The sequence below is a fragment of the Mugil cephalus genome, chromosome 3 (genome assembly GCF_022458985.1).
Source record: "Mugil cephalus isolate CIBA_MC_2020 chromosome 3, CIBA_Mcephalus_1.1, whole genome shotgun sequence".
Classification (NCBI taxonomy): domain Eukaryota; kingdom Metazoa; phylum Chordata; class Actinopteri; order Mugiliformes; family Mugilidae; genus Mugil; species Mugil cephalus.
Window position 1 is genome coordinate 27619666 of NC_061772.1, and position 60210 is coordinate 27679875.

Consider the following 60210-nt stretch of genomic DNA (forward strand, 5'->3'; position numbering starts at 1 on the left):
AACATCAGCTGTTTTCATTTGAGATTATCCTTGGGTTCAATTTGTGATAAGAGACTAATTTTCCTTATTTTACACGTGTCATGGAGGAGGGGAAAACAATATTCTCATGCAAACTTTCTCACACCGTGGCCATGAAGTGTGTATGTGTGACCCACTGAACTCGCGCCTGATGAAGTAGAACTGATATTTTCCCGCACTGCAGAGGCCGGGGTTTTTCCCACAAGGACGCTGGCAGCTCATGCAAACATATAAAACACATAAAAGCTGGACAATTTGGGATGTGGATAAAAAAAAGATTTTCAAGATACACTATAAAATCGAAAAAATTGAAAGTTTGACCTGATGGTGGCGCTAGAGGGAAAGGTCATATCATCACTAAAACCAATGAGGTCCACACTCCTTGTGGTCAATAATGTTGTCAGTAAATTTGAGAAGATTTGTATGAAAACGTCACAAAATGCATTGGTTCTAATTTAAAGGTTCTACCTGATGGTGGCGCTAGAGGGAAGGTTTTATTAAAGTGCCTGACACAAAAACGTAGTTAACAACATATTATAAATCATTTTCTGGAGGCAAATATAATGATGTGTTTCGTCCTTTCTCCTGCTTTGTGAACTGTTACTGTGTCGCTGACCGAAAAATAAAGTCTGGGATCATGTAAAACACGAAATGGGGGAAGAAATCCGCGGATTGGAGGCGGGCAGCCCCTCCTCCCCCCTTTTACCGCGGAGATCGGTGAAGTTTTAACGTCAAAACACCCCCGGGCGGCCCGTCGTGTGCTCTGCCCCGTGAACCTGTGACACGTACGAGTCTCGTTTGGATCCGTTGCGGCTGCAGCGCTGAGAGGGCACAGGGAAATATTTACATTGGAGGCATCAAAGGAATAACTGTGGAGGGATGTTAAAAGGAGATCACAGCATCCATGTGTCCCTCCGCTTTAGCGCCGCTCGTCCTCTGAGGCTAAAGGACATCCCGGCTATTCCAGCCCTTCACACATGCACACGCCCATGTGTGCACATTACACGCATGCCTCACACTTGTGGCTTTAGCGCGGCTTTGTTAGAATAAAGCTAAGCTCTCGACAAGTCTCGTCCTCTCCGCTGGACTCCTGAGTATCAGTGGCATGCTTTTTACATTTTCTGTATGCCACCACCAGGCCGCTGCAGATCTCCACCCTGAGCGCCGCGCTGTAAAATAACACCGACTGCATTTAAATGACAAACAAACACAGTTTTTTAAATTTTTAATCAGGTTTTCATGCACACAAAACAAAGCAAACAGTTCAATCTTCCCTCTGAAACAAATGTGGACGAGTCATAAATTATCATAAATACTGCTGTTATTCACATTCACCAAATAAACATCATCGTTTACGTATCGTTTCTTCAAATGAACATGTACGTTACTATGCAGATGATGAACAGCAGGTTCACGTTTAGTTATTCCCGGTGGTGGCGGCGGCTAAATAGCATGAAAGCAGCATCTGTGGCAGTTGTGCAATTAAAAAGCTTTTATTTAAACGTGGCTGTCGCTTAAAATCGTGCCGACGTGTTTCAGCTGAGATGAATGAGCCTCCTTCAGGGCAGAAAGTGAGGAAAAATAAAAAAAGCATCCTAGGTGAAAGCGACTGCAGGCGGAGAGACAGTCGGCTTCTCTTTGTCTTCGGCCCCAACGTCTCACTTCTTGGCGTCTTTCTTGTCGTCTTTTACAACTTGAGCTGCAGCCGGGAAAGTTTCACACGTTAGAACAGGGACCGAACAAATACGAGTCAGGTGTGTTTTTTTACTATGTTCCTGTTTAAACTGAAGAAAAGCTACACACAACACATGTGTTTTCTTTGAATTTTGACTTTCCAGGAAGTACTGTACTACTGCTGACAACTTTAATTAAATGTTAAATATATATATTGTTAGTAAAAAGTCACAAGGCAACAACTTCATGTAGCACAAAAAAACAACTTCTATAGCATTGATCTGAGTTACTGCAGGGTCAGGGAGCACAAAAGCTTTGGTTGATTAGACAGTTTTTTATATATATTTTTTTCTGCCACAATTTTCCCAGACAAGTTTAAATTTCTTTAAATCATACATTTATTTATTCAGTTTTCCTGTGATAATGAGTGAATTTCCTCCATCTTCCGAAACTTAATTGTTATCTAGCTTTAATCTAACACTAAGGCACAAAACAAGCAGTCGGCCTAGTGCACTGGGCTATTATTAATTTTATTACTATACATATGATGGATGTCCTTTGAAATAAATATATCGAGATCTTGAGAGAAGTAGCCAACTCACTATCTTTGGAAAACAAAGTTTCGTTTTTGAAAACGGAGCTCGTTTTGCTGAGATAACGAGATAAATAACTTTGTTTTCCCAACATAGCGAGTTGGCTGGTTTTCTCGAGACCTCGATATATTTAATTCGAGAGAGTTCCATCATACGTGACCTTCCTGAATGATACTGTGCAGGGCCGGCTCTCTGCTCGCTCTGTGTGTTTTCTGTAATGAAAATGCAGCTCCATGTGCTCACAGCTACTACGTGGGCATTAGACACATGAATATAAATACCTCTGAACACTGTCCCGATGAGAAAGGCAGGAGGATGAAAGCTGCACCTGCACAGCCGCCTCTTGTGACCCTCATTCTGTAATTAGCCGATGCTGAGCGCGCCGGTCTCCTTAACACTAATAACGTAGCAATAACAACAGTAACAGCCCAATGTACCAGGCCTACTCTAAGGTGAGCTGTTTGTTTTTGTGCTTTAATGTTTAGTTAAAATTAGGTAACAGTTAAGTTTAGGAAGATTTTGAGACAACAGAGGAAATTAACTTGTTGTCACAGGAAGATGGAGGAAATAAAATATACGATGCACGGCCGCTTAGCGTTTACGTAATTCTCCATCATCGTCTTCGTTAACTGACTCTGGAAACGTCTTCAAGAAACTCTACAAGTCCAGTTTCTCTTTCCCTGAACATGTTTTGATGTCAACATGTTATCACTGTTGGCAAAGACTTTTTGAGAAAAAATGACTTTTAGCTCCATTTTTGGTCTCCACCCTGTTTTTTTCCCGCCTCTAAATGCTCCACCATGTTCACCAGCTCATCTCTATAAGGCTATGAACTCTCTACCAGGTAAGATTCTCTTTTAAAATTCATTACTGTATCCGTTGTTTCTCTGGAGGCTGTGATTTATTGCGCATAATTTTTCTGCGACACTTTTATTTTTAAAGGATGAAAAGCTGAGGAGTGTAAGTGGGTCGTGGTGAATGAGGCCAGAGGCGTCAGTCAGTCAGTCGGTCAGTCAGTGGGGATACTCACGGCGAACCTCCAGCTTACACTCCACCACGTCTTCGCCGCTGTCGTTCACCGCCTTGCACATGTACACCCCCCCGTCGAACGGACAGGGCTTCCGGATCTCCAGCGTCAGGACGCCCTGCTTACTGAGCATCCGGTACTTGGCCTCGTTGCTGATGTCCATCTTGTTCTTGTACCAGGTGACTTTGGGCTAACGAGGCAGCAGATATGTTAGGTGATATTTTAAAGGCTGCCGCGGTAATAACTGGTGCAACCGCCGGATTAATCAGGTGGATAATGTTTCCCTGAGGACGAAGTGTTTATGACTTGTTGCTAATCCCCAAATGTCTGCATGAATATGTGCAGTATGTGTGGGAGAGTCTATCCATCTATCCATCTATTACCTTAGGGATTCCTCTCACGGAGCAGCTCAGCGTCGCGTTGTATCCTGCTATGATGGACCGGTTCACCAGAGGATGTGTGAACTTGGGAGCCTCGGAGAAGTCGTGTTCCTTATAGGACGGAGACTTGTACGCTATTCCTGAGTGGATCAAATGTAAAGGATTGAATAAAATGAATAAATAAAAAGAAATAACATTTAGTGGGTGCGCGCTGACCTGTTTTCTGGATGTAGGCGCTGTCTTTGGTGCAGCAGGGATCCGGGCTGAGGCCCACCAGGTTGATGGCGTAGACCCGGAAGACGTACTCGTTCCCCATGATGAGGTCGGACACGACGCAGTGGGTTCGCCGGTACTGTTCGAACACCGTGAACCACTCCTTCACGGGAATCAGACAGAAATGATTCACGTTTAAAGGCAGGGCAGCTTTATTTATGCAGCACATCTCATGCACAGGGCTGCACGTGAAAAACAAAAGAGCGCTAGAAGAGAAAGATTTTAATTTATTTTATTTAGTTAAGTTATTTCCATTGACTGTTTATACTACGGACGAACCCATCGTGACGTCACACATTGAATTCTGAACCCCAAAAATGAAGCCCAAAGTGGGCGGAGCCTGCGGTCGCCATGTTGGATGAGCTTTATTCCGCCCACACTCCAAATACAGATGGAGTCGTGTCAGGTGTTGAGAACTGCCCACCTGTCACTCAAAGCGATAACGCCCTTAATTATGCAGAATTTATTAAACCTTAATAAAAAGGGGATTCGCTCCCTTTTGGAGCCTCTAGTGGCCACTTGATGAACTGCAGCTTTTTGCACTTTTCGCATGATCTTCTTTGCTCAGACCCGGTGGTTGTTGCCTGGTTTTTCAGTTCTGTTTCTTGTCTTGTTTTACTTCCTGTGTTTTCCCCTCTACGATTTCTTTGATTGGTTGTGACTCCGCCCTCATTACCTTCACCTGTGTCTCGTTAGCTTCTCTGCCCAGGTATATATAACCCTACTTTTCCTTAGTTGACTATTTAGCTGTCTAAATGTTTCCCTAGTTTCCCTATACCTGAGTTTGGTTGAGTTGACCTTTGGTTAAAACAGTTACATCAAAGTAGCTTCCTCAGTTTTAAAAGTACTGGTGGCACACGCTATTCATACACACTGACCAGCCACAACATTATGACCACTGGTGCTGACTGTCAGTGTTCTGATGGGAACTTTAAGAAAAAAAAAAACAAAAACATGAAGAACAGCACAAGGTGTTGACCTGGCCTCCAAATTCACAAGATCCCAAACCGATCAAGTCTCCCTGGGGGTGAACAACATTGTGTTACCAGACACCACAGGACCCCCTCAGAAGGCCCATGTCCATTCTCTGATGAGTCACAACTGTTTTAGAGGAACAAGAGAGACCAACACAACATTAGGATTAGGTTTCTGATGAGTAACACCCACAGATGTTCCCATTTAAACCCCAACTCTCCACCAGTCTTTGATATGTCTTCAAGAGAAACTCCACAAGTCCTACAGTTGTTGTTGTTGCTCTTTTTGTTCTAACCGTGACCTGGACGACTGAGAACCTTCACAGACACGTCTCCACATTTTGTCCGTCCCTTCGTCCTTTATTGAGCCCGGGTCGTGACATTGTGTACGTATTTATATTCAGTTAATCACACTCATCGTTTGTTTACTCTGATTAAAACCTTCCTAATGCACCCGATACTGAAGGATGTGTGTAATTGCTCATTTAGTTGCAGGCATGAAACAGGATCTGGGCAGATTTAAAGTGCTCAGCGCCCCCCCTCCCGCTTTTATCTCTGACATGTAACAGGTACACCGTTATTGGTAACACGATGACCAGCAGCATCCCCGAGCTCACTATGTTTCGAGTAAATTTAATTTGATCTAATAATGACTACGGTGAAACCTGAACCATCAGCTGCAGCCGGCAGAACAATGTCCCTGCGTCACTGCACAGACTGGTCCACGCCGGGTCAAGGCTGCGAGGACGAGATTAGGACATTCCTGGCCGACATTGTTCCTGGCAGGGGCGGACGGTGGCAGCCGGAGCCCGTTGCCAACGGGCCCATAATGCATCAGCGCTGACCCACAGAGGAGACCGGCGCGCTCAGCATCGGCTAATTACAGAATGAGGGTCACAAGAGGCGGCTGTGCAGGTGCAGCTTTCATCCTCCTGCCTTTCTCATCGGGACAGTGTTCAGAGGTATTTATATTCATGTGTCTAATGCCCACGTAGTAGCTGTGAGCACATGGAGCTGCATTTTCATTACACAAAACACACAGAGCAAAGAGCCAGGCCTACACAGTATCATATACATATGATAGAAATCTCTAACACGGGTCAACACTACAACAATATATGACTTCTATAGGAGTCTGCTCGCACTAAAGCCTCTTGTGTGCCTGTTTATAGGTCACATCGTTATGACGAGGGACATGTGATTTATCAACCGTGCGTCAAGTGCAAGGAAAACACAAGGGTGTCAGCCTCATTTTAGTTCACGGGCCACAAACAGCCCAATTTGATCCGAGGGAGCCGTAACCAGTAACATGATAGCGTGTTAGCCTATAAATAACGACAATAACTGGGTTCACAAGGAGACAAATATTCCAATTAGAATATATACACATATATATAACAAAGGGCTCCATATAAACACACATCAATCGGAATAAACAGACTAGAAGGGTAGAATTAGCTAGTTAGTTTTCCCAAACCGATCTGAAGTCATGTTAACAGCGAATCTGAATGAAGTCAGGCTCCGTTCTGTCTGAGCATGCTCAGTCTGGACGTGCATGTGCGCTTAGGCGGCAGAAAAAATATAAATATGTTTAAAAAGATCCAAAAATTTATTGAAGCCAGGAGAGATTGAAGCGTGGAATAAATTCAGAACCGCTGGATAATGTTGAAGACCGGCTACTATAAAGCTAAACAATAGTGGAAATGACCTCACAAACTTTCCGAATCAAGCTGTTGTTTTAATGATAAAAGCGTAAAAATAAATATCAGCTACTACTGATTAGACGAGAGACGTCCATCTTTGATCAGTCAAAGTCTTTGATCAAAGTCTAAACTAATCTAATCTAGCCTAGCCTAGCCTAACCTAGTCTAATCTAGTCTACTCCGGTCCTGTCTAATCTAATCCAGCCTACCCTAGCCTAGCCTAATCTAATCTAATCTAATCTAATCTAATCTAATCTAATCTAATCTAATCTAACCTTGCCTAGCCTAGCCTAGCCTAGCCTAGCCTAGTCTAGTCTACTCAAGTCTAATCTAGTCTAGTCTAATCTAATCTAATCTAATCTAATCTAATCTAATCTAATCTAATCTAATCTAATCTAATCTAATCTAATTTAACCTTGCCTAGCCTAGCCTAGCCTAGCCTAACTAGTCTAGTCTAGTCTAATCTAATCTAGCCTAACCTAACCTATTCTAGTCTAGTCTAGTCTAGTCTAGTGTAGTCTAATCGAATCTAATCTAGCCTAGCCTATCCTGGTCTAGCCTAGTCTAGTCTAGTCTGGTCTGGTCTGGTCTAGTCTAGTCTAGTTTAGTCTCATCTAATCTAATCTAACCTAATCTAATCAAATGTAATGTAATCTAATCTAGCCAAGCCTAGCCTAGCCTAGTCTACTCTAGTTTGCTCTGGTCTAGTTTAGTCTAGTCTAATCTGATCTAATCTAATCAGGGAGTCTCACCATGGTCTTCTTGTCGGCTTTCTGAATGGTATAACCGGATATTTCACAGTTGCCGTTGTCTTTTGGCGGCTTCCACTCCAGCGCCACATTGAAACCCCAGACATCCATGATCTTCAGGCCCTGGGGGGGCCCCGGGAGATCTACAGAGGAGACACAGAGGTCAGCTGTCGTCAGGTGTCCACTGGACACTAACAGATTGATTGTGTTTTATTCGTGTCAATTCTCGGACTGATCGCCTTCACTCCCGCTCACCGACGATCTGCAGCGTGACCTTCGCGCTGTCTTCCACGTTCTCGATCTGCACCTGGAGGTCGTACACCCCCGAGTGTTTTCGCTCCGTCCTGCGGATGAAGAGGATCGTGTCTACTTCGCTGTTCCTCACGCTGGCGAACGTGGGGTCTAGGGGCTCCCCGTCTTTGCTCCATTTGACTATCGGCCTGGGTTTACCCTGCGCCACAGGACGAGACAAAGGAAGAATTAAAGAGTGAGAAAAGAAACAGCGAGGTGGAGGTATGTCGGCCTGTCAACAATTTTTGGATAAACTGTCACAAGATTTGCCTAAAAAAAGACTTTAATTTGTGTCTTGACTGCTGGCCTGCATGCTAGCACAAGACTTAGCATGCTAGGTCTTTTTTAGTCATCGTAGAGATGCAGGTCCTGAGAGTCAGAACTGATCTGGGCAAAAAAGGCTTTTAACTTTTCTGGAGTGATGATGCAGGACTTGAAATAGACAGATCTCGTATCTTTGGGGGAATTTAAGACAATTGTAAAAGACAGGGAAATACATTAGTAGGATCTTGTGATTGCACTGTGTAATCATGTAATCCCACTCTTGATTTTCTGTGGTGTGTGTCCCTAATTTATTTGAGTTTTGCGCGTTTTCTGTGCTGCTGTCTTGGTCAGGCCATGAAAACATCGAAACAAGTAGAATTTTTATTTTTTTTCAAAATCATGCCAGTAACTTGTATTCGTTTTATCCTGTTATCATTTTGTTTCATCGTAATTAATTTTGAAGTAATTAAATATGAACACTAATTCTAATCCTGGTGTTATCATCTTGTCATACAAAGTAAAACTCAAACTCGCTGATTAATATTGGGACTCCTGTTTCATTCTTTTATAACACTTGATTTAAATTCCACGACACCTGAAATGGAATCACAATGTTGACGGTGTCTCCGACTTTCTTGATGAGCGTCTGCCGGAGGTTTCTCGGGATCCAGATTTTGGGACGTTCTGCGAAGAAAATGAATGAATGCATCAATCAATCAATAAATGTGCCACATCTGAACACTACAAAGTTAAAGAAGTCATAAATCATACAAACATAAGGTTTAAGGATTGCACAAAATTATAAATGAGCAGCATTCACACTTCGGATGGTCCAGGAGTAAAAGATAAAGTTTTTGCGTCCATTAGCAGACTCCTGTGTCTCCTCCCAGAGGGCAGGAGGGCAAACAGTTGTAGTCCAGGGTGCGAAGTGTCCTTTAAAGTGTTCCTGGCTCTGCTGGGACATCTGGAGCTGACAGTGTCCTCCAGAGAAGGCAAAGGGACATCTGATGATTTTCTTAGCATGAAGCACTTCTTATCAATCTTTTTTTCTTTGGTCTTCTTTGCGTTACTCTCATCCCATTGGTAGACGAACTCAATTACTGACTGCTCGAATCTGACAATATCCTGCATAAATATTTTTAACAGCGGTTCTGAACCCAGGTTGGGAACCTGCTCTCTCACAGCATTTTGATCTCTCGTCTCGAGTGGGGTGCGGGTGTTGCCCTTGACTGGTTCCCGTCATACTTAACTGACAGAAACTTCTGTGTAAAACTTGACAACTTTGTGTCTTCAAAAGCCCCTCTTCCACATGGGATCCCTCAGGGCTCAATCCTCGGCCCTCTTTTATTCGCTCTTTACTTACTCCCCCTCGGTTCTGTTTTTAGGAAACAAAATATTTCATTTCATTTTTATGCCGATGACTGCCAGATCTATCTTCCATTGGTGCAAAACAATGCCCACTCAGTCCAACCACTCATAGACTGTTTTAACGGCATTAAAGTTTGGCTCTCATTAAATTTTCTTAGTCTTAATGAGAACAAAACTGAAGTAATGATGTCATTCTCCCCCCCCCCAATGTTGACCTTGGCTCTCTGTCATCGTATCTCAAAACTTTTGTTATTTGTTTGTAAATGCTTGAACAACCTTGCTCCACCATATTTATCTGATTTGGTTCAGGCTTACTGCCAATCCCGATCCCTAAGATCAGCCGACCAGATGTTGCTGACAATCCCTAAAACAAGGCTGAAGTTCAGAGGTGACAGAGCATTTGCTGTTGCTGCACCCAAGCTTTGGAATGACCTCCCTTTAAATGTCAGATAGGCCTCCTCGCTTTCTGTTCTTAAATCTCTTCTAAAAACGCACTTTTACTGCCTCGCCTTTAACTTACCTTAATGTTTGTCTGTCATTGGCTAAAAAGCACTTGCAGGGAGCTTGAATGTTCTTTTATTCTGTTTTCTTTGCTTGTTTTGTTTGTCTGTTTTTGAAATGATTCAATCTTAAACCTATTTTATGCCCCAATGTAAAGCACTTTGGCTTCCCCTGTGGTTTTTAAATGTGCTATATAAATAAAGTTGATTGATTGATTGATTGATCAAGTGCCAACAGAGCAGCCAAACCGAAAAGATTCCTCCTGAGGGCGAAACCTGTAAATACTCACGCATGATCTCTCTGATGGTGACGGGCTGAGCCAGAGTGGTGGGGGCACTGGGCCCCGCCATGTTGTAGGCCCGCACCCGGAACTGCAGTTTGTCTCCGGTGGTGAGGTCTTTGATAATTACCGACGTCCTGTCGGTCAGACCCTCGATGGCCGGTATCCACTCATCAGCTGTGCAGAAAACAAACTCAAATGAGCCCATTCACATAAAACATACAACTCTCTGCATTTTGTCGAATAACTTATCCACTGGTTGATGTGTATGAAGTGTTCTATAAAAAGATTTTTTTTTTTTTTTTCATCCAAAGCATGCGGGCGTCTGGCTCCAGCACTTACTGCCCTCCTTGCAGTACTCGATCCCATAACCCTCGAGTTCAGACGAGCCGACCCTCTCAGGCCGCCGCCACTTCAGCGAGATGGAAGTGTCGCTGACGTCGTCCACGCACAGTCCGATGGGGGCGCTGGTCGGGGCTGGCGAAGAGGCAGAGGTCGCGTTAGTACCCCCCCTTTTTTAGTCAGATAATCAGCGCAGTAGATTTAGAAAGGAAAAACACCTAATTTTATCTAACCTGCTTCCTCGCCAGGGTTCACCTCAAGGTGTCATTCAGAGCAAACAGTGATTCCCCCGCAACGCGCCGCCGTTTTATTTCTGCACGCTTTTTAAATATAGGCTCGTGTAGATTTACTGGCATGTCACATGGGTTTCAGCTGCGAGCAGCCAGTGCATACTACAGTGCAACGCATACTTCACACGGGACGCCCTGCAAAGTGTGCTGCTGGCAGGAAAAAAAGTATTCTTGGATTTACAAGGATGCTCTTGTTGAAAATAGACCGTAAGAAGTGCAGCATTGTCAGCCAGTTCGGCCCGAAACATGCACGAGCAACGACTTGCAGCAGTTTTGCAGTCAAACTGTATCAACACCTCTTGACTTTCAAGAGGCAGCACTTCCTGTTGCTTCTGTTTTAGACATTAAAAACCTATATTTAATCACGAGCAAAAAGTGTCCAGTTACACAACCAGAGACAATGACTGACGTCTCCACGGGTTCAAAACTGTCCAGCAGGGTGACTCTTAAACATGCTTCGATGTGTCTTCCATTTATAAATCACTCGTGTCCTCATGTATCCTCGCTCGTGTACGGTCGGGTGTGATGATTCTGAAATGTGAGGATATGAGAACAAAAGACGATACTGATTTCAGCATTAAATATTTGCGGATGTGTTACCAGACAATCTAAGAAGCCCGTGTGTTTTTACATCCAAGGAAATATGAGCTGTGTGGTCTAAAGTCTGAAGTGCCTGCTGTATAGTCTGAAATGGCACAATTTACATCCCATCGCTGCAGAAGCACCAAAAGGAAACCGATGTTACAACAAATATTAGATGCACCGATTAAAAAGGCCTCGTTTTCATATAAAGTTTCGAATGGGATTTAATTGAAAAATGATGGATGTCAGGCGGAATTAAAGACGAGAAAAGATTTATGACCGATACTGAATAATGCTTCTGTAGCTTCTGTCTGCTAAATATTAATATATGCAGATCATATACTGTGCAAGCTAATTTAACTTTGAGGTTCATTTTGAGACAGAAGTAGATCAGCAGAGCCGCGCGTATGCATTCGTTGTCGAGCGTTTAGTGTGGACACATATTCTTTGTCCTGCAGACTCATCCTCACAGTCATAATATCAAATTTGGAATAATTTTTAGCCAAATCCAAAATTCACCAACAAAACAATCAAAGTGTACAACGTCGGCTACCAATACTGAAAGAATCGTGCACATCTGGACCCTAAAACCAAAGTGTTTTTTTCTTGCATCTCATTTTCCTGAGGGGAATAATTTACGGCGTTGCAAAGACTTGTTGAAAGGCATCAGATTTTAGCTGTGGCCTCGCTGTTACTGAGGGTCGACCTCCCTGTCAGAGGACAGAGGCTAAGTACATGGTGCGAGTAAATGATGGGAGCACCGGTTAAAGGTCAAGGGTTTCCATATGTGAGGAAAGTCCCCGCAGCGGGGATTGTTTACGGGGGTAGCTCAGGGTGGTCTGGACTAAAGATGTCACCCAGTTATGTCTCTAAAGGACAACATTAACATCTATAAGACAGATATGAGGTTCTGCAGCCAGATTTCATACGTATATAAACCGTTTCTTATGTCATAATCCGACGTCTGAAAATAAATAATTCCTACTGGAAACGGGCTCAGGCTCTGGCTCTGGCTCTGGCGCTGGAGCAGGCTCCACGGGCGTCTCCTTTGCAGCTCCTTCCTCTGCAGGAGGACCGCTTTCTGCCGGGGGGACGCCTTCTGTGGGTGGCGTCTCTGCCTCTGCTGGAGCTCCCTCTTCTCCACTGGGGGCTGCATCTGCAGGGGGGTCTGCTGCCGGTTCACCTCCGGCTTCTGGTTCCTGTTGTGCCTCCGGGGGCGGAGGCGGAGGTGCCTCTGCCTCAGCCTTGTCGGGCTCAGACTCCGCCGGTATCTCCGCGGGCTTCTTCTCTTCCACCGGCTTCTTCTCGGCCGTCTTCGGAAGCTTCGGCTTTGTCATTTTCTGTCTCTGGCGTGTCGCGGGCCCTGCTGCTGGTTGAAGCTGGAGGCTCTAAGTGTCCGGGCTTCCTCCAAGCTATGCTCTCATACTCCCTCACAGTCACACCTGTTATCGTCCTATTGTCTCGGCAGCGGTAATGACAATACTTCTTGTTCTTCTGCAGCAGCCTCCACACAGTAGCAACGAAACCCTATGTGTTAAACAGCTGGTCCCTGCAGCTTCCAGTCCATTATTTATAGAGAGGGATGCCGCGGATAGTTTCCTAATCAGCTGTCTTACAAGTGACTGGCCATCTGGATACAATGATGTTCCCTCTTAAATCAACAAGTGGAGGATGAGAAGGTAGTTAAACAACAATCTAAACCTGAGCCCCCGAATTAGAGGATACACTCACAAGTAATACGTCGAACTAAGAGCCGAGCTCCGGATCCGCGCACTCTGTCACCACGTCCCGGTCCGGGTGTCGCTGTACATTTACTGACGTCTGTTTTTTCCCTCGACCCGCACAGAATAAAGATTTACAGCAGAGCAACTTAAACCAGGAAGGGAACAACTTAATAATTATTTGTAGGTTTTATTTATTAAATGTTCAACTCTCTGCTAATAAAAGAGTCTAGATGCATAAAAAATGCTTTAGATTTTGTATGAATTAAAGGAGATTTCTGTGTCCACGTTACACGAGTAATAATATACACCAATCAGGCCATAAGATTATGACCACCTTCCTAATATTGTGTAGATCTCCCTTGTGCCTCCAAAATAATTGTGACTCGTCAATGAATGGATATGGACCTTCTCAAGGTGTCTTGTGGTGTCAGGTTACACAGTGTTGTTAGTGGGGGGGCCTTTGGGTCCTATGGATGAGGGGAGGGGCCTCTGTGGATCATCCCAGATATACTTGATCAGTTTGGGATCTAGTGAATTTTTGGAGGCCAGGTCAACACCTTGTGCTGTTCTTCAAGTTTTTTGAGTTGTTTCTAAACAAAAGTTTTTGTGTGTGTGTGTGTCTGTGTCATTGCTATGGGGTGGGGGCGTGTGGGGGGGTCTGGTCTGGTCTGATCTGGTCTGGTCGAGGTGGGTGCTACCTGTCTAAGTAACATCAACATGAATGAATACCAGGTCCGAAAGTTTCCCAGCAGAACACTGAATTGTCACAAGATGATTTAAATGTTATTACCTTCTCCTGTGAGTGGTCATAATGTTGCATTCTGGGTAATGTAGGCTCCAGATTTAAACTACAGAGATAAATTCATGGCATATAAAATATCCCTTGGTCGTTTATTATTCGTTTTTTTTTGCGTGTGTTTTATTTCGACTCTTCATCCTAGATCAAATAAATCCAAGAGTGCAGTGTTAAATTAAAAAGTCCAATCAGAACCGATGTGGACTACAGACGTTATTAATACCCCCGCGCTCTTCCTGCTTCGACGCGTTCATAGGTGCCTATAAACACCTTCAGCGGTCAGTGCGAGTCACGCGGTGTTGATCTGATCTACGTGGTGATGTAAGACACAGGCGTCGTCATGATTGATACTCTCACCTCAGCGCAACCTATATTTTTGCCTCGCACGCAATCCACAGACTTGGATTACACACAACACTGACGCGACCCTGTCCTGTCACGACAGGACGAGTCGCCGGCGAAACCTTAAACCAGGCAATGACACAACTGCTGCTCCATCACTGTCAGCCGCTGCCGTCCTGACAACCCATCAATCCGCGTCTCCGTCACACCGCAGCACGTGAAAAACAATCAGTGGCTTCTACATTTACTCCAGAGGTGAATTCAGGATCTCTGCGTTGAACAGAGTGTTGGTGTCCAGGGGCGTCATCTGGTTTTAAGGACAGGGGAGGCTCAGCCCCCGGGAAAGGTACGGGATGTAAGTGAACGCAGCACATGAGTGCAAAATTTTGAAAAAGAGGAACGTCTATGAAGGTTCTCCAGGACCAAAAAACTCAAAGAAAGAAAGAAAGACAACTGGACTTGTAGAGTTTCTTGAAGACACTTCATCCGAGTATCTTCTACTCGGTACTATCCGAAATTCTATGAGTTTGGTTGTCTTTCTTTAACGTTTTTGAAAAACAGCTGAGAAAGACTGACAATTTATTTATTTATTTTTATTATTATTTTGTTTATTTATTTTATTATCATTATTTTATTTATTTACTTTTATTATTATTTTGTTTATTTATTATTTTATGTATTTATTTATTTGTATTATTATCATTTTGTTTATTTTATTATTATTTTAGTATTTTAATTTATTGTTTTTTATATTATTTGTATTTTATTTATTATTATTAGTATTATCATTATTTTATTTATTTATTTGTATTATTATTGTTTTGTTTATTTCATTATTATTTTAGTATTTTGATTTATTATTTATTTTAAATTATTTGTATTTTATTCATTATTATTATTATTGAATTATTATCGTTTTAACATGGGTTCCAACAGTATAACTGATGAATATAGAGGCTAACGCGATGACTTTTGCCTACAACACAATAGTTGTTTGCTACCACCTCTACAGCAGAACACTGGGAGGACCAGGTGTTCAGTGATGTGGGTGAAATCTATACGAGGAATTGACTTATAAGGACACACTGAAGACGCTATGAAGTGAAGGGAAACAGATTTATGATCATATTTAAGTTATCATATAAAATTATTTACATATATAAATAAAACAGCACCAAATTATTTAGGAGGGATTTAAGAATCTTCACCCCCCCTAAAATAGGCCCCAGTGTCGCTAGAAGCTTCTTGGTGCAGACTCACCGATGGGGACGAAGGGTTGGGAGGCGGCGCTGTGACGGGACATGCCGATGCCGTTGACGGCGTAGACTCGCATCTCGTACTGCACGCCCTCAATCATCCGCTTGGCCTCGTAGGTCGTTCCAGGGAAGGGGTCAAAGTTCAGCCTCATCCATCTGTAGCTCTTCAGCTTCTTCCTCTCCAGCACGTAACCTTTCAGAGATTTACAATCACGGCAGTAAATCGTGAAAAGAAGAAAAAAGGAGGATGCCTCTTGACAAATTAGTATTTATTTATTTATTCATGTTACCGATGATCGGCTGCCCGCCGTCAAACGCAGGAGGATCCCAGTGAACGACGCAGGAATCTTCACCCACGCTGAGGATGGTGGGAGCCTGGGGGGGATCTGGAACATCTGGGAGGGGAAAACATTAGAAATATGATCAATAAAAAAAAACATTTTATGGAATAAAATCGACATATTTGCAAGAAGTGAAAAAAGTGAGCTCCGTCTCACCGACAACTTTCACATTGATGTCTGCGGTGTCCTCCCCCGCCGGGTTTCGAACCACCACCGAATAGACTCCCTCGTCCTGCCTCTCGGCCCCCTCGATGGTGAAGACACAGTGGCCCTTGGTGGTTTCCACGTGCACCCTGCCGTCCGCCTCCGTGAGCACCTACGCAGCGAGAGTCAGAGCGGAGTTACCTGACGGAAGTCATTCATTCTCCACGTAAAAGCAAAGTAAACTTCATTCCACGTTTGCCACTTCAGGAGATGAACACTTTACGACACAAAGAGTCAAAGTATTCATGCTTGTCTGAGTCGACAGAGCATGTTGATGTGAACATACAACTCCAGGCGTCAGCATGCAGAAATGCAGGACCAGTTTTTTTTTTGTTCCTCTGTGCAAAGGTGGAGTGAATAAGATGAACTGTCTCTAGTCACTCAGCTCCCTAGACGTCCTCTCTACTTCAGGCTAAAAGGCAGAAGCCAAATTTCCAACTGAGAAAGTATACGGACAGTATACGGACATTCTTCACATTTAATGTTCTGAGCTTTATTGTTGGTGTAATGTCTTCAAAACACAGGTCTTCAGCCACAGGAGCACGTCACTTTTGTTATTTTTTAATCTTAATTATTTAAATCAGGAGTCTTCCAACGTTTTTCAGGGCAAGCACCTCCAAACTGATGGAGACATCAAGTAGGGACCCCCTACCTACTATATGTGCTCTATATTTAAATTCGACCTAGTGCTATTTATAAATATATATTATTATTATCATTTTGCATTAAATAAGTAGCCCTTATCCCTTAACTAATACATGTTGGATTCATGTTAATGTATATTTATAGAAATTTAAATTTGCTGGTGGAAATTTAAAAAATACATAAGAAAAGTCTGATCAACCAAAGATTTTTCGACGCCCCCTGCAGTACCTCCGTGGATCCCCTAGGGGTCATGGACCCCCTGTTGAAGACCTATGGTCTCCAGAGGATTTCCTTAGAGGGTTACTTGGACTTGTTATAGACAGTATTTTAAATGATATTTGGGTAAAAATGATTTTATTTTCACATCTAACCTCCTCTTTATGTTTTGTCCTTCGAGCCGACAGCCGACAAGAGACGTATAAACGTATAAACAGGATCTGTTCATTTAATCTGATGTTTTCATTTTACTCTGCAGACTCCGAGATGAGCGAAGATTTAGATTAAACATCCCGACGTGAGGATTAATTCCGAATATTAGTTTATTCCATTGTATGGTGGTATACTGAAGGATTAATTCAGTCAATTTACACCATATATAAATATACTTACTGCTCAGCCTCCTCTGGTCTGTGTTTGTGACTGACTCGGGGGGGGGACTATTCAGAACATGCTCTTACCTTTTTCACTGGGACTGAGACACAGCATGCAGCTTTTATCCTGTTCTTAGTGCGCAACACTGACACATGACCATTAAAACACACGAGTACAAGGAGAGCCGCTGGAGAAGGCGCTTCAACGCACAATCCGCTGAGTCACAGGATCGTTTCTTTTTAAACGAGCTGTTGTCTTTTCCAAACACTAAGAGTTGACACTGCACATCTCCACCGGCTGCTTTTGTACATACATGACGCTGGCGCATGTGACCCTCGCAGTAAGTGCTGTTTAGTGTCAAACTGACCATTCGCGGGTGCACACTTACATCCCCGTCGTTGACGGTCCAAGAGGTCGGTTGCCGTCCTTTCTCGCCGGCGTCTGGTTTTACAGAACTAGCCTACATTTGAGCAGAGCAAAGCAGAAAAGATCGAAAGAGAGCAGAGAGGGCGTGTAGCCTCTCACTCTCTGTCTCTCTCTTCTTATTATCAGAGACTATAGCAACTAGCTAGCATCATTAGCAACTAGCTGGCATCGTTTGCTTTGAGCCAGAGGTGTCAGACTCATTTTCAGCCCAGTTTGGCCTCAAATGAGGGCTGGATCATTAGCATAAATGGAATAATAACCTAGAAATAACATTTCCTTTTGTTTTAGTGCAAAGATGTATATCATGAAAATGATCTAATGAACTATCATTTCATTTTTTAGGATGCTAAAGTCGGTTCCGGTGTTAATTAGACCCGTGGGTCAGATCTGGCGGGCTGATTCTGGTCCACGACCCGTATGTTTGACACCCCGGCTTTAAGCTGTTAGTTGCATTATATTCTCTTTGAGCTACGTTGAAAAACAAAGCATGGAGGAATTATTATTATTATTATTATTATTGTTATTTGAATGACATCAGTGTGCCTCCTGATAGTTCTCAGCCTCAAAATAATTAGTTGATGAAGACTCCTCAGCTCGTATGACATCATTAACGAAGCTCTGAGTAACACCAGTCAGCCGTAACATTAAGACCACCTCCCTAATGTGGTGTAGTTCCCCCTCGAGCCTCTGAAACAGTCGTCACTAATAAGAGAACACACACGGGTGTCGTGAGGGTGTCGTGAGGGTGTCCTGCGGTGTCTGGTAACAGGATGTTCGTAGCGGTGGTGGTGGGTGGGTGGGGGTGTTTGGTCAAGTCAACGCCTTGTGCTGTTCTTCATGTTTATTTTTACATTGTTTCTAAAGCGTCATGTGTGTGTGCTGCCATCAAGGAGTGTCACTGCTATGGGTGAATTGTCACAAGTTGCTCAATGTGATTAGCTTCTATTGTCAGTGGTCATAATGTTGTGGCTGGTCGGTGTATATATGATATTTGATGGTGCATGAAGCGTCCTCAGCCTCTGACTCCAGACCTTACCGGCTGTGCTCTGAGGGGATGGGATGCGTCAGCTGATTTGTAACTTAAGGCCTCATTTTTCTTCTCATTTAAAGAAAGGCAACTGGACTCATAGAGTTTCTTCAAGACGTTTCATCCAAGAAGCGTCTTCAGCCCTAAAGGATCGATGGGGAGGATTGGGGTAGAACCAAAGAAGCTGCTCGGATGAAACGTCTTCAAGAAACTCTACAGATCCAGTTGCCTTTCTTTCTTTCTTTCTTTCTTTCTTTCTTTCTTTGAGTTCTGTGGATAAACCATGTCCTGGAGAACCTCCACAGACATTCCTGTTTTACCTTCTCTCCTTTGGTCCAGATCACCGTGGGAGCCGGGTCTCCGGTGATGGGGACGTCCAGGCGCAGTTTGTTGCCGGCCACCACCAAGATGGTTGAGTCGGCGGTGCGGCCCATACAGTCCAGGTGGATCTTAGGAGGATCTTAGAAAAAAAAAACGAGTCCAACCAGTGGTTAAACTCGGTTTAAAAAGACGTGGTTCAAAAAATGGCGTGAGAGTGATGGTTGTGTACCTTGGCGTGGCACGTAATCAATCTTCACCTCTAGGAAATGAAAGAGAATTAAAGTTAAAATAATAATAAAAAATAATAATAATAATATATGAAGCTTGAATTAAAGTTAAATAATCATTCACTACCTAAGAAGTTGAGCTTAGCAGAGAGGTTGAAGGCGTGGCCGTCTGGGACGAAGGTGTAGTCTCCCTCGTCCTCCGGTTTCACGTCGTCGATGGTGAGTTTGTGAATCCTGCGCGTTTAGGTTTTTAGTTCACGCCGTCCTGTCGAACAGCTTAATATTAGGGTGAAATGCGTCCTCACCTGCCGATGTGCGTGATGTTGACTCTGCCGTCGGCCTTGACCTCCACGCCGTTCTTGAACCAGGTTCCCTTCACGGTCTCGTCCGACACCTCGCACTTGAACACGGCCTGGTCCTTGGCCTTCACCGTGAGGTCGGCAATGCTCTGGTAGACCTCCAGCTCTTTCTCTGCACGGCCGGGGAAAAACACAAGAAAGCCTTCAGTCTTCAGAGGAGGTGCAATAAGATGACGTGTCACAGGATAATATGATAAAATAACAGATGCGGCTATTGAACGCGTGGGTGATGTGGTAATAACGTACGAGGCGTTTCTCTGTGTGTTGTTTCTTAGCAACACGAGACCCGAGAGGAACGGTTAATCTGATTCATGGTAGAAAAACAAAGGATATGAAGAGCAGACGCTGGAGCTATTACTGCGTATCATAATGAATAATGTACATGGGAGTTATTAATCCGAAGAGTCCAGATGACTCACGGCAACACTCCTTGTGAATGCTGCACCACTGAGGCAGCCGGGGAGGGGCCGGTACGGTGGGAATGGCATTATAATGGGAGTTATAATGGGAGTTCTGGTGCCGAGCGAGGTGTTGATCCAGGCTGCTCGATGGCAGCCGGTAAATCTTGGCAAGCTCTGATTCAATTAGGGAGGATGAACTTAACCAGCGGGGCGGTAACAGAAGACGGGTTTCTCCTCAGTGGGGTATTTTTTGACACTATTTCTTACACATACTGAGATTATAGTTATACACCGACCAGGCATAACATTATTATCATGTTTCTAATATTGGGGACTAGGTCTCCCTAGTCCCTTCAAAACAGCTGTGACTCATCAGAGAGCGGACATGGGCCTTGGATCATCCCACAGATACTTGGGGTTAAATTCACTAGTTTGGGATCTAGTGAATTTGGAGTCCAGTTGTGCTGTTCTTCGTGTTTTTTTGAGGTTGTTCCTAAACCCTTTTCATGTTTGTGTCAGACTGCGTCCTGCTGGAGATGGCTGCTGCCAGTAAAAAGTGTCATTGCTCTGGATTGGGGGTAGGCAGGTGGTGCAGGTCCAAAAGTTTCCCAGCACAAGATGGTCAATGTCATTTACTTCTCCTGTCAGTGGTTTTAAGAAGACTCTAATCCAGGTTCCTCCCATCGTCCTAAGACATGATCGTTAGGTTAATTGGTGATGGTAATTTGGTCATATATGTGAATGTGAATGGTTGTTTGTCTCTATCTGTGTTGGCCTTGTGATAGACTGGAGACCTGTCCAGGGTGAACCTCAACTCTCTGAATGTCAGTAGTTTTAATGTCGTGGCTGATTGGTGCATAATGAACTTAGAGTGCAGACTTGATGATGAGGGAGTTACAGTGGTTTTCAACGGCCGGAAAAACACAAGAAAGCCTTCAGTCTTGAGAGCAGGGCACAATAAGGTGCAATAAGATGACGTGTCAGGATGATATGATAAAATAACAGATACGGCTATTGACCGCGTGGGTGATGTGGTTATAACGTACAAGGCGTTTCTCAGTAAAGCAAAGTGTTTCTCAGTAGTTTTAATGCTGTGGCTGATTGGTGCATAATGAACCTAGAGTGCAGACTTGATGATGAGGGAGTTACAGTGGTTTTCAATGTCCCTATATTCATTAGAAATTAAATTTTTTTTTTTTTTTGCAACCATTGACTTCTTAAAGTTTGGACTCTGTGCTGCTTTTTCAGACCTTAAACCTGACCCGTCATGTTATCACATTACTTACATAATCTCCCTCAAACCTGACCCGTCTCAAATGTTTCTATATCACATACTTTGATACGTGTTAAATTAGAAGAGATCAGATGCAACTTTATTGTCTTTGCACATGTTTAAGTAAAAGTCCACAAAATGGCACTTAGAGTGCGTATATATGAATTTAAATTAAGTTAGAACAGAAACTGTTCAAGTCAGTGTACACAATGACTAACGACCGCAGCATTTGTACAAATGGTTATGAATAGAAACTATGGCAATTAGGGCAAGATATGCACAGAAGATTATATGAGTGGCAGTTAAATGTCAGTAGTATGAGGGTATGTGGTCTATTGCATGTGTACAATATATAGACCTCTTCACAGTTAACAAACAATGTCACACATTTTGAGGGACGGGGCTTAGCTGGAGGCAAAACATCTCAAACACTGTAGCCTGTAAACGGCGGTTAGCATATTTCCAACAGAGTGTTTTGGCACGAAAGGAGAGGAAAATGTATATTTTAGAGAATATACTAATACACTCATTGTCCGAGACCGCGAGTGTTATTTTAAAAAGTTGACTCTGATGTCAAAGTCTGGTCCGTCTTTATCAAGTGAAGCTTCTCCAACAAAGATATTACAAGAAGTAAGTGGAACCACTGTGGAGGGTAACGCAGTAAATGCAACTTCTGCTTAGAAACACGCAGCTAGTGCTACGTTAGCTCGCTGTTAGCATTGGCATTAGCATCAAGAATCCTCAAAATAATGATTGTGAACTTGACGTCACATTTCATTTCAGTCACATCGTAGTCTAACCCATAACCTTATCCGACTGAAAATGATTATGTATTAGAAATTAATCTTATTTGATCTTTGTTGATGAGTTGTTGATTTCCAGTCATCTCTCTCCAATCCTTTCTTTTAATTTCCAAAGTCAAACCAAAGTTGTCTACAACTGGCAGTGGCTGGTATGTGATAAAACTTCAAGTTAGTGTTTCTGATTTTTCAGTTTTGGCCCCCAAAAATACAGGAAAACGACATTTTCCTCGAGCTTCCTTCTGTTTTGCCTCCAGGTAGCGCTGTGATGTCACAGTGACTTAGGCCATGAAGAAGCTAAGAAGACGTTGGCTAAAGATCAGCGGATACGTTTTATTTTAGGCTACAGGTCGCATGCTCGACTATGAGACAACAGGAGGGAAAAAGGAAACAGCTTAACACATTAAAGTCAACTTTCCTCTAACAAGGGTGTGGATACCATCAAATTAAAGCTTTTCTAAAGCCTAAATATTTTTTGGGAAAGTGTCCAGACATCCTGTATATGGACCTGACTGAGTCTAGAGGTAAATGAGAGCAGGTCATTCGTCCTGTTTCGGACCTGTGCCCTTTCTGGTGAAACATACATCTTCTAACTTTAGCTGCCACCCTGTCGCTGCAGCAACCTTGGCAGAATGACGTGAGCCCCGTCCCAAAGATAGACGGCATGCCAAGAGCTGCAAGGCCGCGTGGGGGTATTGGTCGAGCGTGGGATTGTGCACTCTGAGAATTCCTCACGGGCACGACGGGCTCGCTCTGTGCTCGCGGCCACGCCCCCGCACTCACCCTGCACCAGGAGCTCGGCCATGGACTCGCCGCCGTTGGTTTTGACCTTGTAGTGGCCGCAGTCCTCCTTCGTGGCCTCGTTGATGATGAGCACGTGTTTGCAGCCATCTTTCTTGAAGCGGTACTTGAAGGACTCGTCTCTCGTCAGCTCGACGCCGTCTTTCTCCCTGCGCAGACGTTCGGAAAAATGACAGTGATTCACGGCATTGACAGTGTCATGAGTAAACAGAAAGAATCCAAACCTCCAAAAGTCTTCGTACTATTTTTGGAGCTGTCACACACATCTCACTTTGCTGTGATCAAATAAATCACACAGGAGATGAAAAATCTACATTTGGGTCATGGACTCACAACAAAGCTAAGAAGGAAGGATGAAGGTTAAAAGCCCAGGTAGCATTTTAGCATTTAGCATATCCTTTATTTCAAGACAAACTACTTCAAAGAAGCTGTGTGTTTGATCCATTTGATATATATGTATTTATTTATTGGACGATTAATCATTCAGTTAATCCTGACTCCACTGACCTTTTGTTCTTTTATTTTGGACTCCAGATGAAGGCCACGTGGCAAATACTAAAGTGCTGATGTGACCTTTTCACTGAGGTGATTATTTACAGCTTGTAGCCTTCAGTACCTTCACCCTGTCGGAGGACTGGCATACGTCTGTAAACGCCACATCCTCAAAGACCACCTGCTGAGAGTTTGAGTAACTGTTTAAGAGACTAGACCAGGAGAGTCAAACTCATTTTAGCTCAGGGGGGGCCACACACAGCCCTAGTTAGACCCGAAAGAGGCCGGACAAGTAACTCAATAGCATAATAAATAACAAACTACCCTTTTACAAGGCATTTTATTGACAAGAAATAAATTTATTAATAAAATAAATTATTTCGTCGCACTGCTACCACCTACAGTTTGGTTTTGGGACTCTCATGTCTGCGCTATGTCCGCAACTCTTACTAAAACAGAGCGGCCACTAGTGGACAAATTAGGACAAATCTATTGATAAATATACAGTAAACCTCCTGAGACCTTTTATTGGGTATGCATTTTTAATTCCTCCATGCTAATAAAAAACTAAGCATCATGTTTGAACAGGAAGTAGTAGTTTTTTTTAAAAAAAAAAAGAAAAGAAAAGATGTCCTTATATGTGGACACTGGGATTATTTTATTATTTATATTATAAATAAGTCACCCAATGTGTGACAAAATATAAAACAGTTTATTTTAATACCTGAACATGACTGAGCAAAGACAGATTAGCAGTACTTGCTAATTAGCAAAAATTGCTTAAAATTTGTTAAATTTGCACTTCATCTCAAACTAGAAACATTAATAAGCATAAATGAATAAGTTTTAACCTTTGCTACCACTAGATGGCAGACTTAAGCATCCACTAATGAGGACAATGGGTTTAAATGAAGGAGAATAAACTGCAAGAAAACCTAAAACTTCATGTCCATGTATGAGGACGCAGGGTCTCAGGAGGTTAAAGTCTTTTTTGTAATATCCCCTTCCTCCTTCTTCTTCTTCTTCTTCTTCTTCGTCTTCTTCTTCTTCTCTTGTCCAATATGGCCCCACAGGATGACAGGGCCATATTGTAGCCTCTGGTGGGCCAGTTTTTGGGCCGCGGACCGCATGTTTGACACCCCTGAACTAAACAACACCTGCTTTAATTAGATCTGATGATAGTTGATGCACTTGGCTCATTTGTTTTGCTTCTTTTGCTTGTGCGAAAACGTCCAAATAATAAAAAAATGAAACACTTTCTGAACAGTTTAAGCATAAAATATTTTTACTTTTAATTTTTACTTTTTAAATCTTACCATTTAACACTCGCTCCTTCCTCTGACACTTCACACTCTAACTCCACACGCTCGCCCTTCATCACCATCTGATCCTCCAGGTTCTTTACAATCTGGACGGGAGGCTCTGCAGAAACATACAGTTTAATTAAATCAGTTATTTTTTTTAAATATATTAATATATATTGGAGAACTAGAATACCTTTAACAAAGAGCTCCGTGGTGCATTTCTCATCTCCCACCTTGCAGCAGTACGCCGCGTCGTCGGACAAGGAGCAGTGGTTGATGGTGAGGTAGCGCATGTTGCCAACGCTCTCAAAAATATACCTTTTAACACATTTCACACTAACTTAACAAAACTGCAGCATTTACGTGAAACGAAAACAGACGACAAGCTCTTAAACCACCATAAAAAAACAATCTTAATGTGTCACTTACTTGCTGGAGATGCAGTGAAAAGAGGAGGAATTTGGTCACAAATCATGGAAACAGAGAGGAATAAGAAGTTATGAAAAGCTGCTTGAAAATGTTCCGAGTGTATTTGACTGAGCCGAGGTGACTTCAAACCTTCCAGTCGGGTGAATTTCTTGTCCGTTCTTCAGCCACTTCACCTCAACGTCTTCGTTGGCCACCTCCACCGCCAGTTTTATTTTCTGACCCTTTGACACCTGGTAGGCAGGATCCAACTTTTTGAGGAAAGCTGAGTTTAAGATAAAATACAAAAAAATAATGTAAAAAAAACGAATCAGGGCCTTTTTTTCACAGTCTGTTAGAGTCAAGCGGTGCCTCTCTCACGCTAACCTGCACTTTTCTTCTCCTCCTTCTTCATCTTCTTCAGCCTCTTGAGCATTCCCCTCAGGTCGGTGATGCCGTACTGAAAAGCGATTTTTTCATATTCTGTCACCGGGGCCTTGCTGAGGATCTCCCACACGTCCACGTCCGGGTCAGAGCTCACTTGAACGGCTCTGACACACAGAAACCAGCCAGAAGAAAACGTTATAAACAGAACTTTACATCATGGACATAAGTTTTTATTTTATTTTATTTTATTATTAATAATCTTTATTGCTTTTTATTTATTTATTTTATTAGAATATTCATAAGTAATTGCAAATATTATATTTTAATATTAATATAAATATTTTATTGTATTTTATTTGTTTTATTTTATTATAGATCGTTCATTATTAATACCAAATATTTTTATGTTTATTTATTATTAATAAACATATTTATTGTATTTTATTTATTGACTTATTTCATTATAGGTTATTCAATATTAATAATGAATGTTTTCATTTATTTTATTATTAATAAAATATTTCACTATATTTTATTTCTTGTTTTATTATAGATTATTCATTATTAATAAAAATATATTTAATTTTTATTTTTATTTTGATCTTACACTTAAATCTAAGGCGTGCAATACTTAATCATCAGTTACTGTTCATTCTCTAGAGCAGGCGTTTCCAATATGCGGCCTGTGGTCCGACATCGGGCCACCACAGGGTCCAATTTGGGCCGCAGGAAATTTTCAAAAAGATTGGCATCCAGTCATGATTCAGGGACATAACAAACACAGAACTAAACAACAGATGAAAGCGATGTGCTAATAAAATGTTTTGTGGAGCCTATCATGGGGCTTTTTATTCAGCTTAACACAAATTATTTTGAGCCGTTGCATCGTTAGTGGGTTCTAGCTTTGGATAAAATCTGCTTGCCTTAAAATAAAGATTTAGTTTCACCACCACACAACAGAGACGTTTCTTCTTGTCTAAGTTGACAATGTCTAGTTCCGTTATGTTCTTGTTTTAATGTGTTTTTTATTTGTTTACTTCTAGTCTGTCGGTTCATCATCAAGAGCTTTTAAATACAACCTGCCTCATTTTCAGTAGTTTGGGTTCCACATCTGCCCATGGTGTTATCACAATGCAATTATTTCAACATTTATGAATGTCTTGAGCACATTACTGCACTTAGAGAATAGAAAATGAACAGTATGTCGTTAACTGAGCTTTAAAATCTCAGTGTTTCATTAAAAATCTGGATATCACATGTTGTACATTGGCTGATTATGATTTCATGATATCACTGAGTTATTTATCATCGACATTTCTGTCCGTGTCATCACCTAATTTATCATCTTTTAATATCCCCAACATGGTTCTGAAAGAGTACAGTCAAGTAAACAAACAACACAAATCCACCCCGAGCTTCCCGCGTAGCACGCCAGCAGCTTCCTTACCGATTGGAGGATTTTAAGAAACTGCTGCTCATTCAGAGGTGGAACCCAAGAGGCAAAACAAACCAGACAAGTCAAAACACAGCATTTCAGAAGCGATCTATCAAATATATTAGACCTTTTAAAACAAATCTAATCACAGCTGCACACACTCAGACTGAATACTGATGTCACTCTGAACACCATGCGTTAGCTGGAATCTGACAACGGATCCATTGTTTATTTATTGTGTTTTTGTGCACGTAGGTATCTGCTAACGGTGAAGTAAGAGCTGGAGTGATGTTTTCTGTGCTGGGGAGGGTTTCAGAAGATGACGAAGGCTCATCAGGTGAGTTTCATGATACAGAATCACACAACATGTAAGATAAGTAAAATTGACTTATTGTGTGATTGATTGGAACATTGATCTGGAATGAGTTCAGGGTTCAGATAAATTAAAATGTTTTAAATGAATGATAAATGATTTTACATCACCCTAGCTTACATAGATCAAGCATAACATTATGACCACCTTCCTAATATTGTGTAGGTCTCCTTTGTGTCTCCAAAACAGTTTGGGTCCTATGGGTTGAGGGGCGGGGCCTCTGTTTTGGAGGCCAGGTCGAGACCTTGTGCTGTTCTTCATGTTTTTATGAGTGATTCCTAAAGTGTTCTAGTGGCTGTGTCCTGCTGGGGATCGCTGCTGTCATCAAGGAGTGTCACTGTTGTGCAGTGGGGGTGCCTGGTCTGGTCTAGGTGGGTGCTACGTGTCTGAAAGCTTCCCAGCAGAACGCTGAATGGTCTCAAGATGGTCAATGCAATTTACGTCTTCAATGCTACTTAACTACAGTGATGTCAGGTATGGCTGTCTTAGTACATTCATGCAAAATGGTGATCTCCAATTTGGAATAACAATAATCTTTTAAGGGTAAGGAAACCATTCACTAAGAAGAACGGGGACAAGTGAATTCTGGGACACAGGGACACAGTTTCCAATGGATCCTGCAGTGCACCTTTTAAATGATCACTTCCAGGACTCACTGGCTTGGAATTCATTTAAAACTGTAATTGGATAAGTTTATTTATTTTGTCATGGCTGTGGGGTGGTGGTTACCCGGCCTGGTCTAGGTGGCTGCTATATGTCAGCAGTAACATCCAAACGAAAAGTTTCCCAGCAGAACGTGGTCCTGTCAGTGGTCATAATGTTGTGGCTGATTCTGAGTTAATGTTCATGCATATCTGTCTGCAGATCGATGTTAGCAGGCAATCATTCCAACTTTCAGTTTACAAATGCAGAAGTGTTCTTACTCTCTGAAGATGCAGAAAGGTCGACGAGGGTCGAGAGAGAGAGAGAGAGAGATTTATTTATTTATTATTAGAAAAATTTAAAACCTTATTCGTAAAAATCTCATGAAACGACCTCATTTTACCTCTTTTTTAACAAGGTGCTGAAGTCCAGCTCTCCCGAATCTTCTTTTCCGTCGACGCTACTGCAGAGATCAAAAACATCAAACCGCAAAAGCAGCTCGCATTTCATCCTCATGACTCCTCCTCAGAGACACGTTAATAACACAATGGAACAGTAAAAACCAACCAACAAACGAAAGAACTTTGTGCAACGTGAATCGTTTCCTCTTTACTCTTGCTCCGATGTGCAAGTGTAGAAGGAGACTGAAACAGAAACTAAAGTTAGGATGAGTTGCAAACAGTGAAGTAGTTGTGGATGGAATCGATCCAGAGAACTGAGAGGAGCTGAGTGGATGGATGCATGAATGAATGAATGAATGAATGAATGAATGAATGAGTGAAGTGAAGGTTCAGGCAGGTGTTTTGCTGGTACAGGTGTTGCCATGTTTGAAGAAACAGTCGTATTTTTGGGGGTGGGGACGTTTATTTGTTCCTGACGTCACTAACTCAGTTATTAGTGTCAGTTTTTAACAGTTGATTTAAATCTCGTCTCAACTTGTTCTATTTTTATATTTCACTATATTTTTTCTTTCTCTGCTGCTGTAAAAGTTAATATTCAACCAGGAATCAGTGAAGTCTTGACTCGTCTGATCTGGTCTCATTGTGTCCCGTCTTGTCTCATCGTCTCTTGTTGCATCTTGTCTCTTCGCATCTTGTTATGTCCTGTCCCATCATGTCTCATCGTGTCTCGTTTCGTGCTCGTCATGTCTCGTCGCATCTTGTTGTGTCTCGTCTTGTCTCATTGTGTCTTGTCGTGTCTTGTCTCGCCAACTTTCATCTCGCCTTGTCTCATCTTGTCTCATCATCTCTTTTTGCATCTTGTTTCATCTCGTCGTGTCTCATCTTGTCTCTTCGCATCTTGTTCTGTCTTATCATGTCTCGTCGTGTCTCGTTTTGTTGCATCTTATCTCATCCTGTCTTGTCTTATCATGTCTTGTCGTGTCTTGTTATAGCATGTCTTGTTGTGTCTCGTCGCATTTTGTCATGTTCTGTCTTGTTGTGTCGCGTCTCTTGTTGCATCTCATCATGTTTCATCTCACCTCATCGCGTCTTGTCCTGTTGTGTCTCGTCCTGTCTTGTCTAGTGCTCATCATGTCTCGTCGCATCTTGTCGTGTCTTGTCTTATCATGTCTTCTTGTGTTTTGTCAAGTCTCATCTTGTCATGTTTTGTCTTGTTGTGTCTCGTCTTGTCTTATCATGTCTTCTCGTGTCTTGTCTCGCCAACTCTCATCTCGTTGTGTTTCGTCTTGTCTCGTAGCATTTTGTAGTGTCCTGTCTTGTTGTGTCACGTCTCTTGTTGCATCTCGTCTTGTTGTGTCTTGTCTCGTCTTGTTGTGTCATGTCTTGTCTGTTAGAGACAGAGTTGGGAGTCCGATAAGTGGTCGAGTGTTTTCTGTGGGACTGTCCAATCACACGAGTCGGTGACAGACAGGAATGGCTCTGATTGGCTGCTGTGTGTGTGTGTGTTTCTCTTTAATTGTTTGATTGGTTTCTCTTTGTCTGCTCCGCCCTCATTAGTTTAACATTATCCCACTTTACGTCCTTTGAGCTGAATCTATCGAGTGTTTCCTGCTCTTCCATGTTTACACGTTTACCCTGTACAGCTTTTTAACTCCTCATCTTTATTCACTAAAGCTCTTTTATTTCCTGCTCCTTCTGTTCGGCCTCATCAGAAAACGTCAGATTTGGCCTTTTTGTCTTCATCTAATCTGAACAATTTTTTTTTTTTTTATCTGGAGTGAATAAACTTTAAACAAGATGAACTACTTCTTTTTTTTTTTGTCCACATTTTCACTTTTTATTAAAACCTTTTGGTGAAGAGGCGAAGCAGGAAACCCAGAGAGAGGCTGTTTCCTGTTTCCTCTCGACTCCAGTGATCTTACATTAATCTAATCACCTCGCTGCTCGGGATGAGAACGCACGCACTTCAAAGTGTCATCTATTGATTTCTTGGCAGCGAATCAAACAAACGTACCCCCCCCCCCCCCCCCCCCCCCCCCATCCTCGCCCTCACCAAAAAAAGAAAGTGTACGACTGTTCCCTTTAAGCCATGAGCAGCTGTCGTCCAGGCAACAACAAAAACACTTGAGGTTAAAGAAAACACGCAGACGCTGCACGGCACGGTCTGCTTGCGGCTAATCAGCGGGATGAAAGATAAAGACAAAGGTTTGACTGCGTGCTTGTCTCCTGCCTCTGATCCGACGGCACGATTAGAAGGTGAGTCTCGGGTGGGTGGGCGGGTGGAGAGGGGGGTTTGTGCGGTGAAGTTACAACACAACCATAGCGTAACTTCCTCTGTGTAGCAACCTCCCCTCCCACCACGGCGGTGGAAGATCTCGGCCACTGAAAAGCCTGTGTGTCTTAGCACATCCTGCTCTTTCAGTCTCATCAAACCACCGTCAAAGCTCGCTGTGCCGGGGAGCTGTTTGTGCAGCTGGTTTGATTCGAGGCCCGGGAGGAGATCAGAGAGAGAGCGGACAGATACAGGTCGAACAGTTGAATAAACCGAAATCTGTACACGAGGAGAGTTTAAAAATTAAGCCATCATAATATTTATCGTTCAGCTCTCTCTCGGTCTCTCCATCTCTTTGGTCGTGCTTCTAAAAATTCATTTTTTGGGTTTTTTTTTTTTTGTTTCACTCGAAGGCGGAGAAGAAACAAGCCACAGAAGAGAGAACGAGTCTCTGATCCCGGTCCTGGTTTCTCTGTTGGTTAACAATCGGAGGCCTCTCAGTTTGAGTATGAGCCTCCGTTGTTGCAACAAACACCTTTTTTTTAATACCTTGACGCTGGTCCGCTTCTCTTCTTACCGGCTTCGCTCCTGATAGGTTAGCATTTGCACAGTTATTTCTCACATACATTGCACGGTAACAATAGCACTGTGTTGTTCATTAGCAGCTGGGTTCGTGTAGTTATCCTGCACACAAGAATTAAGTCTTCATGATATATCAAACATATGCACCACAGGAGTTATTTAAATGATTTAAAGTCTAGAAAAAGATGTAGAATAGAATCGCTCTAGTTTATTCTAACTGATTAATTCCCATTTATTTGTGCAGTTTGGATAATCTTGGGTTTCCATAAAACAGGAACTTAAAAATGCAAATGAAAGCGCCTTGAAACTTGGAGGTTGCAAAAAACATTACTTAAAAACACCTGAACACCAACAAGTGCCTCTATGACCGAGACTTGTGACAGAGGTTTTTGAGATTCCTGAGAAAGATTTGGAAACTTCAGATCAGGCATTGAAATAAGGAAACGTATCTGATTTTGGTGAATTAATGCCTTAATCCATAGGTCTTCAACAGAGAGGTCGCAAAATCTTTGGATGATTAGACATTTGTCATGTTTTTTTCCTCCCACAAGTTTAAATTTCTACATATTATGGATACATATTAACATGAATCCAACATATTTTAGTAAAGGGATAACTTAATCTTTTCTAATGCAAAAGGATAATAATAATGTTTATTTATAAAGAGCATTAGGCAGAGTTTAATATAGAACACATATAGTTCGTCCATCAGTTTGGGGGTCAAAGGTTTTAGAACAGCATCAGTTTCCTCTGGTATAGTTGGTCAGAGCTTCATCCTACATCAAGATAATGACCAAAAACTTTAGTCCAAGCTCTACCAGAACTACCTCAGGATAAAAACTAGATGGGAAGCTTGGAAACATGGAGTGGACCATGGCCCAGTCTCTAGACTTTAACCCCATGGAGCTGGTTTGTGATGAACTGGACAGAAGAGTGAAAGCAAAGCTCCCTACACACATGTGACACACATTTCTGGGAAGAACTCTCTGAAAAATATTTGATTTCACATGTTTAAATCAGAAAAAAATATGATTACTGTGATGAGTCCAAAGTTGAGAATAGATTTTGGGTTATATATTGATTCAATCATTTTATTTTGGTGTAAGATGAGACATTAAACTACATAACTTTTAATAAAAAAAGAAAGAAATATTTTAGTGTTCTAAAACTTTTGACCGGTAGTGTATATACATATATTTAAGGAGTTGGAAAGCTTTAATGTATGATAGAATAGTTTGCATAAGTAGTGTGGAGAAAGGAAACTGTGTCTGGCAGCTGCGTGATTCTAAAGATATTTAGAGCTTAGGATGCACCTGAACACCAACAAGGGTATTTATGCGCTAGTCTTGCTCCTGATATTTTCATTTCCTAAGAGACTTAAATTTAAAACTGAGGTTTAAACACAATCACATCAGATGTTGGAATAAATATGTATTTTTATAGGCAACCCTACTAGTCATTTTTACATATATATAGATTTAGGATTTTGTTGAATTTCTACGTAGAAATGTAATGTGTAATTTTAAAACAATTCCTTAATATAACAACAGAGTCCTGTAAAGAAAGGAAACTGTGCCTGACAGCTGTGTGACTCTACTGAAGATGTGAGTTTAGGATGCACCTGAACGCCCACATGTTTATTCTTGCTCCTGAGACTTTTATTCTTGGGAAATATAAATTTAAAACCAAGATTTAGCAACCGAGAAAAAAAAAAAAAAAAAAAAAAAAAGATCAGACATCGGAATAGAATAAACTTCTTCTTTTAACTAGTCTCTCTTTATGAAAATGAATAGTTCATTTCCAGCATGGTATCTGATTTGGGTAAATCTACGAAGAGTTTTAGCGTATGTTTAAAGTTATGTACGTACAGCACTGTGGAAAAGAAAAAATGACGTAAACTAAGAATGCTTTCATAAATAGAAGCGTTAATAGTTTATTTTCATCAATTAACAAAATGCAGTGAATGAACAGAAGAGAAATCTGAATCAAATCAAGATCTGGTGCGACCACCCTTTGCCTTCAAACCAGCATCAGTTCTTCTACTTGGACACAGTTTCTGAAGGAACTCGACTGGTAGATTGTTCCAAACATCTTGGAGAACTAACCACTGATCTTCCTCAAATCCTTCTCTCTCTTCATGTAATCCCAGACACACTCCATGATGTTGAGGTCAGGACTCTGTGGGGGCCATGCCAACATTTCCATCACTTCTTGTTCTTCTTTACTCTGAAGATAGTTCTTAATGATCTTGGCTGGATGTTTGGGCTTTTTGTCCTGTTGGAGAACAGATGTGGGGCCAATCATCCTCCTCCCTGATGGCGTTGATGATGATATGTATCTGCCTGTATTTCTCACCATTAATCGTGACCAAATCCCCAACTCAGCCCTGAACTTTCCAGGAACCTCCACCATGCTTCACTGCAGACACTCATTATTGTAGCTCTCTCCAGCCATTTGGTGAAAAATCTGGCTTCTGCTACAGAGATATATTTCACAAGTTAACTCATCGGTCTAGAGCACCTGCTGCCATTTTCCTCCACCCAGTTCCTAGGTTTTCATACATAGTTGAGTCTCTTGGCCTTGTTTCCATGTCAGAGGGATGGATTTTTGGCTGCAATCCAGACTTGTCCAGACAGTAGATGGGTGAAGCTGGGTCCCATTGGTTTCTGACCGTTCTGAGCTGATGGTTTTTTATAGGGGAATAAACTTGATGTGTTTTTCATCTGCTGCACTACAAAATCCCTGACTTTGTGTACCTATCAGGACATGATGCTAGTTTGAAGACAAGGGGTAGTAACACCAAATATTGATGAAATTTCGATTTTTCTTTTGATTGCTCACTTTGCATTTTGTAAATTAATAAAAACGAAGAATAATTATTTACTATTTTTCCACACCGGCCTAAAACCTTTTGCCTAAAACTGTGGCATTTTTAAAAAGACTCCTGAATATAACATATAATGGTTTGCGTAAGTTTTGACATCAGATTACAGCATTAGCTGCTCATGGATGAGGAATATCTGCACATGGTTATTCAGTTATACTGAAAACATTCAGTTAAACTCACGTGCGCCTAAAAGCCGCTCTGATGTCCAGACCTTCGACAGCACAGGCCTCTGGAAGTCAGATCAGAACCAACAATCGTCACTAAACACCACGATTAAAAAGGAATTATAACGGGACGGGACGTCAAGCTTGGGCCGCTCACCATGCACAGCCAATTCAAAATTGCAGCTGTCAAACTTGTCCCTGGATGAAACCTCACATCTGTAACCACCAGCAAAGTTCGCCTTGGCAGCGATGATTTGCATCTCGAAGGTGTAGACCTGAAATGAGTGGGGGCGAGAGAGGGGTTTAATGACAGAATTTAACACCACGGCTTAACAGATGAATGTCACCGCACCACCCGTTTTTATTGCTTTCGTTTTGATTGAGTTTGACGAGCGTCTGTCATAACATACTCTCAAGGTGGCGTGTCTGCAGTCGATCATGTTTACAGGATGACTGTCTGAGGCAACAATTTGCTCAAGTCAGGGTGAGAAGGGCACGACTTGCCAAATGCTTTTGTTGCTTCAGTGTAAGAATTTACAAATTGCAATTTTTTAAGGTCATTGCGGTGGAGTGCGGTTGTGCATCATACATCTTCATACAAAGTGTTGGCCTGACCTTGGAGCTGCGGTCGTACGTCTCCTTTAGCTGCAGGTGTTTTCCAGACTTGCTGGCGAGGTCCATCCACTTCCCTTTGAACCATTTGATGGTGGGTTTCTTCAGCAGGGATTCAGCGTTCACTTTAGCCACAAACGTGATGTTTCCACCTGCAAGTTTGGAAATGAAAATTGCCAGTTTTTGAACCTGTTATTGAAAACATTACTTTTTTCCCACATTTCCCAGCATTTAGTCCATCTCTCTTTTTGAAAGGAATGTATATAATAGCATTAATGTTAAACTTTGAATAGCTTCTTGCACTAATTGTAACGTCCACCACCAACAATTTCTTCCACACTTACTCCTGTAGCGTCCGGAGACATGCACTCACCCACAGTGACCTCTCCACTCTGGGGTCTCTCCGTGAAGAGTCCAGTCAGGTCCTGTCTGGTGTCCGGGGGTTGTCCATCTGAAATGAAAACCCACCGGAAGCAGCATATCATGAGGCAATGACGTTTAAGGCAAACACAGCACAGAACACGGTATGCAAATAGTAGCTGGAAATTTAGCCTAAAATGCTGAAATAGATAGAAATAGAAATTCTGCAAAACTTTCTCAGGTTTTTCAGGCAGACTGTGCAAATGTCCACTGTTCAAAGGACATTTTTGTCATATTTGTGCACCTTGATTTGTTTATTTATGTGAATGCAAAGAACACTGATATCAAATATGAAATGATAACATATGAGAAACTAATTAATTAGACAGGCCTTCGACACGGTTATAAATATTATCTAATATTGGCATTTCATGCTTTTGGTTGTGTGTGTTTAGTGTATTCAATATGATGGACTTAAACATTTGTAAGGGTGTACCACAGGGTTCTGTGTTAGGTCCGCTGTTATTCTCAACACATCTATAAAGCTGTGTTAGGCAAGCTCCCTTCTCATGTTTGGGCTTTGAATGCTCAGAAAGCCTCTAAAGCTGTAGCTTGAGATTGCAAGATGTTGTCCTATTATCTGAATGTGGTAAACTGACCTTTAAGTGCTCAGTTCCTCTTACTTAGAACAGCCTTCAACAAGACCTGAATCTTGGGAACCTTAGACCGCTGTCTAATTTTAAAGTTCCCATTACCTCAGTTAGTGCTTGTCATTGTCTGCAGCTATTTTAATGTTATAATTTGCACTGAATTAATATAACTTTTGTTGTTTGTTGTGTCCTGTCTGTAACCTTTTATGCTGCTGCTGTTCTGGGCACGTCTCCCTTGAAAATGAGATCATTGATCTTTGGGGCATGGCCCCACCAGAGGGAGCTGCTGTGCAGGGGAGGGTTATAAACTTTTCTAAGTTTTCCTGTGTCAAAAATGATGTTACACATAAGTTCACAAGTAATGAACTTGGTCCCCAAATGAAATGTCCCCATTTGATGAACACAATTACCTCTGTAGAAAATCTTTTTAGTGTAGTTGAGTGTGAACAGGATGTACCGGATGTACTCCGTCCCGTCTGCCTGCAGTGTTGTAACGGGTGTGGACTGGATTTTTGTAATGAGTAGCTGGTAATACTACGTGTGTGGGTGTGTGTGGGGGACACAACTTCACAGAGCTGTTTACCTGTCTGTGGAGCTGAAATGGCTTTTGTGGTATATCGTTTGTGGTGACTTTGTATATTGATTGCTGTGTATTGGGTGGGTTCACACCATGATTCGTGCATTGGGTTTTTTTTGTTGTCACGTTATAGTTTCAATCTTGAGTATATGATATACTGCAAAACCTTTGGTGGTGCTATTGAAAGGTTAATATAAGTCATCAGATTGGCATTGTTTGTGTGATGGCATTCTTCAGATGCAATTTCTGGATTGCAAGGTTTTCCTGTACGGCCCCACCAGAATTTCGCAGCCAATTACGTAAAATAAAGGTTAAAAAAATGTATGCAGATAACTATCATTAATATTTTGTGAATAAATAACGTGAAGTTGCATGAATGAGTTGATGTTTGACACAGTGTGACTCACCCTCGGCTGGAGGAGCCTCCTGTGCCGGGGTGGAGGTTTCATTCTGCGCTGGTGCTGCTGCAGGGGCCTGTTCTGGTTTCACACCGGACTCAGCGGAAGGCTCGACTGGTGCTTCTGCGATTCCATCGGCAACCGGGACAACAAGGCACAAGTGAGATGTACAATGCAGTGAACGTGGAAATAATTAGTGGAATTAGCCCTCACTAGCGAATACCCCAAAGAGCCAAGAGCTCATTTTTGTTCATTAGGACACAAAATCATTAACACGTAGAGATGTGACAGTCTGTTCCCTGGCAAATATTCCTTATCTCTTATTGCGTTTGAATGGCCGACTGATTTTTCCGCGTGTTATCAGCTGCCTCTCATGCCTATCCCGAGCAGCAGTCAAGTGGTGGTTACTCATGAGGAAATAATGCGCCATGTGGGGGTCAAGGTCGGCGTGCAGGCAGAGTAAGGGTGGATATGATACGAGCCACGGACAGCTGCTGGCCGTCGCCTGTAGATGACAGGTTATATTAGTCCGCCTTTCTTCAAGATTTGCTCACACCTTATCAAATCCAAGCCTCCAAGCGGGTCATGCTGAAAGACTAATGGCACAAATGTTGCTTGGTGACACACTTAGCACGTGTAGCGGTCTTCACTACAGAAGTAGCGAAACAGTGGACAAAGTGACTGTGATTGAACGACTGAGTGGAGACGTTCTCGGAGCCTTTTTGGTAAATAAGCTTTTTGCAAATACGTTACACTCGGGTTTGTTGCCATGCTGCTATGTCTTGAGATTACAAGGAGTCATATCTTTTTTTTATGTGTCTTCGTCAACACTTTAAAGAGAATTTGGGATTTTTATTGCAACGCTGGGACGGCTAACTAAAAGGCTGTAACATACTCCGAGAGAATCGAGAAATTTGTTCTCGCAGCCCTCGTTTGGGGAGTTCTCACAGCTTCACATCAGAACTTTTTTCTCGTGTTATCCGGCAACTATTCTGCGATTGGTCAGAAATTGGACATGGTTAATCCGGAAAAGTAGAAATGCTAATGGCCACCCTGTGAGAACCCAGGTGCTGATATTAGTAGCGCTAACACTGTGTGTGGGTGCATGCTGAATGAACGCTGCAATCTCACTGGCTAAGGTCCAAAAAAATAAGTGCCTCTCGTCGTCCGTCTCCCACAATGCTTAGCGTATATGACGTACAGGGCAGTGGGAGGGGCCTATGAGGACTTCCCCAGAAGTTTGGGTCTTAAGCCAAACTTCCAGGAGAAGTATAAATGACCTGGCCCAGAACGTACTTTGTTCTTGTTCTTGCAGCCCTAGGAGTGAGAACAAATTTCCTGCTTCTGGCAGAGTTCGTAACAAGGTTAAAGAGTTATGTGTATGTTTAACCTGCAGGGTCTGAAGAATGAAGCCAACAAGGAAACACTGCTCCACAAGTGTCCAACAGAGGCTGGCTCCAAGAGCGAGTCAGTCCCAGGTTAAAGTGTCCAACTTTACAGGAGAAATAAACACACTTACAAGCTTCTGTTCCTACAGGTAATTTGTGTGAACTTTTATGTGACATGCATGATGAAACTGAAGTCAGGAACTGCCAAGATGGCATCAATCGGTGTCTTGGTCAATAAGCTATTCAAGAACCCCGTGGGTTGTGTCACTCAGGGTTTCAAACTTTTTATTTTTTTTAACTCCAGGCAGGTGAACAAACAGCGTATTTTCCCCAGAATGTCAAACACTGTTGTTTTTGTCAGAAAGGTGCAGGATGTGAGTTCATGTGCAGGAACATCAAGTGCATGCAGTGCATCAAGTATTTACTGCCTTAGTGCTTCTCTGCATCCAGTGCTCTTATTATTTTTTTTTTCTTTCTTTGTGCTCTGTGACGACTACGCAGCTGGGAAATAGGTGAGCGAGTAGAGAATTCAAACACACAGCTGCAGCATCAAAGTCTCCCACCTGGCTTTGATACGACCTTCAGGTCAAACTTGACCTTTGAGCCTCCGGCAATCACTGCATAGACATTGGCATCTTCTTTGGAAACAGCTTTTATAGCGAGGGAGTGCTTGTTCCCGTCGGCGGTGATAACGTATTTGTCATCGCCGGCAATGTCCTTTGAGTTGCACTGCCATTTTACTTTCGCGTCGGGCTTCTCGGTCTCAGCTTCAAAGACCACGGAGGACCCCTCCTCGGCCTCCTGAGTCTTTGGCTTCTTGGCAAAGGCTGAAACTGAAGGGAGTGGGTTCAAAATAAATACGTCTCCAGCTCCATTTGAATATGATCTTGACATGTGCGTCTACAAACAAACAAAATACCGTGGCTATTTATATAATTGAAACATTATCTTGTGTTTTTTTCAAGCAAATGTCACGGCTGTAGGAAGAGTTGAAGAGAAAGAGGATGACACGGGGAAATAAAGGGAGGGGGTCCATTAATATTTAAGCAAAAGGAGAGGAAGAAGAAGAAGGAGGAGGAAGAAGAAGAAGGCTTATGTCAGGATCTCCGCGGGGCTTCCAGTGCTGAAGAGGTTCAGTGCTGTACAGTCTGCAGCTCACTGGGTGGGGCTAATGGAAAACCAATGAATCTGCCTTTTTTTTATTTCCTCACATCACACAGAATCTCTCAAAGCACATACACGTGGATTAATAATAATTCATATTTGTGCAGCAACTAAAGTTAAAAAACAAGTAAAAATGACAAGACAATATTAAAAACCTGCAGGAGTTTTCTACACATTTATCAGAGGTTGTAACATAACTCAGGATGTTCTTAAGATAAATAGCACCATACTCATGTCCCTGCAAAGTGTTTAGGGAAAGTATTATAAGTTAGAGCTTCTTTTAACTTTAACTGTACAGACACAATTATACTTCATGTATATACTCTGTTGCTGGATTATTAATGCTCAAGTGTAAATACTTAAACATGTTAGTGTAGCTCTGCTCTAAATAAAAAATGGCTCCACATACATATATTAATAGGTTTAATTTACAAAGAAGTGTTTTGCTCCACGTAATGATGTTGATGTTGATAAGTATTATTTAAGATATGTAAGATTACTGCTGGTGGGAAAAAAAAGTAAATTACCAAGTACCACAAAACTTCATTACAGTACTTCACAGCTACAGTCCAGCGAGCGCTGCCTCAGAACATGTTTACCAGCCCGTGCAGGATACTGTGGCCCGAGAGAGCTCGAGACTGCGCTGGAACTAAAGACTAAACACATGCAAATAGTCATAACACACGCAAATTGAGGAAACGTCTTCATCACTATGGCAACACAACATCAAAACACAACTGAATGCAGGAACACGACGCGGGGCGCAAGCGATACTGGAAATGTTTACAGGGAACATAGAAAGTAGGAAAAATATTTTTAATATATAGTCTATACACCAGTCAAGCATAACATTATGACCACCTCCCTAATATTGTGTAGATTGTGCCTCCAAAACAGTTGTGACCCATCAGAGAATGGACATGGGCCTTCTGAGGGTGTGGTGTCTGGTAACACAATGTTGTTAGTGGGGGGTGGTGGGGGTCGGAGGGGGGCTTTGAGTCCTAAGGGCTGAGGGGAGGGGATCTAGTTTAGTTTAGGATCTGGTGAACTTGGAGGCCAGGTCAACACCTTGTGCTGTTCTTTGTGTTTTTTTGTGTTTTTTTCCCTAAAGTGTGTGTGTGTGTATGTGTGTGTGTGTCTGTGTGTGTGTGTGTGTGTGTGTGTCTGTGTCAGGCTCCATCCTGCTGGACATCGAGGAGTGTCAGTGCTGTGGGGTGGGGGTGTCTGGTCTGGTCTGGTCTGGGTGGGTGCTACATGAATACCAGGTCCAAAAGTTTCCCAGCAGAAGATTGAATTGTCACAACATTATTTACTTCTCCTGGTCATAATGTTGTGGCTGATCGGTGAATGCAAATGAACCGTGTATGATTGATCTGAAGTTCATCTATTGTGGGGGGGTCTCTTTAGTCGGGAGTATTTGTCGCTCTTGTGTTTCCTGATTGTCGCTTGCGTGCGCTTTGTACGTCTGCACATGTTTTTATTAGGTCGCACGAGCCACAATCAGGTGCTTCCATTCATTTAATTTTAAAAACAAATCTTTAGCTATGTGGCGGTTAACCGGGACCCAACCGAACATGATTAGAGAAACATCTGGAAGATCAACATGGATTTACAGCACTAACAGGGTGAAGTGATTTATGGAGGAGTTTAAATGACTCAAAACACAAGCAGCAGTCTGGAAAACAATCAGCATTAAGTTCAAAAGACCAGCTGCTGTTTTTTGGAAATGTTACAAGATGTGCTCAGCGATGTCATTGTGCACACTTGACATCTTCAAAAGGGGGGGTGGGATAAATATAGTGAGTGTAACTGACAGCTCCGACAGTATCTGACAGTATCTGACAGTAGAAGAGTTTCACAGTTACTCAAAGTGTTGAAAATCATAAAGTAAACACCATTTCCAGGTTGATGACCTTAACAGTTCTGCGTAGCACCGGAAATAAGTAAAAAAAAAAAAAAAAAACAAAGAAGCAAAACTAAAAGAAATGTGTTGCCAGACCCCCCCAACAAGTGCGGGTTTAAATATAGGATGCCTGTGTGCTGGACTAATAAATGAGGCTGGCAGACCCTCGGCTGTAACAGGGGCGCAGGTATCAGGGATTAGCTCGACGCTATTTTTGTGGCCGTGGAGGCAGAGGAAGAATGATGTGCCCTTCTTGCCATTCATAGGGCTTTACCTTTCACACCTCTATCTGGCTTGAAGCAAACAGACCCTCCGGCTCATCTAATAATACATTTAGAAAACATAAAAAAAAGAAAAAGAAAAGACATTTCTGGTGCATAAGGGCCACGTTCTGTCGAGCTGAAAGTCACTGATAAGATGAACTGTTATAGACTTTTACATTTTATTCTCAATATACAAACTGTCTGTCTGCCAGAAACTGTATGTGGCCATGGTTTAGACACATAAGTGAGGGATTAATGTGGGTTAAATATATAGGAACACTATGATAAGTAGCTGAAGGATAATAAACAAAATTATTCTGTCAGCAACTGGAGAGAAACAAATGAACAAATCATTTTTACATATACCTTTTTATTTATTAAGAACAGCAACTTTCATTTTAATTACTTTAAGTTTTATTACTTAATTATTTAATTATTAATAAAAAAATATATTTTTTTCAGGAATATTTTTCATCCAAATCTATTCAGTCATTTTTATTAATATTATTCTATTTATTTATTTTATTTTTTATATATATTCATCTATATGTATAAAGTCATTATTATTATTATTATTTTTCTAATATTCTATTTTATTGTGTTGTACATATTCATCTTAATCTATTAGGTCACTATTATTAATATTATTTTTCTAATTATTTTATTCTTTTCAGATCTATTCATCTAATTCTTTTCAGTCATTATTATTAATAATATTCTTTTAATTTATTTTTTATTTTTGTCTGAGTTTCACTATTTCCTGTTTATTGTATCTCAGTGAAATAAATAAATAAATAAAGAAAGAAAGAAACTGATTGCATGTTGTTGTTAATAATGGTTGGTAATCTCCTGAGACTCCCGATGATCATAGCTGCTACTGTCCTGAACAAATCCTTGACACCGAAAGGTCACAGCGGTGCTGGCCATTTAGGCCGCACTGTGTCATATGATATCCGATAGGTGGGTGTGGGGGGGAGGTTAGGCTTCTCCCTCCACAAACCGCGACTCATTCCGACTCAGCAGCAAGAAAAGAAAAACTGTGGAAAGTCATTTGTCAAGTTGGAATCCGGGTCCCGGCATTTTGGGATCAGCGGATCATTTTGTGAATGCAGTGATGCTGGAAATGTGACGAGTGTTTGATTTCACACCAGACGATGTTTCCACCTGAGCCATGTGATGTTTAACTGGGTTCCCGGCTCGACCCTTGGGGGGATGTGGGGGTGGGGGGTGGGGGTGGGGGTGGGGGGGGGGAGGGGGGGGGGGGGCGAAGGGGGAGTTCCGAGTAACAATCCCACCCCTGGGGACGCTTTGAACCCGGGGACGCAAACATAATTGCATGTAGTATGTTCTGATTTTGGCTCTTGGCTGCGTCACAAGCTCGTACCACCTCGTTGAGCCAGGAAATATATCTCAATACTGCGCCCGGGCCAGGGAATTATTATGAATTTATATTAAGAGGCACACACATGGGGCATTTTTACCAACAACTTAACTATTTTTCTGGTCTATTTTTAAGATTTAACAACTAACTTGCTACATTTTTACCACACATCAGCTTTTACTTATTACGATAAAAAGAACAATGCGGTTACAAAATTAAACAAAACCATAATACCAACCTTCCTATTTCTCAGTGAAATTGTACAATGACGCTTTCTAATAAAGAACGATGCACAGGTCTCATGTGAGCAGTTGGGTTGCGGTTTTTCGTTGCCTAAGAAGGGTGGGGCACAACCCAACGGGGCATTTTCTCACGCATTTGTGATATCACTCTGTTAAGTGCGAGATGGGAAATTGCACAAACCTTTATGACTAGATTTTTCAGTTGCAGCACGTTGATAACACAATAATGAGAAGCTGAAAATCATGTGGTCTGTCTGACAATGGGGAAACACGACGAGGGTATTTTTAAAAAAAAAACAAAACAAAAAAAAAAAAGAAACAAAGTTTGGTTCTGTTTTCTTAAAGGAGCTGAATGAGGACTCCTACCTGGTTTCTTGACTGGCTCTGGCATCCTGAACGATCTCCTTTCCTCGACGGGGCGTCTCACTCTTCCTAAACAGTCTGCTGTCCGACCTCACCCGTCTCCCCCTTTAATAGGGGTCCTGTTTCCAAACAGCCCCCCCACCCACCTCCCGCCTCCTTCTTTCATGAACCATCCCACCTCTCCTGACATTTTTTTCACAAAAAAGAAAAACAGCCCATTCAAAGCTCATCCCGTCCCGGCGGTAACCCGGCCCCCCAATCCGGCCCCCCATCCAACCCCCCTGCCATGTCCAACCTCCAAGTCCAGGCTATATTTCAACCATCTTTTTCCTCCAGCGCCTCGGCCGACTGATAGGCCTCGAGAGGGAGGGGAAGGGATGTGAGGCCGAGGTTAAATTTAGAACGTAGCATCCTAAATAAAGTCTGTTTGCTCTCCCAACATCTGTGCTGCACCCAGTCGCCCTGGGAGTCTAACAATGAATACTATGCTAGGAGAGTGTCTCTGCTCTCATCTCATGTGCAGTGTTTCCTTTATCCGACACAAACAATATATATCTGATAAATGTCTCTGTGCTACGCCACTATAATGCTGTGTTGTTCTATTTTATATGCAATACAATACAGTACAGTGCTATACTTTGTCATATAAAACTTTGCCATGCTATGCTATATTATGCTATACTGTACTTTACTACGCTATACTATGCCAGAGCCGTATATTATAGAGAGTCTGGTCAACTCAAATCATGGGCGCCATGTTTGCTACGTCACAGGGGAGATTCCACAGTGTAACCATATGGGGCGAATGTGCTACGTTGAAAATAAATGTCTTATTTTCACCATTAACGGGCCTATAAATGTTGTCGCCAACGTCTGTCAATATGTAAAAGGCCCTCACTTAAATATCTCAGCGTCTACTTACTTTAAATATCTTAAATGAGCCTGTAAAAATGCTTTTGTAGCCCAATCACCTCATCAGCCATGGAGCTGTGTTTACCTTCTCCTCAGTCTCCGTGTTCATCCATCACCTTTAAAAATTTAAATTATAAATACTCAGAAACAGTGAAAACTAATTAGCACGTTAGCTATAAAAGCTACGTGTCAGTTAAATTTTCTATCTACATGGACATTAATTACATGAACACATGGGTTTCACAGTATATATGACGCTAGCTGCTATTTTTCTAAGCCTTTAGTCTAGATAACTAGCTAGCATAAGGCTAGCATAAGGCTAGGCTAACTTCAACCTTAATTCATTTGAGATCAAGGTTCACATTAATGATTGTATGACTTTATTTTTCTATATAAAATCTTAACAAACGTCAAAGAGAGACATTGACATTTACCTCATCACATAATAGGAAGAAATCAGTTGACATCCACTTATTCCTTTTAATCTTCTGCTCCATAACTTTCTCCATTTTTGTTCACTGGGGAAACGGTGGAGTTTCCTCCGTGTTTTCCTGATCCTGTGCTGGAGCCGTAGGCTGAGCACTGTGGTATATTTTAACTTTGAATCTAACTTTATTCTCTGTTATTTCCACTTCTCTATGGGTGAATATTAGTTCGATGTATCCAACATGGCGCCTGTGAAACACGTGACCAGCTCAGAACCAATAAGAACCAATCAGCACAGAGAGATCGCTCAGACGGTCCATATATAGATCTACCACATTATACTATGCTATGTTATGCTTTTCTAGTCTGTGTTATGCTTTTATCTATCTATCAAAATACCACATACAACATTATACTACATTATTATGTATAAAACCAGTACATGCAGTACATTACTATTATATACTATGCTACTGTATACAATATAATACAATACATTAATATTGATCGATACAATGATACTTTTTCAACACACCCACTGCTCAATCACTCACTCAATGCTATTTTAAATGCATTATATTTTATTCTATATGTTCTATAAATAATGAAACACCTTAATCTACTGCATTGTGTTATTCTGCACTACACTATGAATCATTTCTCGCATGTTCAAATACATCTGGTCAAGTGTAGTTTATAGTGGAGCCTCTTTATGTTACTATTAGACGCAGTTATTTATTGCGTCTCATGTGAAACCTGCTGCGTCGTGTTCAAGGGCCTTTCTTTAATCCTCCAACCTGTTGTTGTCGATGTATCAGTTACTTCAGTAACTTGGCCATTGTGGGGAGCTGTTTGCTCTTGGGACACCAGGTGCCACAGACATTATACTAAATATATATGTCCACTCCATATAACATTTCCCTGTTTCTGTTCTGAACTTAAATGGAATCTGTGTAGTTTTGAAATACGGTGAATAAATATCGTCAAGTTTCTTCCGTCGGTAAAAACATTTGATAAGCTGTCTTCTCTTCTGGAAAAGAACCAACCAAACACGTATCAATGACGAACAATAAGATGAAGAATTGAATATTGTCTTCTGTTGATGTAAAAATCCTACATATGACCCTGTAGGCCGCTAACACCCTCTATAAATAGAGGTCGGGTGCCTGCAGAGTGTCAAGATGGTGATAAGTACTGGGTGACAAGTCACTTCACCTCCCTCTGCCCTGCAATAAACCTCATTGTTCCTCATCATGCGCCCTTTATCTTTTCATCTACAACAGAAGATTACAGACCTCACCGATTTTTTATCAGGTCCATGCGCAAAAGTTACAATACAAACGTACATTTACAGACCATTAATTGATTTACAACCAATTCTTAACAGTTTTATAGTTTATTTATTTATTTGTTCTATAATGTAAATAAGTGGGACACAGTGGGCGTTAGTTCATCTAATTAGTCTTTGTGTTTTTCTCCATCCATCCATTAAAAATGTATTACCGCCAGCCTTCACGGCTAACACACAGAGAGACAAACAACCGTTCACACACACACCTACGGCCAATTAAGAGTCACCAATTAACCTAACATCAGTGGTTTTTTAGACCCTGAGGAAGCACACGTAGGCACATGGAGAATATGCAAACTCAAGCAAGTCTGGACCTTTGTTGCTGTGCAGCAACTGTGCAATGTAAATATACTGTAAGACTCCATATGCAACGTGACTGCTTATGTATGTGCAGTCAAAGTAAAAATGAAACTCTCTTTGACATTTTTTGCTTTCCGCCCTGTGCGATTATTAATTATAGGAACAGTTGTACGTTTTGGGAAGTAAGGTGTCGCACGGCTTGATAACAATCTAACTTCTGAACTATTTTTTTCATAGAGCTGGATTTTGCAGACAATAATGCAACAAGTTCTCAGAATCAGATTTAAAATGGAGAACAGAAATGGTTGCTTTTACATTGTGGCTTTTGAAAGAGTAAACCAAAGACATGCCACCCTGCTTATTACCAGCCGTCACATCCGAACCAGTGAACAATGATGTCACGAACAAGACTTAAAAGCAACCGTATAAAATATAGTTTACCGAGCACAAAACAATCGGGCTTTGTTGTCTCGACTGAATTTCATTACTGAATTAAAAACATTTCATGGTGATTTTTGTTTCTTAGTTAGTCATTGTGTGCAAATTAAATTGTAAATTAGACTTTTTTTCTCTTTTTTTTTTGGGTATTATACTTTATTACTTTGAACAAGATGATTTAACAATTTACAAACAAAAAAGAGTAGTTGTTTGTTTCTGTGTGGCGGTCAGAACATTACATGGCTTTCAGTTCCGTCCGTGGCAACAACGTCACGACGGATGAGACTCACAAACAGGATAATACTTTCTGAAACAATCCAAGTCCACGGCCAGTCCCTCGCCACCGGCCGTGGAGTATTTTGGCACCCAGACGTTCAGTTCGTTGACAGGGTCCCCGTCATGTTTCGGAGGGAAGAGTCTTTGTTTGGAGTCCATAGTTTCATTTGGAAATTATCTTTCGAGGGACGGATCCGACTGTACAGAGATAATGGTGCTACTCATATAATGCTATTAATCAGACCGAGAGTGATTACATATCTACAGTAACAACAGAGACGAGTCTTTTCCAGTGTTCAGATCCCGTCGTCCCGGCCTCCCTCCTGACTACATGTAGGGCTTCCTCTCCAGGTGACTCTTCCCCAGCACCTCGTCGCTGAACTGGTACGTCAGCTTCTTCTTGATCTTTTTCACCTCCCCGGTTTTGCCGTAGTTGCGCAGGGCCCGAGCCATCTTCTGGTAGGTCATTTTTTTGCGGTTGCCCTTCTGGATCCCCCAGCGGTGCGCCAGGGCCTCCTTGTGTTTGGAAGAAAACTGGAACGTCCCTTTGTCTCTGTCCACCCACCAGATACTGTCCTTCATGTCGCCGTTCCTTAAAAGGTCCAACAGGAACTGGTACAAGCGGATCTTCTTTTTGTTGCCTTGGGAAAACATCAGAGGGTTGCGTCAATTAGATTTGATGATGATTTTTGATAGCTCACAAATACAGTTATATCACTTAAATACGAAAGAGTAGATTTGAAAAAAAAATCTGTTTGTCTGATGGAGGATACGGTGCACCTTTTAGAATCGGAATCAGATTACTTTATTAATCCCGAGAGGAAATAACTTTTCATTATAGCAGCTACTACTCAAAGTGAACCAGTGTTCAGACCAAAGAGCAATGTAGACCAGGAGTCTTCAACGTTTTTCAGGCCAAGGATCCCAAACTGATGGAGAGATTAAGTAGGGACCCACTACCTACTATATGTGTCCTATATTAAACTTGGCCTAATGTTATTTATAAATATATATTATTATTATCATTATTTATGTTTACAATACACACATCAATGTAAAAATATCTATAAAATCTATAAAAAAGTATAAATGAACACGCGTTCCAAGTTGTTGCTGTAACATATTATTATGTTCAACATGGGGTTTGAGACCCCTAGCGGGTCTGTGGAGGTACTGCAGGGGGTTCACAAAATCTTGCTTGATTAGACATTTTTTGTATATATTTTTTGTCCCCCCACAAATTTAAATTTCGTTAAATACACATTAATCTATTATATTTTAGTAAAGGTATGAGGGAGGGAATATTGAATGTAAAAATGATAATAATAATAATGTATATTCATAAATACCACTTGTTTAATATTGAACACATATAGTAGGTATGGGGTCCCTACTTAACCTCTCCATCAGTTTGGGGTCCCTGCTCTATAACAACAGTGAATATGGGAGTATTGCACAATGGGAAATAATTGCTCATGGTGAGTCCACAGTCCAATAAATATATAAAGAAATATGTACAAGTATGTGAAAAGAAAAAAGAAAGTAAAAATTAGTTTATGAATTTTCAGGTCCTTAACACAAAAAAAAACTCTACAGATCAGTGAAATGACTACACAAGTTTTAAGAAATAACAAAAGATGTAAACTCCATGACTCATCTTTTGAGTATTTTCAGTTCACAGATAAATAATTTGTCAAAATGACCAAAAAAAAAAACTAAAAAAACTAAAAAGAATTTGATCTGAAAAGTAGAAAATATCATTTGTGACCTCAGCTCTCCACATATCTGCTCTGTACGTCAGGTCTTGCACAAGACACATCTTAATTGTTTCCATTATTTATTTATTTTTTTTAATGCAATCTGAAGCTCCGTGTGCATTGATCTCCCTAGTTAACCTTGAGTGGAGGATGCTAATGAGACGGACAGATGGTGTCTGCACCCTGAGATCTATGGCGACTTAATTATCTGTCTGCTCTCCATTCATTTGCACTTCTTGTATAATCTAAATGCACGGGGAAGCGGGCTGAGAGCGCAGATAGAAAATAAAATTGCATTGCATTAACGAAGATGCAAAGGTGCAAAAAGAACCAGTGTTAAAAAAAAAAAAAAAACTCGTGCAACTTATGCAAAAACAGACATATGATGCACACTTGACTAAGGCCGCTGCTGACGCTGTTTCCCCAGACATGTCTGAGGCTTGGTGGCTCCTGTTAAAATCCTAAACTAGTCAAAAGAGGAAGTGCATAAGCTGTTTAGTAAGCCAACAAACCACAGTTGACTACAAAGACAAAAAGGGAGCGAGCTCCACAGGCATAGGAACTCTGTCGATACCGTTGTATTCGACTTAACAAACCATTTCACCAACCGTGCTGCTGACTGTCACATTTGTGCAGAAGATCACGGGTTAAAAAACTAAACAAAAAAACAAAAAAACTCATGGACGGCCCAAAAGACGCCTCCACTGATCTCCGACATGGAGGGAAAGTCTGTCGCCCTATTCTGGTCCACAGACGACGCAGTTCCCACAATCCACCACAAAAAAAAAATCCATCTGAGTACCACCCATCATATTTACAACAGCTAATAGCTAAAGTGTCTTTCTCTCCGTGGCCCGTTTCCGCCCAAGATGCAAGACCAGCATTAAATTAAAAAAAGCAGTTGTGCAACTAGTGGCTCATTCTAAAAATGCAAGTTCAGTCGTCAGCAGAACGCGAAGCTGACACCAAAGCAAATGACAAACCAGAAATCCCTCATCCAGAACAGGAGATCTCATTCTAGCGTGCAGAGTTTCACAATGCCAACTCATAAACTTTAACACATAATAATAATTAAATCTTTGATCAGTGGGGACTCAACACATGTTTCACGCTCAGAGTCAAAAGCAGATGAATCTCAAACAAGAGCACTGACTAATCATTTTTACATATGTAAATCTTCTGTATTTCTACATCTACAGCGTCCTAGATGACTGAGACGTTTTTGTCCAGAGAGGTTTCTTAAAGACAATAAAAGTAAACCTGCTTCCTTACCCAGCTCTCCTGATGTGACATAAGGGACCCTGTCTCTCAAGCACTCCTCGTCAGACACCTCCAGCGGGGGACTCCGTCCTCCGTGGTCCTCGTCGTCGGAGCTGCGTTGGGACACGTGCTGTTGGTACACGGTCCGGGGAAAGAACGCTACCTGCAACACGTCAACCAGAAGTCAGTCACTAACTTCACCTGGAGGTCACAGGTCAAATGAAAACTAAAGGCGGGGGTACTGAGCAGAACCCGGCCCGCTGGAGGCTCCAGGCCGGGCATGAGTTTGAAAAGAGTATTACATTTACAAGCCTCGCTCTTTTTCATTTCCTATTGCTGTACCTATTTCGTCCACTGCTCTACTGGTAGCGGACGCAACACAACAACCAGAACTAAACAGCAGATACATCATTGAACGTTGTCATAAAGTGCTTGTTCTTCTTTGTACTAGAATAAAGGGAACCATCTGGAGTTATTTCTGGCTTATTATGTGGCACATATTATGTGTACGTGGCCCCTGAATGGAAAACAGTTTGACACTTCAGGTCTAAGGGTTAAAAAAAATCATCAGATGATAAGATTATTGCTCCTCAAGGTTCAACACTTTCACTATCCCACAATATCCCACAATCATTATCAGTGCAATTATATATATATATATATATATATGTGTGTGTATGTGTGTGTGTGTGTGTGTCCATTGCGGGACAAATAAAGTTTTTCTAATTCTAATTCTAAATGAAAGTGTATGTGGGGTTTTCCTTTAAGTGAAAATCTACGGTGTTTTGGGTGTAACTGAACATGAAACTGAGTCTTGATATTCAGAAAGTATCGATCTGTATTTTTAACCTTTTAAATTTTCAAATTAGGTTCAGAGTGATGTTTGAACACATTCCCTTGTTCATGGATCACTGACACTGACCCAACCGCATGTTATTATGTGCAATCTAAGCCCTGTCATATGACATATTCCTGTTATTTCTAATATTGGAGAGGTAAACAGTTTAATTAAATTTCAGTTATTCTATTCTAAAATCCACTCATTAACATATTTATATTCAGCCTCCATTTCTCATTTTGGAACAGACATTATGTTTAAATTTCCTACGTGTTGACGTACCTGACACTTAAAGTATATTTTCATCTGGTTGCTGACGTGTGGTGTACAGCGAGCGCCGGACAGACACCAGCACTGACGTATTGGTTTTGTTTCTCTGTGCTCGCGCTGTAAGTGAAAGAGTAAAAAATACGTCTCTCTGCATGAGCTGTGATGTGTGGACGCTGCTGTAGCTGCATGTCCGTGGCGGACAAGACGTGAATTAAATTTGTGAGAACGTGGTTATCACATTGTATTTTCATGTCACATTTTTAATTGATATCTTAACACCTTGTCTTTTTTTTTCTTCTTTTTCTTCAACTTCTGGAGCGCTTCAAACTTTTTTTTTTTTTTTCGCTTTTATGGTAAAAACGGCCGATGGGAAATTTCTATTGCTCACAAGTGAAAATGTGACCTAGTGTGTGAGCACATGTTCTCTGATGTAAGCATTAATCTGTAAAGTTATATGTCATAATTTAGGTTTTTCTACTAAAAAAAAAAAAAAAAAAATAAAAAAAATCTGTATCTGACCTCTGACCTCACTTCCCGTAGAAGAAGTGCCGGTGAGTTCAGCCTGACACCGATTTCTTTTTAACTAAACGCCTGTGACCTGTAGCTTTCAGATTAATGTGTCAGGAGTGGGGCTTCGAACTGAAAGCAGGCGGCCCAAAACCAAAAGGCCTGTGTTCTAGTTCAATGGTTCACAACTGGAGGCCTGAAGATGCAGATGTGGCTTTTGACAGAGCTGATCCTATTCAGAGAAAGTGCTCTTTATATACAGGGGAAAGAAATAGAAAACCCCCAAAATTAAAGTGCTTCTTGTAACTCAAAGATTCACTTCCTGATTTTTTTTTTTTTTTTTTTTTTTTTTTTTGTCACAGGACCTTGAAAGGGTTTCAACTCTCCAGAAGTTAATCCCAACTGTGCTGAGTTTGTGGATGCTAATATGAGATTTAGACACACGAAACTTTCTGTGTGACATTCACTGTCTGTCTGTTGGATATTTATACCAACAAAAGCAACAATAGGGGCTAATTAAGGCCTTAATTATTCACTCAGGAAAGTCCAGTCTTCACTTCAACTGTGACTAATTACAGATGTTATTATGTGATCGTCTGCCCTTGACTACAATGCAGCGTCCGGTTGGACAGAGTGTCTGGACTTACCGGCTGCTGTAAGACGTGCGCATGCGCTCCGAGGTTGGGATCCAGCAGGTTCTCCGCCTCGTATCGTATGGGCTCGTGTCGTATGAGGCCAGGCGGGTGGAGGGCAGGCACGCTCTGCAGTTCTGTGAAGTTGCTTTCTTGGAGGTTTTCGAACTCTGCGGGGTGTACGTGAGGGTGAGGGTGGTAGTCCCAGTGATCTAAATAGATGAGGTGAGAAACAGCATAATGGCCACAGCCTTTTGTTGACTCTAACAACGTGGTGTGCTTTGCCGTCTCGACACTTGCAACACGCAATATTGCAACGAAAGTAAAAAAAAAAAAAAAAAAAAAAAAAAAAGAAGACGGAAAGAACCACAAGGAGACAAAGTCAGACACACAGTTTCATGCAAAGCTGTAAGAAAATAAAAGAGGGCTTGATATGGAGTGTTGGTGTGAAAGTTTATGTTTGCTGTCAGTCAAAAGGAACTGGCTGCTTGTTCACAGTGCTTGGGTTTGCATCGCCTGGGTGGAATCAGAAGAATAACTGAGAATTCAGCATGAAGCTCTTTCCTGTTTGCTCCCTCATTAGCAGCGTTTGCCACAGCCGTTCACTGTGCACTCTTTTCACTACAGTCATCATGGTTTTTATTTATTTGACATTTTTTTTTTTTTTTACGTCAAATCACACGTGCCAGGCTTTTAAAAGTTTATCAGGTGTAACCACAGAAAGGGCGGTCGGGCACCTAGGGGTCGTGAACAAGCAAATGCATGCAAAACACAACGTGGAAACTAAAAAAAAAAAAAAAAAAAGGAGGAATCGACGCCTATCAAAGATGAGCACATCCACTGTAACGTCGGGCAATTATTTCTACCCTGGCACGGCGAGCATCTCAACGCCAGATATTTTTACCCCAATGACAACTGAAGCCCCTCCACCCATTCCCCCATTTAAGATGTTTTGGTGCAACATTCAAAACAGTTGATTAGAAGAGAAAGTAAAGGGCTCCTCTCTTGTATCAACATAACCCCATGGGGGGAAAGTTGTTCTATGTCTGTAGTTCTAGCGGCCGAAAGAAATGGCATCTGTTTCCTGTGTTCCATACGCCCTAATGTCTGCGTTCCAGCTGCACACACACACACACACACACACACACACACTGCAGCGTTTTCATGCACCAGAAAGTGTGTGTTACCACATTAGGCCACGGCAGAAAATGACAAATAACCAGACAGGGCTGAAATGAGTTTACGGATCCTTAAACTTTCTTTTGTTTTTGTTCTTAATGAAAAATCGAACCGAGTGAACTTTTATAGGAATGAATTAGTCACTTTCTCGTGTCGCCACCACAGTTAGCATCATACGTTTTGCATTTAATAAAACAAAAGCAAAAGAATAAAGCACTGATCACTGCAAAGTAACAGATCAGGTGGCTTCTTTTTTTTTTTTTTTTTTTTCTTTTTAAATATTCACCACATAAGAGACATAATAGATGTTGAAGTAAAACTCACCTGCCTGGATATCTGCGTCTAGGACGTATGGATTATAATACTCAATTTGATGCCTGTAGATCTCAGGGTCGTACATTTCTTCTGTGTGCTGCAAGAGCAAATTAAAAATGCTCTCAGACACAACATGTCATGAAAGGGATCTTTGACTTGGTAGTGACGGCAGAGGGAACACATATAACGTAAATATACACATGTATGTCATCAGATATATCATTATACATTTAATCCTTCAGAGTAAAGGACACAGTATTTACCCCTCCGTGTCTTTTCTACCTCTAAACGTCTTTACATTCAAATCAGACGTAGTCTCGGTGTAATAATAATGATGGCAATCCCTTTTCTTGCCTTTACACTTGTGAAACTCTCAAGAAGTTCAGAGTTTCATTTTCATGTCGCTCACAGTATAAAAGACTCTTACATTTTGTGCCCTGTATTCAAAGTGTAAGTAGCAGAGAGCACATTAAGTCATCTAAAATATCTGCTGTTGTGGTCAGTCCATGTTTGTGGCTGTCTCCGTGTTCCTGCCGCTTCAGAAACCCACCGTTCCGGGGAGCTTTTTTCTCTTTGAATTTCTTTTTGAGAGCCCAGGCAGCCTCAGGATACTTTAAATAATAATGAAATAAGACGATACTCACAGGCGGGATGAGGTAGCTCTCCATTCTGTACGGATGCAACATGGAGACCTCTTCTCCAACCGACCGACCGACCGACTCTCAGACGCTTTGCTGGCAAAACGCGCTCCTTTCAAAACTTTTGCAGCACCATTGCACAATGTTTCAAAATTTCCTCTCGCTCAACGTAAAAAACCCAAAAAATGTCTCGCTCTCTCTTAGTGTACGGCAAAAAGCTCGGGGCCCGGGCAGCTCTGAGAGGCCTTCAGTCAAGTGTCAGTGGATAAAATGAAATAAACAAGGCCCGCTGTGTGAGTGTAAAATGAAAAAGGAACTTTTGACTTCTGTAAAAGTCGTGTGGGTGGGAGCAATAGAGTGTGTCTGCAAAAGGTTCCTGGTCATTGATGATTTGTCAGGGGAGACCATGAAACTTTTTATCAGGTTCTGTACGCTGTCCCCTCCCTCGGCAGCCAATCATCATCGAGGGCTCTCCTCACTGTCAGTTTCTCCCTGCAAAAAAAAAAAAAAAAAAGAGAGAAAAGAAATGTCTCAGAGGTGATAAACATGTGTTACAATGATGTTTGATGTCTTAAGTGTTGCTGATTTTATCTTTTAAAGCACGTTTCATATGTCAGCATGTAAACATATGCAGGAAGAGTTTAGTGCACATGTGTAAGGACGCTTTAAATTAGTTTTAATATCATTTTTACCACATGAAGAGAATGAATGACTGGGCAGAGGAAGAAGTGCATTCAAACTCAAACTCTTATCAAACAGCCAAGGAGACATGTTATCATCCACCGTCATTTCTTAACCGTTACTCTGCAATAATCCAGCAAATTAGTCGATTAATTGAGAATAAGGGGAGGGAGGGAACGAGGGAGGGGGGGTTCAACAGCAGCATTGCAGGACTCGACACAACAAAAGGACAGTATTTATAGCCGCCTGCTCTGTGTATGTGTGTGATGCGATGTGCCACGCTGCTGTAAAACCAGACCTGAAACTCAAAAATGACTAAAACCGCTTGTTCTGGAGATGTAAACAGAGGCTTGTTGAGGAAAATGATGCCCACGCGCAACCACACTCACACACGCGCAGCTGGGATACAAGATAAAGGCGGAGTATCTGTGCTGGCGACCACACTGAGGTAAAGGGAGATTATGATTATCATGCAGAGAAGATACTGTTAAAGCAATCCCTGATTGGGGAGGGAAGGAGGAGGAGGGGGGAGGGAGGGGGGTTTAACTTCCTCTGCTTCCAAACAGCAAAAACTAGCAAACCGAGAAAAGTTCTGATTCTCTAATCCGCCGTTAAAGCGTTTTCTGCGCGTTCACAAGGCAGCAGGAGCAGCGGCTTCGAAGCTAAATATACGGGTTTCCATTCTCTGAACAGGTACCTGAAAATAACCCCCCCCCACCACCACCACCCCTCCCACTCCTCAACCCCCCCCCACCACCACCACCACCACGGGCTGAAATAACTGTTGAATTGTACAGTAACAGTGCAGCACAAATCTGAGTGGGTATTGTTAGAGCCCGCTGTGCAAGAGGAAGAATGCGGCTCTGTGATAAGACAGTGAGCTGAAAATATTACTTGCTTCAAGTCAGATCAAAAATACTCAAGTTTATCTTTATGCTCAAAACAGGGTGAGCGTGGAGTGCAGAGCGGCTGCATGCAGAAAGTACGGCCGCCCTGAAACGCCAGTGCACACGCTCGCGTACAGCTGCAGCGGCCGACAGAGGCAATCACCAATAATAATAATTATAATAAAAATAATAATAATAAGTTTTATTTACGCTGAAAAACATCATTTCAGAGCCCAGTTTTCTGCCTTTAGCAGAGATCATAATATCTATGTTTGGGGCTGTTAAAACCATGCAAGACTGTGCCAACACCCCCCCCCCCCCCTCCTCTCTTCAGGCCCTCGTCTTAATCACAGCTGCCTGAGCAGAACGGACGACGCATTTTTTATTATTTTTTTCCGAGAGTATTAATACACAGGGTGAGCATGCACTAAGGCCGGTACTATTTCCATCGCAACTATTTTCAGCGAAGTCAAAACACGTTGATGGTGAAAATTCTCACATTTGATCATTTGACAGTAAATAAAGTTAACGTTGATTCAGTTTAGTGCTGCCAAACAAACCGATGTTTACGTCGGCAGAGATGACTCTGCAACATGTGAACACTCCTCCACTATTAAACGCTGTTTCCGTCACTTTAAAAGGAAGTGTTTGTTTATTTCTTCTATTAATGCTCAGGTTCTGCAAAGCTAATGGCAAAGCAAAAGTATAATTTTCCATGAAAGGAAGTGAAGTAAAAGTATGATACTGCATAAAAAGTACAAGTAATTCTTCACCCTTATTTCCTTACTCAAAAGAGTCAAAAGAGTTTTTTTCAAAGCTCACTTACTTGAGGGGAGGGGCCTCTCTGTGGATCATCCCACTGATCAGTTTGGGACCTAGTGAATTTAGAGGCCAGGTCAATACCTTGTGCTGTTCTTCATGTTTTTTTTGGTTTGTTTTGTTCTTAAACCTTTTATTTGTGTGTGTCTTTGTGAGGCTGCATCCTGCTGCGCATCCAGGAGTGTCATCTCTGTGGGGTGGGGGGTGTCTGGTCTGGTCTAGGTGGGTAACATCCACATGAATGAATCCCAGGTCCAAAACTTTCCCAGCAGAACTGTGAATCGTCACAGTCAGTGGTTTTAATGTTGTGGCTGATCGGTATATCAAACATGCACCGTATAATTTAAACCCTCATTTAATTCAAGTGATAAATTTAATTTTTATATATATATATATCAGATTTGTTACAGCTTTTTTATTACTAAATCCTAAAGTCGAGTCTTTCAACTTTCAGTCTGTTTGTTTTCCTTTAGTCCTGAAACATGAAGCATTTGCAGCACACGCACTAAATGCACAACACCAGTGACATATTATCAAATGAGGAACTGGGAACTAGTCTTTCAGATTCAGTTCCTGGAAGGTTACCTTTAAATGAATCCATTTACGTGCCCTTATGGTCAGGATGATCCAGGCCTTGGTGAGAGTTGGCTGCCTGTGTGTGTGTGTGTGTGTGTGGGGGGGGGGGGCCCTGGCACATTTCTTTCTTTTTTTAATTTTTGTGTAACACGGTGGCAGTTGTCGTTATAGACGTCAGCGGCCCGTTGTCAGTGTCCTTCGATGCAGCTTCAGACGCGACGCTGGCGTCAGGAAGTACTGGACGGTTTTATTTAATTTTTTCTTCACCGTATGTCACAAGTAGATGTGCAGCCTTCTCGTAAAGTGTGAAACGTAGCTGTGCACACACTTGACATTATTTACATAATTGTGTAAGAAATGATAAAACATCTTTTTTTTTTTTGTATTTCAGCTCAGTTTCTTCTTTTCTGGCCTTCGGTGTGGAAATTGAAAAATAAAAACAACACAAAAACATCTGATCTCATGCCGTACGTTGTGCGTCATGAGCGTGTGACTCATCACCCGACGTTTGAATTATCTCGGCCAACGTTATACTTCACTCCCCAAAACGCACTTCATTAGCTTACAGACGCTAATAATCCAATGCAAACTAACGCTAAAGCGGTACGTGCAGTGTGATGTGTATGTTGAGGCTGCAGCGCTGCACCGTAGGCTGCTGGCAGAGCTGCAGCCTCACTCAACCACCGTGACCAGGTTTATTAACAATGTGTATTCATAGCTGTGGACGCAATGACACAGACATGTTGCAAAATGTAGTGAAACTCTACGCCAACACATGACAGTCTAGGATAGTCTAGTTCGTGTCAAGGGGGTGAGTTGTTTAATTTGAACTCAGTTTCATAAGCACCCACACCAGTTCACAGCTGACAAAATAACACAAAAAGGACTCACAATTTAACAACATGATGAAAGCAGACGTGGACAGACGTGTCCGCACGAAGTGTAATTTCATTTTTACTTAACTATTTCCATTAGGTCCTGCTGTGTTCTTTGCTATGATTAACAGGGAAATATTATATATTTGACTTTAACAGGTTTCTGTGATCATTAAACTTTTATATATTGAGAATGTGTGTGTGTGTGTGTGTGTGTGTGTGTACCCCCACTTCTCCCCCGTGACCCTACTGAGCATATGCGGTAGTAGAAGATGAAATGAATGAATGTAAAATAATCATTAACAGCCATTTTACTACACTTCTCTCTTTTAATAATACATCAACATTTTGATAGGCATCAACTGTGGCAAAGAGTTAGTTATGAGTTAATAATACATGGGCACCAGTGCACAATAAAATAAATAAATAAATAAAATAAAATAAAATGATCTGGAGTAGTAGTGTCAGAGGAATAGGTTTAATTTAACTTTCCTGACCATTAGCAAACTCTAGCGATCCTAACTAGCCATAACAAAGCAAGTAGCACCAACAGAGCTGTGTACTCGAATAAGTAAAGACGAGTTCATTTGTAAACGGGAGCTTTTTTTTTTGTTGAAAAATCCCATTATCATGCTCTGAGTAGCATTTATGCATCTATTTTTATCGGGTCTTAATGCTGCTTAAAATATTTCACATTTGGGGAAAAAGTTACAAAGCGTGCTGCCTTCACATGGAAAACTGGGAAGTTGTGGTTACGACGTGGAAATCGTCATGCGCACAAGATTCCAGAAAACACCTATGACAGGCTAACCGTTTAGCAAGCTAAAGCCCCATAACTCAGTGTAACCATATAAGCAAATTATCTTAACTTAACATTCAGCTCTAGTATTTCTGTTCATTTCCTGCCGCCTGTAGCTGATCTTCACAACCTATTTTCAATCAGGTCTCAGTTCACGACTTGTTACCAAAGACTGTATATAAAGTGGACGCCATGACAGCTGCTCTAAAGTGAAGCCACAGCAAGTACAGCTCCCCCTGGTGACTGGCTGCAGTATAGGCCATAAACGCAACAAAATGTCCATGTAGTTTTAGTTATTTGAGGCTATGAAAACAACAACAACAAAAAAAAAGGCCAGGTGCAGAGTCATATATTAGAGAGAGTCTGACCAACACATCATGGGCGCCATGTTTGCTACATCAGAGGTTAGATTGTACAGTGTAACCCTATGGAATGGATGTGCTATGTTGAAATAAATGTCTTATTTTCACCATTAATGGGCCTATAAATGTTATTGCCAACGTCTGTCGATATGTAAAAGGCCCTCACTTAAATATCCCAGCGTCTACTTCCTTTAAATATCTTAAATGAGCCTGTAAAAATGCTTTGTAGCCCAATCACCTCATCAGTCATGGAGCTGTGTTTACCTTCTCCTCAGTCTCCGTGTTCATCCATCACTGTTAAAAGGTTGGAATTACATATAAAAATGATTAATACTCAGAAATAGTGAAAATTAAACTAGTCTTACTGTTATAATGTATTATCATTGTAACATTAGCACGCTAGCCATAATAACTTGGTAGTAATTGAGGTAAAGTTACGTATCAATTAAATTTGTCTATCTACATGGACATAAATTACATGCACACATGGGTTTCACAGTATATATGACGCTAGCTGCTATTTTTCTAAGCCTTTAGTCTTCATAACTAGCTAGCATAAGGCTAGCATAAGGCTAGGTTAACTTACAACTTCATTCATTTTTAAAGTGTTACACAAAGCTGGCC

General features: G+C 41.6%; 2 protein-coding genes across 10 annotated transcripts; both read right to left on the minus strand.

Annotated features, from left to right (window-relative positions):
* Window positions 1-1595: 1595 nt before the first annotated feature.
* Window positions 1596-43634, minus strand: mybpc3 (myosin binding protein C3). Of its 7 annotated transcripts, XM_047580612.1 has the most exons (34): window positions 43492-43634; window positions 38736-39005; window positions 36794-36907; window positions 35173-35250; window positions 34803-34951; window positions 34345-34462; window positions 34204-34252; window positions 31104-31142; window positions 28285-28344; window positions 28163-28165; window positions 26879-26902; window positions 25432-25595; window positions 25198-25330; window positions 25069-25071; window positions 24833-24957; window positions 24652-24757; window positions 22826-22992; window positions 19515-19680; window positions 19337-19443; window positions 19212-19241; window positions 18982-19121; window positions 17597-17668; window positions 15925-16084; window positions 15718-15822; window positions 15432-15620; window positions 10438-10572; window positions 10105-10272; window positions 8542-8630; window positions 7647-7842; window positions 7395-7534; window positions 3909-4068; window positions 3696-3832; window positions 3316-3502; window positions 1596-1717 (listed from the first exon to the last, which is right to left on the minus strand). In XM_047580612.1, the coding sequence occupies exons 1-34, from the start codon at window positions 43514-43516 to the stop codon at window positions 1677-1679; spliced, it is 3849 nt and encodes a 1282-aa protein (XP_047436568.1). In that variant the 5' UTR covers window positions 43517-43634; the 3' UTR covers window positions 1596-1676. The 7 variants fall into 7 exon arrangements, with proteins under 7 accessions (XP_047436568.1, XP_047436570.1, XP_047436569.1 ...); XM_047580614.1 differs by lacking the exon at window positions 31104-31142; XM_047580613.1 differs by lacking the exon at window positions 26879-26902.
* Window positions 43635-47049: 3415 nt separating this feature from the next.
* On the minus strand, window positions 47050-54989 carry spi1b (Spi-1 proto-oncogene b). Of its 3 annotated transcripts, none has more exons than XM_047581247.1 (6): window positions 54594-54989; window positions 53959-54046; window positions 52471-52625; window positions 51329-51433; window positions 50221-50371; window positions 47050-47832 (listed from the first exon to the last, which is right to left on the minus strand). In XM_047581247.1, exons 1-6 carry the CDS (start codon window positions 54633-54635, stop codon window positions 47519-47521), a joined length of 855 nt encoding a protein of 284 aa, XP_047437203.1. In that variant the 5' UTR covers window positions 54636-54989; the 3' UTR covers window positions 47050-47518. The 3 variants fall into 3 exon arrangements, with proteins under 3 accessions (XP_047437203.1, XP_047437202.1, XP_047437204.1); XM_047581246.1 differs by having other exon boundaries at window positions 52471-52667; window positions 54594-54986; XM_047581248.1 differs by lacking the exon at window positions 51329-51433 and having other exon boundaries at window positions 52471-52667; window positions 54594-54984.
* Window positions 54990-60210: the final 5221 nt, after the last annotated feature.

What these genes read in the sequence shown, in the direction of transcription:
- mybpc3 (XM_047580612.1), bottom strand. Translation starts at nt 43,516, where the DNA reads ATGCCAGAGCCAGTCAAGAAACCAG. An exon ending in GGTCACGCTGCAGATCGTCG is followed by an intron (nt 7,535 to 7,646) that starts GTGAGCGGGAGT and finishes TCTCCTCTGTAG; the next exon opens with ATCTCCCGGGGCCCCCCCAG. An exon ending in GTGTAAGCTGGAGGTTCGCC is followed by an intron (nt 1,718 to 3,315) that starts GTGAGTATCCCC and finishes TCCCGGCTGCAG; the next exon opens with CTCAAGTTGTAAAAGACGAC.
- spi1b (XM_047581246.1), bottom strand. Translation starts at nt 54,635, where the DNA reads ATGTTGCATCCGTACAGAATGGAGAGCTACCTCATCCCGCCT. An exon ending in AGAGCTACCTCATCCCGCCT is followed by an intron (nt 54,047 to 54,593) that starts GTGAGTATCGTC and finishes TTGCTCTTGCAG; the next exon opens with CACACAGAAGAAATGTACGA. An exon ending in CGCACGTCTTACAGCAGCCG is followed by an intron (nt 51,434 to 52,470) that starts GTAAGTCCAGAC and finishes TTTCACTTACAG; the next exon opens with CGCGAGCACAGAGAAACAAA.